The sequence below is a fragment of the Copadichromis virginalis genome, linkage group LG5, assembly GCF_057382275.1.
Source record: "Copadichromis virginalis isolate Kocher_CV1m ecotype Utaka linkage group LG5, C_Virginalis_male_GT1.1, whole genome shotgun sequence".
Lineage (NCBI taxonomy): Eukaryota > Metazoa > Chordata > Actinopteri > Cichliformes > Cichlidae > Copadichromis > Copadichromis virginalis.
The window spans coordinates 1226434-1298522 of record NC_140622.1 but is presented as its reverse complement, the minus strand read 5'-3'; the positions used below and the strand labels follow the sequence as shown (position 1 = coordinate 1298522).

The 72089-nt window shown below is 42.3% G+C and overlaps 1 protein-coding gene and 1 long non-coding RNA gene across 3 annotated transcripts; both read left to right on the top strand.

Annotated features, from left to right (window-relative positions):
• Positions 1-24292: 24292 nt before the first annotated feature.
• Positions 24293-27188, top strand: LOC146708700 (acidic mammalian chitinase-like). The gene is made up of 11 exons (XM_085458009.1): positions 24293-24376; positions 24464-24490; positions 24592-24796; positions 24931-24987; positions 25225-25390; positions 25574-25698; positions 25810-25933; positions 26039-26221; positions 26338-26454; positions 26550-26682; positions 26884-27188. Exons 1-11 carry the CDS (start codon positions 24352-24354, stop codon positions 27138-27140), a joined length of 1419 nt encoding a protein of 472 aa, XP_085314135.1. The 5' UTR covers positions 24293-24351; the 3' UTR covers positions 27141-27188.
• Positions 27189-44037: 16849 nt separating this feature from the next.
• Positions 44038-46904, top strand: LOC146708699 (uncharacterized). 2 transcript variants are annotated; one of them, XR_014920336.1, is made up of 5 exons: positions 44038-44152; positions 44696-44761; positions 45112-45267; positions 45720-45812; positions 46110-46904. It is a non-coding gene; the product is annotated as an uncharacterized LOC146708699 (long non-coding RNA). The 2 variants fall into 2 exon arrangements; XR_014920335.1 differs by having other exon boundaries at positions 44038-44761.
• Positions 46905-72089: the final 25185 nt, after the last annotated feature.

The window sequence follows — 72089 nt, the reverse complement described above, 5'->3', positions numbered from 1 at the left end:
TCACACTTTGGTTCTGTCTGGCGCGACATCCGCTGGTTTCCTCTTTCTGGTGCAAAGTGTGCGATAAACAAACAAGAGAGAAAAACCGATCAGCTGATCATTGATCAGTTTTATGATTGAAGTAGAAACGGGAGAGGGAGGGGGAGAGAATGAGAGAAGAAGAGGCAGCTGTGCAGCGTAACGAAACAGAATAACTCCAGCTTTGTGTCTTTTTCCATCCTAGCTAAAGTACGGGACAAACTGTGCTCCTTTTCAGCTCAATACGAAAGGCGTAATATTTTCTCTGACTACATCTCTGAATTCCGTTTTTTACAGGGCGGTTGGCAACTCTACTAACTAACCTTATGAATAAAATAAAGTTCACTATCAGTAACATCATAGCACCCATCCAGCTGTATAGAAACTCCGTCATGCTAGCTAGTACGCAGTAGGAGTTATTGTAACTGACTGTAAAAAGTCAGCATAACGAAAATAAACTCCACCTAAACTTGGTTTATATCTGACCCAGATAGACTGCAGGTCATAACTTCTTACCTGAAGTTCAGTTCACCTGACACTCGGACCGGCGGCCGCCTCGGTAAAAATACTTTATTTATTTTGGAATTTTCTGTGAGTGTAGTAATGTTATTTATATATATATGTTCAGTTACATGGATGCATAAGTAAAATATAAAGTTAACTAACTAGCACTACACGTGTTTTCTGCATGTTACGCTGATTCGTTGATAGCAGCTAGGCTAACATTAGTCAAAAGTTAGCTAACTAATCTTACTGTATTTGAAGATACACATTTCACGTTGTCAATGAAAACGTTCATTTGTATTTCTTTTTTTTAACACTAATGTTTCATTTAACGTTAGCTAACTACAGTAATATTGTGTTTAGACTCATGGTAATGGCCGTATTTAACCAAAGAGAGGTGCAGCCTGCATTGATGAGATATCAACAGTGTTGGGACTAACGCGTTATTAAGTAATGCGTTACAGTAACTACGTTATTATTGTGGTAACGAGCACGGTAACTAGTTATTATGCCAAAATCAGGAATGCGTTAGTCGTTACTGGGATTTAGATAGGCTCGTTACTCGTTACTTCGTGTGGTGGCTATCGCGTAGCTTCCACAGATTCAGTAACATTAGCAAGTGGTGGAGGCCAGCAGGTGGATGAAGGAAAAGGGACGCAGAAGGAAAAGAGACCCGAGGCGGCCGCCGGTCCAAGTGTGAACTGAACTTCAGGTAAGAAGTTATGACCTGCAGTCTCTCTGGGTCAGATATGAACCAAGTTTAGGTGGAGTTTATTTTCGTTGTGCTGACTTTTTCCGTACTGCGTGCTAGCTAGCATGACGGAGTTTCTATAAAGCTGGGTGGGTGTTATGAAGTTAATGATGTTGAACTTTATTTTGTTCATAAGTTATTAGAGTTGCCAACCGTCCCGTCTGGTATTCAGAGAAAATATTACGCGTTTCTTATTGAGGTGAAAAGGAACAGTTTGTCCCGTAATTCAGCTACAATGAAAAAGACACAAAGCTGGAGTTATTCTGTGTCTTTGCTGCACAGCTGCCTCTTCTTCTCTCATTCTCCCCCCCTCCCTCTCCCGTTTCTACTTAAGTCATGAAAACTGATCAATGATCAGCTGATCGGCTTTTCTCTCTTGTTTGTTTATCGCTCACTTTGCGCCGAAAGAGGAAACCAGCGGATGTCGCGCTAAACAACAGCAGCACGTTAAAGCTTGATCAGCTGTTGTTAGAATTTATTTAATATTAATTTCTAGTATCAGCTGATGTTTGCTGGAGCCACAGCTGCAAAAAAACTGCTGGTCATGATGTCGGTTTGGATATGTGGTGAGAGGGAAACATGAAGATGAAACCAGGAGATGTCCTTACTGGATCATCAGAGCTGAACAGGTGATGGAGAAACAGGTTTACCTTTTAGGTGACATGAATGAGTTGAAGGGAAGTTATGAACTGTTTCTGAGAGACAAATAACACCAGGATCCTTTTTTAGGTAGCTGACAGCTGGTAACTGTGCAGGGGCGGGTCTAGCAAAGTGTTGCCAGGGGGCATGTAGGGCATTAACAGGGAAAGGGGGGCACAAAGAAATACTTTTCTTTCTTATTCTCATTTAAAATGTCTAGCTTTTAAAAAATAATTATCTGAATCTTACAACAAACGATTGATAGATTGATGCATATATACCATCAAAACAGTGTACATCACTGTCACAACAGCGTTTGTTTTCATTCAAAGGCTTTATGATTTTTCCTATAATGGTGGGCCAGTCTCTAGTCAAAATGCCCGGGCCAATTTTCTGTCCCAGTCCAGCCCTGTATGCAGCTCATCTGCAGTCTGGTGTTACCTACATCTTCCTATTCAGAAGGCAGAATTTCCGAGTTCTGAGTACAATCGAAAGCACCACGACTGCAGTTTTTGTGTTGGATGTAAAAGGCGCACATGACGCTGTGACGTAGGCTAGAATCATGGCAGCAGTCAATGACGGTCCAGGCGTGGGATTTCTCTCGTGGAAATATGCACATTATCTTTTCCTTTCTATTGGTAGGTGGCACAGTGCACTTGTGGCAAGTAAGCAAGCTAGAAGACTGGCAAAGTTATGGAAGCAACACATTAACAAGAGAATTCTGAGTAAAACCAAAGTTACTTTCCCTAGTAACTAGTTACTTTGAAAGTAACGAGTAACTTGAAGTAACTGAGTTACTTTTGAGAGAAGTAACTAGTAATGTAACTAAGTTACTATTTTAAAGTAACTTACCCAACACTGGATATCAAGGTACCATTAACGTAAGTTAGTTAGTCCTGCTTCACAGATATGCACACAACCCTGTCGCCAGACCTGAAAAGACAAGGACGCGGCAAACATGCAGTCACATTGTCTGCTAAACCTAGCCTAGCTAAATAGATTTTAAGCAGTAGCTAGTGTGGACAGGCTAGCTCAATGTTAGAAAGTGTTTATGGATTACGTTATACACAGTTCACATAAAGTTATCATAAACAGCCTCTTCTTCTTCCACATGTTATGTTTCATATTAGTAAAGGTTTTTTCCATAGGTGGCCAAGATGTTGATAAAAGTAAAACACAGAAAGACAAAGAAATATGTCAAATTGGAAAAGTCAGCTTCACAGATTTTGTGAGAGCAGGTAAGTTATGGCCTGGTAAATGGCCTGTATTTATATAGCGCTTTACTAGTCCCTAAGAACCCCAAAGCGCTTTACATATCCAGTCATCCTTCACACACACATTCACACACTGGTGATGGCAAGCTACATTGTAGCCACAGCCACCCTGGGGCGCACTGACAGAGGCGAGGCTGCCGGACACTGGCGCCACCGGGCCCTCTGACCACCACCAGTAGGCAACGGGTGAAGTGTCTCGCCCAAGGACACAACGACCAAGACTGTCCGAGCCGGGGCTCGAACCGGCAACCTTCCGATTACAAGGTGACCTCCCAACTCTTGAGCCACGATCGCCCATGGTTATGGTTATGGTTTGTACTAAGTCATTAAAGAGGAAATGATAATGTTGTTATTAACTAAGTGATGATTTTACTTCAGTGCAGCAGAAGTTTCTCATACCAGAAAATGCAGCACTGAAAGTCACAGATGAGCAGGGTATAGAGGTGGATGAGGATGTCTTTCCTGAACTTGCAGGAGTCAAAGAGGTGTGTTTTGTCATCTATACTGAAGCTGAAGGTAAGTAAATATACTAATGACCAGCAAACAAGAGATCAATGTATGGAAGCCATGTCTCTTCTTCATCACACCACTGACCAAGATATAGTCTTCCAGAAGATGAGAGAGACATTCTACTATCGTCAGCAGATACTCCATGACCCACAAGAATCAGCAAACATTCTTCAGATGTTTCCTCGGTTTTTGGACACTAAAGGACTGGTAGGTAAACAAATGGGGATCTGAAAAATACTTGACTTAAAAAAATTGATTTTAATGGACATACTTCTCCTTTGTTAGATTTTGCAGGACTTTGCAGTGATGTTTGGAGTAGAGACTGCTTCCAGGTTCCTGGAAAAATGGAACACCAGTTTTAAAGACAAGGTTGCCAGGGAAGCCAGAGACCTTAAAGAGACTTGTCTTCTGAAAAGATTGCTGAAATCTGCTTTGAACGAAGAAATGGATGATGCTGATGAGCCAAGTAGTGTCCTAAAGTAACACTTTATTAGTGTAGTAATTTTAGTTTTCATTTTTAAAAGTTATCAAAAAAGCAGCAGTGTGCATAATGTGTGAATGGATCACTTATTTTCTGCTCATACCCTCAATCAGTTTTTATATGTTAGTGAAGTTCAGTTCTGTCTCCCCTTTCCTTTTTCTTAACCCAAGGGTTTATAAAGTGATGCTTTTTATTGTGTTTCAGTCTTGCCAGAGCCTTGAGGATCACCTCATGAACAATGAAGGAAACCCTCAGCCATATCTCCTGGCCACAGGGACTTTAAAAGCACAGGTTTTCAGCTTCTACATAGTCTTGGATCGAAAGCTTCTTCCATGTCAGTCAGGCACATCACTGGGTGCATTTGATGAGCTGTTCAAGTGCCACTTTGTTTTCAGTGTGAAATATGAAGACGCTCTGTCCAGCCTGTACACATTTTTGCAGACCACTGTGTACAATATTGATGTAGGCACAACAGTGGAAAGTCCAAGAGTCAAAGAGTTGCGAGCAAAGCTGTTGAATAAGTAGTAACCAGGTTATGCATTCAAAATGTTGACCTGCTTTCTCTGTGCTTTATCCTTTGGTACAGCTTTACTTTTGTTCAGACATTTAAAACTAGTTCATGGAATGTATCCTGGCAAAAATTTGAAACTAAAATGTGGTCAGATAGGATGTTGTTTACAATTCTCAAGTTATTCTGGATTTAGAAGACATCTGAATAAGATACATGCTACTGTTAGCACATGTGTTCCTCATGAGACCCCTTCTGACCATGATACCCAACAGTTTAGTAGTTCTCAGTGCTTAAATGATGAAACACCATCCACATCATCTCAGTGCCAAAATTCTGAAGCAGGCCCTTCATTCTCAAATCAGAGCAAGGACATGTGTGCCTCCATTATTGCCAGACTTTTAGGAAGTGGTGTACCAAATACAATAGTTCTTTCTACAGTTCAGAACTTAGAGGAATTTGTGGGAGATTGGCAATCTAATATTCAGGAACAATTATTGACCCTATTACCGAATGACAGTCCCTCCAGATCAGCCATTGCAGATTTATTTAAAAATTTGGAATTGTACTATGACGAATTTGAGTGTGCAAGTCCTTTAGGTTCAAAAAAGGGTATACACAAAGTTGGCTGCCTTTACTTCATCCTTAGAAATCTTCCTCCCAGTCTGAATTCGGCTTTAATGAACATTCATCTGGTATCATTATTTTATGCACAAGACACAAAAAAATATGGAATTGATGAAATCCTGAAGCCCCTAGTAAAGGACCTGAAAATATTAGAGACGAGTGGGATTGCTGTTCCATTTGCTAAATTTCCTGTATTTGGTACTCTGGCACAAATTACAGGTGATAACTTGGGGATGCATAGCATTCTTGGGTTTTTGGAATCGTTTAGAGCTAATTATTTTTGTAGATTTTGCCTAATTGATCAGTCTTCAGCTCAATTCGTTTTCTCAAAGGACGACCCATGTTTAACTCTTAGATCACCAATTCTGAATAACCAACATTATAATAATTTGGTAGATGATCCAACATTAACATCTTCATTCGGCATAAAAAGAAAGAGCATACTTAATTCATTAAAATATTTCAATATTGCGGAAAATTATGCCGTTGACATCATGCATGATATTTTGGAAGGGGTTGGTCAATATGAAGTCAAGTTGCTATTTCAATATTTAATCGAATACTTCATCTCTAAAGATAGCTTGTTAAATAGGATATATGCTTTTAATTACGGCTATATGGAAAAGAGAAATAAACCAACGAATATTAACCTGGATCGTGCAGGGTATGGAATAGGTTTAAATGCATCACAAACACTTTGTTTGATCACAAACATACCTTTGATATTTGGTGACCTGGTACCAGAGGATGATTTGCACTGGCATTTGTTGCTTTTGTTGTTGCACATTCTAAACGTAGTTTTCTCATACTCTATCACTGAAGGAATGACTGTGTATTTAAAGCACCTGATTATTGAACACCATAGACTCTTTAAGGAACTATACCCATCAAACAACTTAATTCCAAAACATCATTTCATGGTCCACTATCCAAGGTGCATTCGAAAGATTGGTCCTCTCACTCATATCTGGACCATGAGATTTGAAGCCAAACACAAATTTTTCAAAGACTGTGTTAAGAACTTTAAGAATTTGACTGTATCACTTGCAAGGAAACATCAGTTTGCATTAGCTTATTATTGGGAATGTATGAGTTTAAAAGCAGTTGAGTCTGGTCCAGTTAAAATGCGTTCACTTGAAACACAAGAATACTCAGAAATTATATCTCCATATCTTCATGTTGATTTACAGAACACTGTCAATCTCACAAACTGGGTAAAGTGTAGTGGAGTTGAATATCGTGTTGGGCTTTTTGTTTGCACAGGCACTTATGAAAACATGCCGGTTTTCAGCAAGATAACTTCGATAATTTTGCATGATGATAAAGCTGTTTTTGTTATGGTTCAGCATGAAACGTGTTTCCATGATCATTTTCATGCTTATCAGGTAAATGAAACCATTCCTAAGAAGATACTGGTCCTAGAAAGGGAGAAGTTAAGACATTTCAAAAATTAAAACCTAATAAATCCCCAGGCCCGGATGGATTCCCATCAGATTGGTATAAGGAAATGAAAGAGTTATTGATTCCCTTGATGAGAACATCATTCAATTATATTTTAAAGACGGGAGTAATCCCCCCATCTTGGAATGAGGCTTCTATTTCCTTAATAGCTAAAGAAGGAAAGGACAGGCTTGGTTGTGGAAATTACCGCCCTATATAGTGTTCTTAACCAGGACTATAAGATATTCACATACATCCTTGCCAAAAGAATTGAAAATATTCTTGTTCAGATAATTAGCTTGGATCAGACTGGTTTTATTAAGCAGAGAGAAACGCAAGATAATGTTATTGATTATGTTGGGAAAAATAAAATTCAGATTGTCCTTATGAGCTTAGATGCTGAAAAGGCCTTCGATCTGGTTAATTGGAAATTTCTATATAAAGTCATGGGCAAGTTTGGATTTCATCAATCGTTTATCAGGATTATTCAAGCACTATATAAATCACCAAGGGCAAGAATTAAAGTTAACGGGGCGCTTTCTAATGTTTTTAATTTACAGAGAGGGACACGTCAGGGTTGCCCGTTAAGTCCCTCACTCTTTGCTCTTTTCATAGAGGCCCTGAGTCAAAGTGTTATACAAAGCAATACTATTACTGGAGTCAAGATCATGGGTCGAGAGCATAAGATTTTCTTGTTTGCTGATGATATTTTGATTTACTTGACAAATCCAAACATTACTTTCCCCAAGCTGTTATCACTTCTGGAGACCTTTAGCTCACTATCAGGTTATAAACTAAATATATCGAAGACTCAGATATTAACTTTTAATTATAAGCCAAATCAGGAAATTAAGTCTAAAGTCAATTTTAACTGGGAGTCGGAGCAGATGAAGTATCTTGGAGTAAATATTACTAAAGATCTCTCTAAGATATATAATGCAAATTTTAATCCTTTGTGTTATAAAATAAATGAGGATATTAAAAGATGGAACTTATTACCATTTTTAAATTTTGAATCACGTATTGATACAGTTAAAATGAATATCTTGCCCAGGATGCTTTATTTGTTCCAAACACTCCCAGTTGAAATAACTGATAAATAATTTCAGGAATGGGACAAAATAATCTCTAGGTTCATATGGCAGGGGAAAAAACCACGGATTAAGTATCAAACTATCCAGTTGGCTAAAGACAAAGGAGGGTTGGGGTTCCCATGTTTGAAAGATTATTATATTTCAGCTCAATTGAGGATATTAGTGTGTTGGTGTAATGTAGACTACCAAGCGAGATGGAAAGAAATAGAAACAGAAACAGTGGCCTTAAGAGGTTTTCCCATTCAGGCAAGCTTAGGGGATGTGACACTCATTAAAAACAAATTAATCAACGAAACCAATGGATTAACTTGCCTTTAAAACTTTAGTTACAATTTCTTAATAAGAATGATTGGAATGAAGAGGCCAGGATTTTAAAATGGTGCGCTTTTGATTTTGATTTTTTACCCAATCAGTTAGATGTAAGATATAAAAAATGGGCAGGACAAGGCTTAATGGCATACTGTATGTTTTACGATAAGGGAATTCTTAGGGACTTCCAATCAGTAAAAGATCAATACCAGTTAAGCAAAACGGATTTTTTTTAGGTTTCTTCAAATTAGGCATCACCTACATAACTTTATACCTAAGAGAACAGATCTTTTCTCTCTACCTGTTTTGAGTATATTTGTCAAGGCTTACCAGGCAGATCCCGGCCTCAAGGTGATTTCTAGACTGTATAAGGGTATACAAGAGGTTAAGAAGCGGAATACTACCTACATTAAAAAAAAAATGGGAAAGGGAAACAAATACAGCAATTTCAAATGACATTTGGTATCAGCAGTGTGCTTTTCAGTGGAGAATTTTTAGTTCTAATATATGGAGATGTTTTGGTTGGAAGAGGCTCTGTGGGTTTTTTATTACTCCGATCGTGGCTCAAGAGTTGGGAGTTCGCCTTGTAATTGGAAGGTTGCCGGTTCGAGCCCCGGCTCGGACAGTCTCGGTCATTGTGTCCTGGTGCCTACTGGTGGTGGTCAGAGGGCCCGGTGGCGCCAGTGTCCGGCAGCCTCGCCTCTGTCAGTGCGCCCCAGGGTGGCTGTGGCTACAATGTAGCTTGCCATCACCAGTGTGTGAATGCGTGTGTGAATGGGTGGATGACTGGATATGTAAAGCGCTTTGGGGTCCTTAGGGAAAGTGCTATATAAAATACAGGCCATTTACTCCTGCACAAAGTAAACATTATTCTAATCACTCTAGCTGCTGGAGAAACTGTGGGGCCCAAGGAATAAAACACTTCCACTTGTTTTGGTCCTGCCACTGATCAACACTTTTGGGTATCTATTCATTCTGAGTTACAGATCATTTTTAGTATGCAACTCCCCTTTAATTGGGATGAACTTTTGTTTGGATATTTACAGTGGGGCAAAAAAGTATTTAGTCAGCCACCGATTGTGCAAGTTCCCCCACTTAAAATGATGACAGAGGTCAGTAATTTGCACCAGAGGTACACTTCAACTGTGAGAGACAGAATGTGAAAAAAAAATCCATGAATCCACATGGTAGGATTTGTAAAGGATTTATTCATAAATCAGGGTGGAAAATAAGTATTTGGTCACCTCAAACAAGGAAAATCTCTGGCTCTCACAGACCTGTAACGTCTTCTGTAAGAAGCTTTTCTGTCCCCCACTCGTTACCTGTATGAATGGCACCTGTTTGAACTCATCATCTGTATAAAAGACACCTGTCCACAGCCTCAAACAGTCAGACTCCAAACTCCGCCATGGCCAAGACCAAAGAGCTTTCGAAGGACACCAGGAAAAGTATTGTAGACCTGCACCAGACTGGGAAGAGTGAATCTACAATAGGCAAGCAGCTTGGTGTGAAAAAATCAACTGTGGGAGCAATCATCAGAAAATGGAAGACATACAAGACCACTGATAATCTCCCTCCATCTGGGGCTCCACGCAAGATCTCATCCCGTGGGGTCAAAATGATCATGAGAACGGTGAGCAAAGATCCCAGAACCACACGGGGGGACCTGGTGAATGACCTGCAGAGAGCTGGGACCAAAGTAACAAAGGTCACCATCAGTAACACACTACAACGGCAGGGAATCAAATCCCGCAGTGCCAGACGTGTTCCGCTGCTGAAGCCAGTGCATGTCCAGGCCCGTCTGAAGTTTGCCAGAGAGCACATGGATGATACAGCAGAGGATTGGAAGAATGTCATGTGGTCAGATGAAACCAAAGTAGAACTTTTTGGTATAAACTCAACTCGTCGTGTTTGGAGGAAGAAGAATACTGAGTTGCATCCCAAGAACACCATACCTACTGTGAAGCATGGAAGTGGAAACATCATGCTATGGGGCTGTTTTTCTGCCAAGGGGACAGGACGACTGATCCGTGTTAAGGACAGAATGAATGGGGCCATGTATCGTGAGATTTTGAGCCAAAACCTCCTTCCATCAGTGAGAACTTTGAAGATGAAACGAGGCTGGGTCTTCCAACATGATCCAAAACACACCGCCCGGGCAACAAAGGAGTGGCTCCGTAAGAAGCATTTGAAAGTCCTGGAGTGGCCTAGCCAGTCTCCAGACCTCAACCCCATAGAAAATCTGTGGCGGGAGTTGAAAGTCCGTGTTGCTCGGCGACAGCCCCAAAACATCACTGCTCTCGAGAAGATCTGCATGGAGGAATGGGCCAAAATACCAGCTACTGTGTGTGCAAACCTGGTAAAGACCTATAGTAAACGTTTGACCTCTGTTATTGCCAACAAAGGTTATGTTACAAAGTATTGAGTTGTATTTTTGTTATTGACCAAATACTTATTTTCCACCCTGATTTACGAATAAATTCTTTACAAATCCTACCATGTGAATTCATGGATTTTTTTTTTCACATTCTGTCTCTCACAGTTGAAGTGTACCTCTGGTGCAAATTACTGACCTCTGTCATCATTTTAGGTGGGGGAACTTGCACAATCGGTGGCTGACTAAATACTTTTTTGCCCCACTGTATACTCAGTGAATGTAGATAAAACGTCCAAGCTGTTGTATGGTATTCTGAGTCTGGCTGCCCGTAGGACTATTACCAAGAAATGGCTTAGTGTGAAAATTCCATCACTAAATGCCTGGCATTAGACTGTTTATGGGATGTTTAAAATGGAAAGAATTACCTTCATTAATAGACTCCAATATGACATATTTAGTGATATTTGGGTTAAATGGCAACATTACATTTTGTCAAGGAGACCCGATTTTGTTTGAATCTCTGTAATTATGTATGCCACATTTCTGAATTGTTATGTGTATATATGTATATGTCAGTATGTATGAGGGTATAGGTGAATACATATGTATGTAGGTATGTGTATGTATGTCTAATTATATGGGTGTGTATGTGTGTGTGTGTGTGTGTGTGTGTATATACACACTAGATGGCACACCCGTTTGTTTATTTTTGAATATTTGTTTATTTTGGTTTATTTGTGTTCTTCTAGGTTGTTTATTAAAAAAAAAAAAAAAAAAAAAAAGAAAGAAAGAAAATAGTTGTGGATGATTACTATACCTTTCTAATGTGACGTTGTTGTCCCTGACTCTTTCTGCCTCTCCCTTCCGCTCTGTTCCTGTGCTACTGCAACTGTAACTACTGCCCCTCCCCCCTCTGCCCAGCACAAAGCACAAGGCTCGCATGCGGAGTGAAGCGGAAAAAAAGTGCGAGAGAGAGAGAGAGAGAAAGAAAAAAATGATCAATGGCCATGAGTCCCATTCACAGAGAGTTGGGGAATGGCTGCGATCACAGCATTGTAAGATGGTGACAGATGGACCCTTAGGCCCCTCCTCCATTCAGAGATGGTCTTTCCCTTTTCACGTAAATGGCCTCCTTGACTCCGCCCTCAAACCAGCGTTCCTCCCTGTCCAGGATGTTACATCCTCATCATTGAAAGTGTCCACTGGCCTGTAGGTGTAAATAGACTGCAGAGTCCTGGCCTGATGAGGTGGCTCTTCTGTGTTGTGCCATCCGCTTCGCCAGAGGTTGTTTGGTTTCCCCGATGTATAAATCCTGCCAATCCTCCTGCACTTAACAGCGTACACCATGTTACTCTGTTTGTGTCGGGGGACCCGATCCTTGGGGTGGACCAGTTTTTGGCGCAGTGTGTTTTGGGGTTTAGAGAAAATGCGTCTCAACTGCTCCGATACTCCTGACATGTACGGGATCACTACAGGTTTGCGTTTAGGCAGCGGTTGTCCTTCTCTCCTGGATCGGCTGGAGCTTTCTTTAGGAGCCTTCCCAGCTTTGACAAAAGTCCAGCTGGGATAACCACATTTACTCAGGGCCTTCTTGATGTTCTTCTGCTTCCCTGGCCGCTGTGTCTGTGGGGATGGTGTTCGCTCTGTGTTGTAGTGTCCTGATGACGCCCAGTTTGTGCTCCAGTGGATGATGAGAGTCAAACCTTAAATACTGATCTGTTTGTGTAGGTTTACGGTACACGTCAGCTTTTAGATGTCCTCCATTACTGATGGAAATCTCACAGTCTGAGAAGGCTAACCTGCCACTTTTCATATCCTCCCTGGTGAATTTGATGCGTCGGTCCACTGAGTTAATGTGAACTGTGGTACGTCCTGAGATTTGATTTTCACACAGGTGTCATCCGCATATCTGAACCAATGGCTTGGTGGTGTTCCAGGGTAGGATAGCAAAGCCCTCTTTTCCACTTCTTCCATTGACAAATTGGCCACGATGGGTGAAACTGGGGAGCCCATGACACACCCATGTTTCTGCCTGTAGAACTGACCCTTGTATGTGAAGTAGGTGGAATTTAGACACAGTTCCAAGAGCAAACACACTTGGTCAATGCTGAGAGTGGTCCTGTTGCTGAGGTTGGGGTGATCCTGTAATCTCTTACGAACGACCTCCAACGCTTCTGTGACTGGGATGCAAGTGAAGTGAAGCCCAGATGAACAGAATCAACTTTTGGAGATTTACTTACCTGGATGATTGAGCATGCATCAAGATGTTTCTGTTGAGCCATTTCCCAATGTAACTTTTCTTTGTCTTTTTTCTTTCCCCCGATTCTGTACATTTTAATCATAATATCTTAAAAATTAAAAAATAATTAAAAAATAAACATTGAGTAAACTATGAGAATCAAGTGGATCAGTATGGCAAAAGCTGTAATGATGCACTTGGGGAAGTAAATCTGTTGAGCATTTTTCTTGGCCTTCAGACAATAAGTCTGTTACAGTGCCGGACGAGACAGGTAGAAAAAAAAAAAAAACACATGGGATACAGAGCTGAGAGAGATAAAACATAACGAGATGGGAGGAAAGAAATCTGAGCACACTAACACAGGATGCAAGACTGTCAAAATAAAACAGGAAACATGACACACACTTAGACGCAGACTTGACATGGAGACATGACTGACTGGGGAGACAGAGGGAAGATGGATCATGGAAACAAGTAAGAAAAGGAGAAACATGAAACAGAGGGAAGGCAGAGGCAGAAACCTAAAGACTAGAAACTATAAATATAACATAAGTAGAAAACAATAAAGAGAACCATTCATAAAAATAAATCAAAGAATATTAATTTAAACCAGAGTTTACACATTCTGGTTCTCAGACCCTGTACCGTGACACCAATATTTGCATACACTTAATATCTGTACATCCTCCACAGAAAAAATAAAGTCAATATGATAGGAGAGGCACTTCAATTCCAACTATATCTATATTGAGTTTCACGTAATATACTGGGAGAGAGATATTAGGCCCCTTATGTCAAACAGAGTGATTTGTGGCCCCAATAAAATGATTTGTGACCCCAGGAAGTAATAAAGGAAGTAATAAAGGAAGTAACAAAAATATGATATTCATAAATATATGATATTCATCAAAAAGTTTTTATATCTAATAGCATTATTTTATTTTTAAGCCATTAAAAAAAGTTTTTTACTTTTTATGCTTAAAAACGCCATCTGGCGGTGGGTCAGCGCATGTGTCTGGGACCGTGCTTGTGTGTTTAAAAATGTGTTAAACCAGGGTAAAAGTGCTTAGTTAAACTTGTGCTTTTGTAACGTTCAGTATGGCCAGACAAAACTTTATTTCAATTTATTTGCATTTGTTTAACCCAAACAAAGAGATTTAGAATCAAACTCAGAATCGCAAAAAACTCTCGCGATCCCCGAAAAACTACCCCAAGCATAAGCGCACCGCGGCTCCCAACATAAAAAACTTCCTGAAAAAACCTCCGTATTTCTCCAAAAACGCACAACAAAGAAAACCCTATAATAACTCGATAAAATCTCTCGCAGTTTCCTACCACATCCCTTAGGCTAATAAGAAGGAAAAAACTCCCGAAAAAACCTCTGTATTTCTCCAAAAAATGCACAAAAACCCCTAGAATAACTTGTAGGGAACCCTCCTATACCATCCATCCATCCATTTTCATCCGCTTTGTCCGGGGCCGGGTCGCGGGCCTAAGCAAAGAGGCCCAGACCTCCCTCTCCCCAGCCACCTCCTCCAGCGTATCCGGGGGAATACCAAGGCGTTCCCAGGCCAGCCGAGAGATATAATCTCTCCAGCGTGTCCTGGGTCTGCCCCGGGGCCTCCTCCCGGTGGGACATGCCTGGAACACCTCACCCAGGAGGCGCCCAGGGGGCATCCTTGTCAGATGCCCGAACCACCTCAGCTGGCTCCTTTCGATGTGGAGCAGCAGCTGCTCTACTCTGAGCCCCTCCCGGATGGCTGAACTTCTCACCCTATCTCTAAGGGAGAGGCCAGCCACCCTTCGGAGGAAGCTCATTTCTGCCGCTTGTATCCGCGATCTCGTTCTTTCGGTCACTACCCACAGCTCGTGGCCATAGGTGAGGGTAGGGACGTAGATCGACCGGTAAATTGAGAGCTTCGCTTTTACACTCAGCTCCCTCTTCACCACGACGGACCGGTGCAGCGTCCGCATTACTGCAGCTGCAGCCCCAATCCGTCTGTCGATCTCCGGCTCCCTTCTCCCATCACTCGCGAACAAGACCCCGATATACTTGAACTCCTCCACTTGGGGCAGGAACTCATCCCCGACCCGGAGTGGGCACTCCACCCTTTTCCGGCTGAGAACCATGGCCTCAGATTTGGAGGTGCTGATCCTCATTCCCGCTGCTTCACACTTGGCTGCGAACCGCTCCAGTGCGAGCTGGAGGCCCTCACCCGATGAAGCCAACAGAACCACATCATCTGCAAAAATCAGAGATGAGATTCTGAGGCCACCAAAGCGAAAGCCCTCCGCCACTTGGCTGCGCCTAGAAATCCTGTCCATAAAAATTATGAACAGAACCGGAGACAAAGGGCAGCCCTGGCGGAGCCCATCACCCACCGGGAACGAGTCCGACTTATTGCCGGCAATGCGAACCAAGCTCTTGCAACGGTTGTATAGGGATCGAATGGCCCGTAGCAATGGGCCAGACACCCCATACTCCCGCAACACCTCCCACAGGACACCCCGAGGGACACGGTCGAATGCCTTCTCCAAGTCCACAAAACACATGTAGACTGGTTGGGCAAACTCCCATGCACCCTCAAGTATCCTGGAGAGGATAAAGAGCTGGTCCAGTGTTCCGCGACCAGGACGAAAACCGCATTGTTCCTCCTGTATCCGAGGTTAGACTAACGGACGAACTCTCCTTTCCAGCACCCTGGCATAGACTTTCCCAGGGAGGCTGAGGAGTGTGATCCCCCTGTAGTTGGAACACACCCTCCGGTCCCCTTTCTTGAAGATGGGGACCACCACCCCGGTCTGCCAGTCCACAGGTACTGCCCCTGATCTCCACGCAACATTGCAGAGGCGTGTCAACCAGGACAGCCCTACAATGTCCAGAGCCTTCAGGAACTCGGGGCGGACCTCATCAACACCAGGGGCTCTGCCACCAAGGAGTTATTTAACTGCCTCAGTGACCTCGCCCCTGGAAATTGGCGGGTCATTCCCCTCATCCCCAGACTCTGCTTCCTCCTCGGAAGACGTGTCAGTGGGATTAAGGAGGTCCTCGAAGTATTCCTTCCACCGCCTGACAATTTTCTCAGTCGACGTCAGCAGCGCTCCGCCAGCACTATACACAGTGCAGGTAGAGCACTGCTTTCCCCTCCTGAGACGTCTGACGGTTTGCCAGAATCTCTTCGAGGCAGTCCGAAAGTCTTTTTCCATGGCCTCTCCGAACTCCTCCCACACCCGAGTTTTTGCTTCAGCCACTGCCCGAGCCACATTCCGCTTGGCCTGTCGATACCTGTCGGCTGCCTCCGGAGTCCCACAGGCTAACCAAGCCCGATAGGACTCCTTCTTCAGCCTGGTGGCTCCCTTCACCTCTGGTGTCCACCATTTGGTTCGGGGATTACCACCACGGCAGGCACCAACCACCTTGCGGCCGCAGCTCAATGCAGCAGCCTCCTATACCCAAAACCTTATATTCGAAAACAGGGGAAAAATCCTGAAAAGTCCTTTGTCTTTTTTCTTCAAAACGATACCTCTTACTAGCTCCTCTCAAATTCAGCGCACAGCCTAAGTTCTACCTCGCTCTTACTCGCATAGAACCACAGCCAGCGCACAATTTTTTCCTTGTTAATTGCTCCGCGGCTCAGCTCCGGAATGCTTGCTTACCTCGTTCGAAATTTGCGCCGGAGACCAACTCCGCCTGACTTCACCCCGCTGCCAATCACATAACAAAGGGGCGGCTCCCCTCGCACCCCGGTTAGCCAATCGCACGCAGCTTGGATTTTTATGATTCCCCGTTGAGGTTAAGACTGGCACGGCGCTCCCACAAGACGTCTGACTTCGGAAGCATGGACAGCTAGCGCCGCTCAGACTGTTTGTGACTTCGCATAAGACCCCTGTCTCCAGACCGCTTCAACAACTGGCGTCTCTTTCCTTATGTGCATATCAATCGGTAAGTGTTAATCATCCTTTGCTTTTAACCATTTTCTGTCAAAAAAAGCTTTTCATCTTCAAGAACCATGCAAATAGGGTTTGTTTAACAATTGGAATACACTTTTTTAAAATGTATATAAACTCGAGTTTAACACTCGGAGCTAAAAGTGCTTCTATAGCAGCGATCATGGCCTCATCCGGTACCTCATTTTTCTTACTCTTGTTCATATAATGCTTATATGTTTACTGTTTTTTCCTGTTTTTAAATACTCCTTGCTATTTCTTTTTTAGACTCTGAAATAAGCGTGCTCAACTCTTCTCTTTTTGATTCTCTCGATCGAATTGGTAGGTTTGTTTCATTCTTGTTCCCCGTATTAAAAGCTAATTGTACAAAAGAAAACTTTTTTTTTTTTTTTAGACATCTCAGATTTGGACAACTTTCTTTTTTCGAGCTCACCGAGTTCTTCTCCACCAGAGCTCCAGCGATCCACAGACAAGAACATCCGTCTCTCGACCCGCGACAGGCAAGGCCTGCTCTCTACGCTAGGTCGGTCGGCTTCTTCTTCTTCTTCCGGCCACAGTTCCATCCCCACTGGCACTTGTTCTCTCCCGCGACCATAGGGGAAAAAAATATCTGTCTGTCCGATAGGGATAGGCAAGATTTGCGCTCAGCGCTGGGTCCCCGTGTCCCTGGCTCCCAGAGAAGCATCCCAGCCAATGCTTTTGAGATCCAATCACGGTCAGTCTCTCTAGGTTCTCACTTTTTTCTTATTTTATAAAAACTATCCCTTTTGTAGTTAACATGATTAACTATTTTCTATCTTACCCTCAAATTCTAAGGGCATCTCATAAGGAGGAACAGGAGCACAAGGCAAAAACGCAGACGAAACCAGCTCGCTTCTATCGCTCTTGGAGCTGTCAGGGTGAGGATTGTGCTGAAAAGTTCCTCGCACATTTTAGACACCTTCTCTTTAAGGGCTCTATCTTTGTCGCTCATAATGCTAAGGGGTTTGACGCGTACATTATTCTCAGGGTCATGGTTAAGCAAGGTTTAAAACCAAACTTGATCATGCAGCTTTGCAGACCCAGACTTTAATCAGTGCTATATTGACTCCTCCTGCTTTCTCCCTATGCCACTGTCCAGTGTTACCAACTTAGCGACTTTGTCGCTATATTTAGCGAGTTTTCAGACCCCTAAAAAAAGACGTGAAAGCGCGTATCGCTTTTACTCTCAACAAGCAGCGGGTGCTGTAACGCAGTCAGTTCTTCTTTTACTCTTATGCTGTTTTGTGGATCACAAGGTTTAAAACTACTTATAAACACACACACACAAAGTAACTCCACCAGAGCGCCTATTTCAGGTCACTTGCCGGTCCAGGCCCGGGTAAAGGAGCAGGGTTGGAATTGTGACATTAAAATTCCAACCCTGGGGCGACTGTGGCTCAGGGGGTTGGGAAGCGTATCTGTAACCGGAAGGTCGCCGGTTCGATCCCCGGGCTCTCTGTCCTGGTCGTTGTGTCCTTGGGCAAGACACTTTACCCTACCGCCTACTGGTGTTGGCGCGATATGGCAGCCTCGCCTCTGTCAGTCTGCCCCAGAGCAGCTGTGGCTACAACTGTAGCTGCCTCCACCAGTGTGTGAATGTGAGAGTGAATGAATAGTGGCATTGTAAAGTGCTTTGGGTGCCTTGAAAGCGTTATATAAATCCAATCCATTATTATTATTATAAAAAAACAATAATTGCTAAAAGAAATTAAATTTGTAGTTCTAAATAAACTCTAAATGCATTTAGGACGTTTTTTACTCACTTTATGTCTCTTCCACGATGTTATTTCTCTCTCCAACAACGTAGGTTACAATTAGATTAGCATGACCAATTATGCAAATTAGGTGATGACGTCATTTAGCGACTTCTAGCGACTTTTAGGACAACCAATAGCAATTTTCCTTACTGAGGAGTTGGCAACACTGCCACTGTCAGCTATACCCAAAGCAATGGGTTTTTCAGACAGCATTAAAGGCTTTTCCCCCCATTGTTTCAGTTCGAAACAAAACCTAACTTATTCAGGCCCTTACCCTCCCCCCTCCGCTTATAGTCTGGAATGGATGACGACCCAAGGCAGGCAGGAATTTTACGAATGGTATCATTCAGTCAGCTTCGGCACCTTTAATTTCATGAAAGAGGCCCTTTCATACTGTGAAAACGATGTTGAAATTCTAGCTCGGGGTTCCACATTGTTCAGAAACGGGTTTATTGAAGAGACAGGAGTAGATCCTTTCAGCCGCAGCACGCTTGCAAGCGCGTGCCTGAAAACTTATTTAACAAACTTCATGCCAGCGAATTCTTTAGCATTACCATGCCCTGTAAATTACCGTAATCAGGTCAAATCATTTTCCTCATCCTCAATTCAATATCTCTTGTACACACAAGGTGTTTTTATAAGGTGCATTCACTTGATCTCTCGTGAAGTAAAGACATTGCTGTTTGTTTCTTAGTTGTTGTTTTTTAGAATATATCAGCTTTAGACTTGTGTCCTGTCCGTCTGATGGTTTTACCAGTCTGCCTCTTTTTCACCGTTTTCTTCTGCTTTTTAAACTCTGTCAGCCTCTGACCCGGAGGCCGTTTTAAGGGTCTACGTGAAATTATGCTCAGCCCCGAGCCCTCTTGCTGTTCTGGTGTGTTCGAACGAGTCAAATTTGAGAGTGAGGAGGTGACAACATCTGAAGCAAAGCCTTTGACAGCAGCTTTCAGATGAGATTTTGCGATGCTCACACCCCGCTTTATGAACGGGGTCACAAATCTAAAAAATTTTGAGAAAATAGATGCTATTCCTCGTCCGTAAATTACTGGCGCACCTGAAAAGCCGGGCAGGCCGTTACCAGCCTGCGTTTCCTAATACCGTATAAATCTATTATTATCCATATTGCTATGAGTTATGGCAGATCCTTGACAGGCTGGAAATGTAGCTTGACTATCGTTTTATCGTAGGTAAAGTTTACAGGCTCATTCTGATCGGTTTTGATTTCAATATGGATATTTTCGATGTGTTTGCGAGCCACAGGAATGTAGTCTGGTTTGTTAAAGCACAGGGTGATGATATCTCCGTACGCAGTAGGGGGGAGTAGCTATCACCCATGAGCTGTAACGCAGCTATATCAGAATAACAGAATAGATGATAACACCCTGCCTTTATATCTGCAGGTTATGGGGCAAATTTGCGCTCGAATCGCTGCCAGACACCTGCTGGGACACCAAGCATATATGCGAGAGGCGGGAAAAACCTAAGTTGATATATGCCCCCAGCTGTGAATTCAAACTTTTTAACAATCGGGTGATATTTTAGATAAATATCAGAGTCGATACGCCTGAGGCAGGCTTCAATCTCTGCTCTCAACGTGTCCTCATAAAAGCCGGCGCGTATTTTCATTTTAATCACGTCATCAGGCCTCTGCTCAGCATCACCCTTTTTCCTCCATTCAAAATCAGGCCAGTTCCTCCATTTGACCAGGAAATAAACCTGTCCCCTCTGTTTATGCTTTGGGAGAATTTTGTCTATGTGATAGAGCTTTTCCTTGGCAAGAGCGATTTTGTGCAGCTCATGCTCGTAAAAACTACCGATAATTTCTTCCCCATCATAATCTTTGATTTTATAAACAGGAGGGTCTCCAGGTATGCATTGGTCAATAGTAAATATCTCACCGGTGAATGTTTGCTCATACCGCTTATCAAACACACCTCTAACTTTAGACAGCCTCACGTGACCTCCCTTTTTAAATTTCATGGGCTTTTTCTGCAGCAAGAAGAAGAAGAAGTGCCATATAGGTTTTGAAATACTAATGCTGTGTTGTCTGAATTTACTTGATTCGGGGCCATTTTTATGGACCGATGATAACTAGTGTTATAGCTGTGTAATAAATCTTGTAAAATATCTATACATTTTACTTCCTTTACTTAGTTCTATTAAACCTTTCACAGACTGAGGCTTTTAGATCACTCCCTGTAGCAAAATGATTTATACCATGCTTTTTCATTAAAAATTGAAAACTGGAACTAAAAAATTCCATACCGCTATCTGTTTGTAGCTTTTGAGGGATTTGGCTATCTTTTAAGACAGAGTCAAAAGCCTTAGTGACTTGAACGCCTGTTTTGTTTTTCAAGACTCTTGCATAAGCCTTTTTAGAGGAAATATCTATAACTGTAAGTAAATATTGATAGCCATCGTTATGCTCGGATAATGCTCTCATATCACAAAAGTCTGCTTGGTATTGATTAAGTGTCTGGGGACAAACACACAGTTTCTCGGAAAGCGCAGGCGTGCAGCTCGGTGTAAGGTGTAAGCATCCTGCTCTGACAGGAACTGCTGAGCTGTTTGCGCGTTAATCTTTGTACCAGTCTCATCCTGTACGCTTTTAATCAATTTTTGCACACCGCAAAAACTACCAGGGTGAGATGGGTCATAATCAGTGTTGGTCAAGTTACTTGAAAAAAGTAATCAGTAACTAATTACTGATTACTTCCCCTAAAAAGTAATCCAGTTACTTTACTCATTACTTATTTTCAAAAGTAATTAGTTACTTAGTTACTTTTTAAAAAACACGATTTACAACCTGAAGAGGTGATAAAGCGATAGATCTTTCAGCCCAAATCTACTTTTTCTGCATAATCCATCATACAAAATGTAATCAAATGGAAAAGTCTCTTTTTTTTTAAACTTGTTTTATTAGTTTTAATCTTTTAACTTTATGCATCAAGCAAAAATTTAATTATATGCAACATTCTCTGACTGGAAGAAATTTGTTTAACATTTAAACCTATTTTCTGCACATCCCAGCACATAAAATAAAATATTTTTTGTGTTTACACTCAGTCTTTCAAATAGATGCAAGTAAGACACAGCAGAACATAAATAAAGTCAAAGACTAGCGGTGCTGTTGCTCTATTTTCACCTGTAAAGCAGGAGTGGGATAGGCGGAGGTTTACCCTGGTGCAGGTGTGCCGCAGCGGTGCGCTTATGCTTGGGGTAGTTTTTCGGGGATCGCGAGAGTTTTTTGCGATTCTGAGTTTGATTCTAAATCTCTTTGTTCGGATTAAACAAATGCAAATAAATTGAAATAAAGTTTTCCCCCGAGGCATGCAACCTGTATGTCTGGCCATACTGAACGTTACAAAGCAAAAGTTTAACTAAGCACTTTTACCCTGGTTTAACACATTTTTAAACACACAAGCACGGACCCAAGACACAAGCACGGTCCCAGACACACCCACCACCAGATGGCGTTTTTAAGCATAAAAAGTAAAAAAAACGTATTTTAATGGCTTAAAAATGAAATAATGCTATTAGTTATAAAAACTTTTTTTTTAAAAATAATCAATTAGTTCTTTTTTGGAGGGAAAAAAAGCAATGAGCTATGAACTAGCATATTTTGGATGAATATCATACTTTTTGATGAATATCATATTTTTATGAATATCATATTTTTGTTACTTCCTATATTACTTCCTTTATTACTTCCTAGGGTTACAAATCATTTTTATTGGGGCCACAAATCACTCTGTTTGACATAAGGGGCCTAATATCTCTCTCTACTGGGATATTTATAATTAAAGCTATTCTATATTTTGTAACTTTACAATATATTGTACTATTTTATTTAGTTTAATTAGTTACTATCTTATTTTCTTGGAGCATTAACCATATGTATTATTATTATAAGTATTATTATTCTGACTCTATATAAGTAAAATTGAATTGAAGTGAATCAAATTTATTTGAATGGATTGTAAGAACTGCCATAGGTGAGAGCCATTAAAAAAAAAATACTTGTTTGTGATTTACTTATTTACTTATTATGTAGGTATATTATGTTATACCTATGCACCTATCCACACACACAAACACACACACACACATGCACGCACTCATGTGTGTGTATATATATATATGAAGGAATTACTTTGTTGCTGCTTTGCTTTATGGTTGATGATCAAAGGTCATGGCTAGTCTTCAACAAAAGATATAAATGCCATAATATGATATAAAGAAATAAATGTCATATGTCATAATACAGCTTTACGAGTTTACGAGCTTCTCTTTTGATTATTGCCACCTTTCTAACCAAAGCATACTTAGAGATAAGTATACTTTGGTTAGATATTTAGTTAGATTCCTGAATGAATTGATTTATTTTCCCTTTTTAAAGAAATTAGTTATCATGGAAAACAAATACATCTTTTGCTGTTGTTCAGGTCTTCCTTGTTATCTATATGTCACATATATCACATGACAGCGGAGCCGGAGGGGAAGACACATACACACGCACACAAATATACACACTGGCAGGTCCACCGGTCAGGGCGCCGTCAGATCCTGACAACATCTATTTTAAATAACAACCTGAAACTCAAAAACAGACCATTTAAAGGAAAAACAAACAGATTTTGAGAAATTCAAACCTTCACCATTAGTTCCAGGCATTATTCAAGATTCAAGGTCTTTATTGTCAGTATAATAATATACACAGTATACAGCGTACCGAAATGCCATTTCGCCCCAAGCCCCATGGTGCATTTATAAGAATATAAAAAAAAAAAAAATCTCAGAGAGATATAAAACTAGGAATTACAAATAAATAATAAATTGCTAAATTTGGGTAAATGTGACGAATAAAGCTTTGATTGAAATTAAGAGCTAAAAAGGTACTATTACTTACTACATCTTTGTACAATAAACAAAGACAGGACAGAGACAATACGAAGTGGTCATGTGTAATTACAGTAAAGTGAGATGATTGTGCAGTAGGTATTGAATACCAGGTTCAAGTTATGGTCAGGATATTGTAGACAAGACAGGATGAAGATGTGCAAGATGCAAAGTGTGCAAATATAGTATAATGTAGATCAGTAGATCATTAATCAGTAAGAAAGGATTTTCTTTCTTGTATTGTCAGAATAAACTTGAAATGTGCAGAATATTTTTATATAAACACTTCACTGTACTTTGAAGATTGACTTTAATCTTGAAATATTAAAGTTTACATTTTCATTTTGTGCATTTCAATGTGTATTATTGTTTTATAATCCATTTCGTTATTTTCTTCTTTATTTTAATCAAAAATAATCAAAAAATAAAATTGCATACCTATATTTCCCCAGGTAAGGTTACCATGACAGCATAACAATATGCTCTGTATCCAAAACAAGGTTATATCAGGAGATTATTGTGTCCTAAGATTGGTTTAACTGAATACTGATGATAATGTGATATATCTAGTGACCTAAAGTACACCAGGGTCATATACATAAAAAGAATACCACATAGAGTAAATTATTGTCTACTTATGGCTAAGACTGAGCACTCTCTTATCAAAGCACATCCTAATAAAGAAACCATTTATGACTTGGATTTACGAAAGAGTGCTATACCTTCCTGGTTTTCATAATACAATCAGGTGTATAAAAGACCCACCTTCGCTGCAGCTTTTTTGGGTATTTCGTCTGGTCTCAAGGTGAGTAAACAAGGGGAACAGTCTCTCGAAGTTATTCTCTCGTAATTGTGATTATTTATTTATATATACTTTTATACGTCTTACAGTGTTGCCTGATTTGTAGAACCAACTTCATTTTTATTAAGTGAACTCTTAAGAAGTGAATCTGAGATGGCCAGGCTCACAATTCTAGCAGGTATTTTAAGAATTTACTGGATCTATGTAATATAAGTATATCATGCAAGTTTTTATTTTGCTTACTCTTATATTAAAATTTCCATAGGTTTGTGCCTGGTGATAAGCCAGCTGGGTAAGTTGGGTTTACTTTGGTAAACAACTGACATTTTGATCACTACTTGTGTATCACTACTGGGACCTGTGCTTTATTAATATTACTTTGCACCGCCACAGGATCTGCCAGCAGGATGGAGTGCTACTTCACCAACTGGTCCCAGTACAGGCCTGGAGATGGAAAGTTTCTGCCACAAAATGTGGACCCTTTCCTATGCACCACCCTCATCTATGCATTCTCCATCATCAACTCCAACAATGAGCTGGTTCCCTACGAGTGGAATGACGACGTCCTCTACAAGTCTTTCAATGATCTGAAGACCAAGTAAGTGGATATTATCCTATAGGTCAGAGGTAAAGCAAAACACAATACCTCTTGAGCGTATCGTGTCTTTAAGAGTTTTCCACTAAGATATTACAGTTTCTTTAATGATATTACAAGTTTTCTGCTGTTTCCAGGAATCCCCACCTGAAGACTCTCTTGGCCGTTGGTGGATGGAACTTTGGGTCAACACAGTAAGAAATACTTTAAAGAAAGAAAATTATTTCACATTAGGACAATGGTACGTAGCTAACCAAATATTGTGTGTAAACCATCAGTCTGAATCAAATCAAAATCAAAAAGAAGTTTCCATTATTAAACACAGCAAACATTAATCACAATTCTCCTGTTAAAGACATAAAGCACTAAGCAGATTTTACTATAAAGATCAAATGTTAACTTGGTTTTTGTGTTTTTTTGTTTTTTTGCAGGTTCTCCATCACAGTTTCTACTGCAGCTAATCGTCAGAAGTTCATCCAGTCTACTATCAGATTTCTGAGGACTCATGGATTTGACGGTCTGGATTTGGACTGGGAGTACCCTGGATCCCGTGGAAGTCCTCCTGAGGACAAACAGAGGTTTACTCTGCTCTGCAGGGTGGGTATAGATCTCCATTTTTTAAAATCTACATCTCATTGATGTTGTTTCGTTTGTATCATACTTGAATGGTAAATGCTAAATGGACTGATTCCACTAACCTTCCAATCGGTAGATGATCTGCTATACCTCCTAAACCCCATGGACTCCATTCTTACACTGTTATGTGGTGCACTTTTATAGGAACTTGTTGCTGCCTTTGCAGCTGAAGCCCAAGCTACCGGCAATCCCCAGCTCATGCTAACTGCTGCTGTTGCTGCTGGAAAAGGAACCATTGATGCTGGATATGAGATCGCTGAGATAGCCAAGTGAGGGTCCTGCTTTATAAACCATCTTACTTCATCTACTACTTTTAGAAATCTGACAGTTGTGCAATGTAAGCATGAAAATCACTGTTTATGTTTATTTCCTTATTGCAGAGAATTAAATTTCATCAATATAATGACCTACGACTTCCATGGAACTTGGGAGCAATTCACTGGACACAACAGCCCTTTGTACCGTGGATCTCAGGACTTTGGTGACCTTATCTATTTCAACATTGTAAGTAAACCGTTAAAACTGAAATAAGATTCATTTAAAAGATAACTGTAACTTTAACAGGTAACTTCTTATGAACACAAACTTCACATTTTTTAACTTCTATAGGACTATGCCATGAAATATTGGAGAGACAATGGCACCCCACTGGAGAAGCTGAGGATGGGATTTGCATCTTATGGTCGTACCTTCCGCCTGACATCATCAAACACTGGTGTTGGTGCTCCAGCTAGCGGCCCAGCATCAGCTGGTCCATACACCCGTGAAGCTGGATTCTGGTCTTATTATGAGGTACATTTCTTAAGGCTGGAATTTAATGATTGCCTCATGATGTGTAGCATATGTTGCTTTGATATCTAATGATATTTATAAAACGACAAATGTTAACCATGTAGTCTGTGCTGTAGGTCTGTACCTTCGTGAAAGGCAGCACCATTAACTGGATTGAAGACCAGAAAGTCCCCTATGCTTTCAAAAACAATGAGTGGGTAGGATTTGACAACAAGGAGAGCTATGAAACCAAGGTAAGCGAGAAAACTCGCATCATTTCTTTATGTTTAACACATTTATGTATGTACAAGGTAGTGATATCAATCTCTGTTTAATTTTTCCCCAATAGGTACGTTACCTGAAAGATCAGAAGTTTGGCGGGGCCTTTGTGTGGGCTCTTGATTTGGATGACTTTGCAGGAAAATTCTGCGGGGAGGGTCCCCATCCTCTGCTCTCTCATCTGCGCAACCTTCTTGAAATTGGTATGCCCAAAGCAGATTAACGCCAATGATTTCTTTTAGTCTTTCTATGTTTAAAAAAACAGTGTGCAACTGGTATCATAAGAACCTGTGAAATTTAGATATGAAGACGTAATATTTTCTAAACAAGCATATTTTCAGAAGGTAGAATTGATTTTAAGCAGTGACTTATATAAACATGAATTTAAACTTTGTATTTTCCAGAGCTTCCCACACTACCCCCAACCACCACCCCAAAACCTGGACCGAGCACCACCACTCCAACCACCACCACCACAACCACAACCACTACCACCCATGCCCCGGGACCGGGATTCTGCAATGGGAAACCAGATGGCCTTTACCCAAACCCAGATGACCAAAGCAGCTTTTACAACTGTGCTGGTGGCGTGACCCATGTTTCCCAGTGTGGATCTGGATCTGTCTTTGATGACGGTTGCAAGTGTTGTAGCTGGCCATGAGCCAAGAGTGAAGGCAGTGTGTATTAAATCTGATGCAAACATCATTCATTAAACATCATCATTAAACTCATCTTGTATACGTACAATCATTTACCTAAATGATTTTTTTTGTTTAAATGTCTCATACAGGTTGCAAATTCCAAAACAAAATCTTCAAAGTACCTTATTACAAATTGGCTTATTATTTTGCTATATTTATTAATAATAAAATATAATATTTTTTTCTGAAAAGTTTTATTTAAAAAAGTTGCCTCTTACAACTATTGTTAAGCATCTATCCAACAGTAATATATAATATAATGGATTTTATTAACTACATATACACTCATGGGATTTCATTTCAGTCACAGAAACTGAGTGTACATAATAGTAACATAATAGACATTGTATCATAATCATATCATAATCGATTTGAACTGCCAGATTAATGTTTATGGAAGTAGTTCACTCTGTTATATAAAAACTATTATCAATATCTTGCAAAGAAAAGCGTCTGGACTTCTTTAAGTTGCTTGAAGACGTTTCACCTCTCATCCGAGAAGCTTCTTCAGTTCTAAGGAATCCTTCACTGCGCACATTAACGCTGTGGATAAGAACATCAAGTTCACCAGGGAAGACACAAAGGACAACTGTCTGCCTTTCCTGGACTGCGCGGTGCACATTGAAGAGAACGGCAAACTCAACATCGAAGTTTACCGGAAGCCCACACACACGGACCGGTACCTCCTCTTTGACTCCCATCACCCTCTGGAACACAAACTTGGAGTAATTAGGACCCTACACCACCGGGCAGAACATGTTCCCTCTAAGCCTGAAGGAAAAAGAAGGAACACACACATGTAAAGGAAGCACTCAAAACGTGCGGCTATCCTAAATGGGCGTTCTTAAAGTCAGCAAAGAGGCACAGAAAAGAAGATCAGACACCAGCGAGGGAGGACAGACGCAACAACATTGTCATCCCCTATGTAGCCGGCGTATCAGAGAAACTCAGGAGAGTTTTCTCCAAGCATGACATCCCGGTGTATTTCAGACCCAGCAACACGCTCAGACAGAAACTGGTTCACCCGAAAGACAAAACGCCAAAACACAAACTTAACAATGTGGTGTATGCTGTACAGTGCAGCGAGGAATGCTCAGACCTCTACATTGGAGAGACCAAACAGCCACTTCACAAGCGAATGGCACAACACAGAAGAGCCACCTCCACAGGACAAGACTCAGCAGTCCATCTGCATCTTAAGGATAAAGGACACTCTTTTGAGGATGCCAATGTTCACATTTTGGACAGAGAGGACAGATGGTTTGAAAGAGGAGTGAAAGAAGCCATCTATGTCCACTGTGAGCGACCATCTTTGAACAGAGGCGGGGGTTTACGACACCAACTCTCCGCCATCTATAATCCAGTTTTGAGATCCCTTCCCAGACGCCTTAACGCCCACTCACATCCTGGGCCATCTGACCTCAGGAATTCGCATGATAAGGTGGGGCCAGGTTTCACAATGAACACACCCGAAACTCTGGCTGATTGGGACCCACACCCAGTTTCACACCTTGGCTCAGGCGATTAGAGGATCATCAAGGGGTCCTTTTGTCCCTCTGTGGGGGGAAACTCCCACTAGGTTTATATCTGGGACTCTCCACCATTTGACCTTAGAACTGAAGAAGCTTCTCGGATGAGAGGTGAAACGTCTTCAAGCAACTTAAAGAAGTCCAGACGCTTTTCTTTGCAAGCTCCTTTGACTACGATGACCTGGATGACTGAGAACCTTCACAGACATATTATCAATATCGTGAGCAGTGAATGGTAATTGTTTTCAGTAAGCCTGGAACAACTGTGCTGTATAGTCACAACATCAAAGGGGCAAGTCTCAATCCAGAGTCTGATAGTGATTTAGCAGTCCAGAAAAAAAAGTCATTTATGAGTCATGACAGGAATCACATCTCCTCTGAATAACAGGTGAATGCCTGTTTTTGTTAGTGATCTAACTAGGAAAAATTTTAACAATATGTTAAGTGATCCTGCAGGGATGAAACAACTTCAAAACAAAGAACATATCACATAAAATAATAAATATAAAAAAGAAAACACAAAAGAAAAAAGGGTATGAGGAAGCAATTTTAGTTTTTTGGCATTTCTTTCAAGTTTAAGGTTTAAGATATTTTATTCAATGGTTGGTATTATCAAACTTTCATTGTCAAACTTTATTAGTTTAATAATAATAATAATAATATATGTCACTGAATGAAATACTACATTGTGTTACTTAAGTGCGCTATTTATCTGTTTGGTATGCAGCTGTGGAAAACTATGGTTCTTTTAGTGCTACAGAGAGAAAAAGCTATAAATGATAAATTATTGTGAGCATTTTGAAGACAAATCCTAAACCAGTACTTCACTATCAGTTCCATTTAATTCAGTTTTATTTATATACACTCAACAAAAATATAAACGCAACACCTTTGTTACTGCTCCCATTCCCCATGGGATGGACGTAGAGACCTAAAATTCATTCCAGATACACAATATAACCATCCCTCTCAAACAGTGGTCACAAATCAGTCCAAATGTGTGGTAGTGGGCACATCTGCTATATTGAGATAACCCATCCCACCTCACAGGTGTGCCACATCAGGATGCTGATCTGACATCATGAGTAGTGCACAGGTGTACCTCAGACTGCCCACAACAAAAGGCCACCCTGGAATGTGCAGTTTTGTCTCACAGCAAAATGCCACAGATGCCACAAGCAATGAGGGAGCGTGCAATTGGCATGCTGACAGCAGGAATGTCAACCAGATCTGTCGCCCGTGCATTGAATGTTCATTTCTCAATCATAAGCCGTCTCCACAGGCGTTTCAGAGAATATGGCAGCACATCCAACCGGCCTCACAACCGCAGACCTCGTGTAACCACACCAGCCCAGGACCTCCACATCCAGCAGGTTCACCTCCAAGATCGTCTGAGACCAGCCACCCAGACAGCTGCTGGAACAATTGGTTTGCACAACCAAACAATTTCTGCAAAAACTGTCAGAAACCGTCTCAGGGACGCTCAACTGCATGCCCGTCGTCCTCATCGGGGTCTTGACCTGACTCCAGCTCGTCGCCGTAACAGACTTGTGTGGGAAAATGCTCACATTCGATGGCGTCTGGCACGTTGGAGAGGTGTGCGCTTCACGGATGAATCATGGTTCACATTGTTCAGGGCAGATGGCAGCTGAGAATGTCCCAGTTCTTGCATGGCCAGCATACTCACCGGACATGTCACCCATTGAGCATGTTCGGGATGTGCTTGACCGGCGTATACGACAGCGTGTACCAGTTCCCATGAATATCCAACAACCTCGCACAGCCATTGAAGTGGAGTGGACCAACATTCCACAGGCCACAACTGACAATCTGATAGACTCCATGCGACGATGTGTTGCACTGCATGAGGCAAATGGTGGTCACACCAGATACTGACCGGTTCTGGGTCCCCAGACCCCCAATAGCGCAAAAAACTGCACATTCCAGGGTGGCCTTTTGTTGTGGGCAGTCTGAGGTACACCTGTGCACTACTCATGATGTCAGATCAGCATCCTGATGAGGTGGGATGGATTATCTCAATATAGCAGATGTGCCCACTACCACACATTTGGACTGATTTGTGACCACTGTTTGGGAGGGATGGTTATATTGTGTATCTGGAATGAATTTTAGGTCTCTACGTCTGGGTGTCGTAAAAGGGGCTACGCATCGATAGTGGAAACATTGATCGGCAACCCTCTGATTGGTCGGCGAAAATGTCGACGGAGCGTGCTCGGTATTTTTCGGCAGCAGAGCAAGAACTCTTGAGTGAGGGATTTCAGGAGTTTCAGAGTTTAATCAGAACGCAAGGGAACACTGCAAAGGCTGCAAAAGCAAGGAGAGAGGGCTGGCAGAAAGTTGCTGACAAATTAAACTCGTAAGTAATTTAATAATAATAATAATAATAATAATAATAATAATAATAATAATAATAATAATAATAATGGATTGGATTGATATAGCGCTTTTCAAGGCACCCAAAGCGCTTTACAATGCCACTATTCAGTCACTCTCACATTCACACACTGGTGGAGGCAGCTACGGTTGTAGCCACAGCTGCCCTGGGGCAGACTGACAGAAGCCAGGCTGCCATATCGCGCCATCGGCCCCTCTGGCCAACACCAGTAGGCGGTAGGGTAGATTTATTATATTACACTATATTATCCAATATTATATTACATTATATTATAATATGTTATATTATATCCTCTTTCACATTAGAGCCACAACAGGACCCACTAGAACATGGGAACAAGTAAAAGTGAAATATAAGAATATTCTACAGAATGGTAATATTTATCACTTATATTGCTTTTCGTCTCTTGGAAAGAGACCCTGGAATGATCTGTTTGTTTATAACAGCAACCAAGAAAAGGGCAGAGCAAAAAAAAAAGACAGGTGGTGGTCCTGCACCCCCTCGTCAACAAGTTGGTTAAGTAAATTATACCCTCACGGGAAAATCGATATCTCTCTATGAGCACACTGTCGCGCTGAGCTAAAGGATCCTGTCTGTCCCGCAATATACGCTGAATTCTGAAAACTCTCCTTATCAATCTTGCACCTTCCGCAATGGGTGTCTCGCGTATACGGACAGGACATGGCTGCGACAGGGTTCCCAAATCCACCTTCGCTTTTATAGCCGTGGTCTCTCATCTTGATTACACAAAGTAATTTGCAATTACTACTCTGAAATATGAATTACATCTGTAATAATAACATACATGTAATAGAATGTTAATAGTAGATTTCCCTTTTTTAGGAAATGACCTGTATGTATCTGTGTGAAATCAATAAATGGATCAGGTGCTGCATTGTCTTTAGTTACATTGATGTTATTTATTTATGGTGAAACAGTGGTGGAATATCGCTGTTGTTTTCGTATAAATGAAGCGGACATACCTGCGTGGCCGCGATCTAATCCTGTTTACATAAAGTAAGCCTGCTCCCGAGCAGGTTTACGCTTACGGCTCTGTTGCTATGACAGCAAGTCCCGGATGAGCTTCGGGGAACCGAACGATCCAAGATCACGCGAAATCGTCAACAATCTAATCCAGCTAACCTACTTAGCGAGGTACGAAGAACGGGCCCCTGGTTTACGTGTTTAATACAGGGACTTCCACAGCCTTTTCAACAGCGCTGCGGACCGCGGGGGGCTCAGCAGAGCTGAGCTTAGGAGGAGCTTTTTAATTCCAGTTCTTGTCTTGAGAGTCCTTCTCACCACTCACCTGAACATTAGCTCTGTTGCTTCCTCCAAGAGCTCCTTGCTGCTTTTTAAGTAAGGATTGACTCTATCAAGATTTACTTACTGCCCGTGTTCTCTGCCTGGCAACAACCCTTCTTTCCCTCTGACCCACATGAGACTCTCGCTTCTGCCATGTTTTCATTGTTGAAACTCCTAAGTTAAATAAATTATTGTGAACCAGTCTGTCAACCAGGGGCGATTCTAGGATCAGAGCTTTGGGGGTGCTGAGCACCCAAAGAGGTGCCCAAACTTTACTCGTCACAATGAGACTTCTTCCCTGTCTCTGTCAGTCCCTGCATCCCTAAATGTCTCCACTTGTCCCGAGTTCTCTCTGACTGTCTCCTTGGTGCATTTAAACCCCTGTTCCTCCCTGTCCTCATCGTCTGTTGTCTTCATCTCCATTATCAGTCATCATAATTTTACCCTCTCAGTGCAAGTCTGCAAATTTCTTTATTAAATCATAAGATTCTTAAATTCATCAAGTCTCTCTGTGCCTGAGTCCTCTTCTCAAAACATGACATCACTGTTTTGTACATTTTAACACAATTTAATCCCACGTTTGTGAAAACAAAAGCAAAACACTTTTTGAAAAGTCTGTAACAAAATCATCAAATCTGATAATGGCTATTTAAATGCTGCCAAAGAAGAATGGATTGGAATAAAAAAAATAAATAAAAAAAAAAACATATCCTAACTGTTAAGAAATATATTCTAACACTTCTTCAGCTGAGAATCACACAGAGAAACACACAGTTTTCTTGCTAGCAAGGGCAGTCACCAGAACGCTCGCACGAGAGAGTGAGGGCTCAGAGACTCGCCACGCTGAGACTGCCCTGGTCTTTATTTATACTTCAGTGGGCGTTTATTCCTTACATTGGAATGTGGAGGTGTATGTGTGTGTGTGTGTGTGTGTGTGTGTGTGTGTGTGTGTGTGTGTGTGTGTGTGTGTGTGTGTGTGTGTCAGAGTGTGACCCCATAAACGACTTCACTTAACCTGCTGGTCTGGAAAATCCAACAGTTAATCTATATTTAAAAAAGGGCACTTAGACTAAAACTGACATAGCTACGTTAATCCTACCGTAAAACAATAAGACAAGGTACGACTTTTCCCATGCTCCTAGGATGTGGGTGTGAATGCCAGAGCACTCTGGAATGCACGCAAAGCTTTTGCAGACTATTAAGGATTGCACATCCTATCACTACCATATGTAAACTTATATTATTAAAAGATTATACTGACTACTAAGTACAATTTTCCATTGACATTAACCTTAATTACTGCGGGAGAATAATGAATGATGCTCACAGTGAGTAAAAAGTAAACAGTGCATTTTTTGGACAGAGATTCACTTTTAATGTGTGTGTATAATATAATAAAGATACATAAAAAATACACTCCAAAAATAGAAGAGTCCTTGAAATGTACAAAATATTATTAAAAAAATTAGAAAAATGGAGACACCTTGGCTTATGGTACAATGTATACAATGTATGAAAAGATCTTTACTGCAGATAAAGATCTTTTATCTGCTGTCGGGTGTGGGAGGAGTTCGGAGAGGCCATGGAAAAAGACTTTCGGACTGCCTCGAAGAGATTCTGGCAAACCGTGAGACGTCTCAGGAGGGTAAAGCGGTGCTCTACCTGCACTGTGTATAGTGCTGGCGGAGCGCTGCTGACGTCGACTGAGAAAATTGTTAGGCGGTGGAAGGAATACTTCGAGGACCTCCTTAATCCCACTGACACGTCTTCTGAGGAGGAAGCAGAGTCTGGGGATGAGGGGAATGACCCGCCAATTTCCGGAGGCGAGGTCACTGAGGCAGTTAAATAACTCCTTGGTGGCAGAGCCCCTGGTGTTGATGAGGTCCGCCCCGAGTTCCTGAAGGCTCTGGACATTGTAGGGCTGTCCTGGTTGACACGCCTCTGCAATGTTGCGTGGAGATCAGGGGCAGTACCTGTGGACTGGCAGATCGGGGCGGTGGTCCCCATCTTTAAGAAAGGGGACCGGAGGGTGTGTTCCAACTACAGGGGGATCACACTCCTCAGCCTCCCTGGGAAAGTCTATGCCAGGGTGCTGGAAAGGAGAGTTCGTCCGTTAGTCGAACCTCGGATACAGGAGGAACAATGCGGTTTTCGTCCTGGTCGCGGAACACTGGACCAGCTCTTTATCCTCTCCAGGATACTTGAGGGTGCATGGGAGTTTGCCCAACCAGTCTACATGTGTTTTGTGGACTTGGAGAAGGCATTCGACCGTGTCCCTCGGGGTGTCCTGTGGGAGGTGTTGCGGGAATATGGGGTGTCTGGCCCATTGCTACGGGCCATTCGATCCCTATACAACCGTTGCAGGAGCTTGGTTCGCATTGCCGGCAATAAGTCGGACTCGTTCCCGGTGGGTGATGGGCTCCGCCAGGGCTACCCTTTGTCTCCGGTTCTGTTCATAATTTTTATGGACAGGATTTCTAGGCGCAGCCAAGTGGCGGAGGGCTTTCGCTTTGGTGGCCTCAGAATCTCATCTCTGATTTTTGCAGATGATGTGGTTCTGTTGGCTTCATCGGGTGAGGGCCTCCAGCTCGCACTGGAACGGTTCGCAGCCGAGTGTGAAGCAGCGGGAATGAGGATCAGCACCTCCAAATCTGAGGCCGTGGTTCTCAGCCGGAAAAGGGTGGAGTGCCCACTCCGGGTCGGGGATGAGTTCCTGCCCCAAGTGGAGGAGTTCGAGTATCTCGGGGTCTTGTTCGCGAGTGATGGGAGAAGGGAGCCGGAGATCGACAGACGGATTGGGGCTGCAGCTGCAGTAATGCGGACGCTGCACCGGTCCGTCGTGGTGAAGAGGGAGCTGAGTGTAAAAGCGAAGCTCTCAATTTACCGGTCGATCTACGTCCCTACCCTCACCTATGGCCACGAGCTGTGGGTAGTGACCGAAAGAACGAGATCGCGGATACAAGCGGCAGAAATGAGCTTCCTCCGAAGGGTGGCTGGCCTCTCCCTTAGAGATAGGGTGAGAAGTTCGGCCATCCGGGAGGGGCTCAGAGTAGAGCAGCTGCTGCTCCACATCGAAAGGAGCCAGCTGAGGTGGTTCGGGCATCTGACAAGGATGCCCCCTGGGCGCCTCCTGGGTGAGGTGTTCCAGGCATGTCCCACCGGGAGGAGGCCCCGGGGCAGACCCAGGACACGCTGGAGAGATTATATCTCTCGCTTGGCCTGGGAACGCCTTGGTATTCCCCCGGATAAGCTGGAGGAGGTGGCTGGGGAGAGGGAGGTCTGGGCCTCTCTGCTTAGGCTGCTGCCCCCGTGACCCGGCCCCGGATAAAGCGGATGAAGATGGATGGATGGATGGATGGATGGATGATCGAACATTATCCTTTATTGATAGATCATGTGATCTCACACTTTTACCTAAACGTGGCTCTTGTTTTTAAAAAAACTTCCTTATATCCATTATGAACCTGCCTGTCTCTCTGTACACACACACACACACACACACACACACACACACACACACACACACACACACACACCAGGAGTTATAAGGTTAATGGGCATCCAGTCAATTAGCTAGTTAGTACCTTGGGTTCAATATCAGCACATATGACAAAATAACCAGTTTCTCTCATTACATTTCAAACAGGACAGTGATAACAACAGCAGGCTACGGACAATGTTAAGTTTTAGATTTTAAATAGGCTGTATACATTTCAATGGGAGCAACAGGACAGTCAAATGTCGCTGATTTTACTACAGAGCAGGACGGATTGTAGGGCAGCAAACATGAAGCACCCCCAAAAATGGGCTAAAATCGTCCCTGCTTTCAACTGAGCCTGCTTTTGGGCCCACTCCACATACTGGCCTTACAGTCCTTTGACAGACATCTTAAAGACCTCATAGTACCATATCACCCAATTAGAGCACATAACTTTCAGACTGCTGGCTTACTTGTGGTTATTAGGATATTTAAAAGTAGTATGGAAAGCAGACCCTTCAGCCCCTTCAACATTAGGCTTAAGACTTTCTTTTTTGAAAAAGCTTATAGTTAAGGCTGGATCAGGTGAATCAGGTGAATCACTAAATTACGTCACCTCTACTTGCATATTGATGTGAAGAAATCTTTTAAAACGTATTATTCACAAATTGATTTAATATAAAGGCAATATGAGCTGAGTGTTACAGGCATGGCCCTTTAAGACTGTAGCCTCACGGGCAGTATAGTCCGTGCTGCAGGGAGAACGTGTGGGACTGCCCCCCCCCCCCCCACTGTGTGTGTGTGAGCGTGAGGGAAGGAGAAAAAGGAGAGTCGAAAATTACGAGTTGAAACCGAGCAGAAACAGGAGATAGAATATGATAACAACCACTGCAGCCAAAAAGAGTGCCTGACGAGCCCAGCTGTAAGTAAACCATTGCATTAATAATATAATTTACAGTATTGATATTGTATTCAGAGGTTTAAACAGTGTGTGTGTCTTTCAGAAAGACTAAGTTGCAGGCTGACAGGAAGTTGCAGAGAGTTTGCAGAAGTGAAAGCAGAGTCTAAGTTATTCTGAGGAGCAGGTTAGACGAGGCTATTTGAATTACTAGCTTATTCAAATTGTCTGTTATACTTTTATATTCTTTTATTAAGTTTTTAGTAGAAGTTCTTGATTAAAACATTTATTCAACATAGTACATATAGTTTCAGTTCGGTTATTACACATAAGGATGAGCCTCTGGTCTGGTAAAAGGTCAGAAGTGCAACAGGTGAGATGAGAGAGCATTTGAGGACGACATAGACACACACACACACTCAGTTAGAGAGAATCATTTATAGGTGAAAGTTTAATCATGTTTTGCTTGGGGTTGCAAAAAGAGCAGTTTGTCGCAGAACTGCTGCTGAGGTGTCAAGATGACAAGCGAGCATCCGGCAGTGACAGGATGTACCGGCCATCAAGACGAAGACAACGTTCTTTTAAACTGTGTTAAAAGTCATTGTGGTTTTGATTTGACGTATGTATATATTCTGTCTGTGACGTATGAAGGGGCGTCATTAATTCAAACCCTGATGCTATAAAAATCTGTGTATGCTTTGATTAAGTCGAAGATCAATCCCTGTCTGCGTACAGACTGGTCTTCCCACGCGTGTATTCATTAAAATCAATTGTTTGACCAAGATCTTCTGGACCTGGTTGTTTGTACTCTCCTTCCTCAATTATGTGAACCTTAACAACAACATGGTGAATTATGGTTACTGTCGAGCTAAAATGGGTGGGGCTTCTCGTGCTGTGACTGCCGTCGCAGTGGAAGGCCCCCTAACTCAGGGAGTAATAAGGGGTTTCCCTTCAAGTTGTGAGGGTGTCAGTGGAAGTGCTCCACTGTCAGAAGCCAGCTTTGGAGCTTTCAAGATCCAGTTATGTTCAAATGTTTTCTGTTTATTCTTAACTTTTTTCACTTGTTACTGTTTTAAGAGGGGGTTGCCTGCTGCTATTGAGTTTATGCGCTGTGGTAACTTAATATATCTTTATGGGAAGTGAGTCAGTGAAAGTAATCTCTTTTAATGTTAACGGGGTTCTGAACGTGATTAAGATGAATAAGATACTGTCCAAACTAAGGAAGGAGAAGGCCCAGATTGCACTACTTCAGTAGACACACATGAACCAAGTAGATCACTTGAGATTGAAAAGAAAGGGTTTTAAATATGTATTCTCCTCTTCCGTTAAGTCCAAACACAAGACGGGTGTGGCTACACTTATCTCTGGTACACTTAACTATGAACATATCTAAGAACTCTGTGACGAGGAAGGCAGATTTGTTACAATAACAGAAAGGATAGAGGGGTCTGAAATCACAATTTTAAATGTTTATGCTCTCCCCGGGAGCGATTGGCTATTCTATAGGAATATGTTTGATTTAATGGTGGATTTTCAGGGGATAGTTGTCTTTGGGGGGGATTTTAACTTTAGACTTGACCCTAAACTAGACTTCTCCACCCCGACCAACTAGGTAACAGCACTTACTAGAAAAGTCAATTCCTATATGGTAGAGATGGGGATAATAGATGTATGGAGGGACCGCTAGGCATCTACCATAGATTTCACTCATTACTCTGGTTCATTTAAAGTGTATGCAAGGCTGGACTAGTTTTTCATGTTTAAAGTTTAAAGTAGGGTCAGGGACTGTGACATATTAACAAGAGATCTATCTGACCACAGTCTTATCTCTATCTTTGCAGGTGGCTAGGAAAAAACGTACCACATTGTGGAAATTTAACCTTAATGATCCTGCCATAGTTTCCAAATTAAAGGTAGACATTAAAGAATATCTAGATGTTAATGACACAGGGGAGGTATCTCCAACTATTCTTTGGGATACGCTCAAAGCGGTAATGAGAGGTAAATTAATTTCTATCGCCTCCCACTTAACCCTCTGGGGTCGCCGGGCGTGTCAAAATCCCATGACCAATTTAATAAGAGGACACAGCTACAAGATGCAGCGATTCAGAGTCTCTATTTCAACTTGGGTCGAAAGCAGTGTTGGGGAGTAACGGAATACATGTACCGCCGTTACGCATTTAAAATACAAAATATGAGTAACTGTATTCCGTTACAGTTACCGTTTAAAAAGGTGGTATTCAGAATACAGTTACTTTGTTGAAATAAATGGATTACACTGCGGTACTTTCCTGTTTCATATTGTCGGGGGGCAGGACTGTTTGGGTTTGTTTGACAGCTACGTTCTGTTGTTCCAGGCAGCAGCGCTACGGTTGCCATGGTTACAGGGCGACGCTCTCTCTCTCTCTCTGCGACTGTGTGTTTCCTGGGTGAGAGAGCGCCTTTTCGTTGTTGTTGTTGTTGTTGTTGTGCTAAGCTAACAGGCAGAATGCTACAAGCATAGCTCTAAAGAATGTAGCATCATGTTCAGTGTAGTCCGTGTTGCAGAGAGAATGGACTGCCATACACGTTATGGGTCTGTGAGCGCGAGGAGGGAGAAAAAGGGGAGTGGAAAGGTACGAGTTGTCACCGAGGAAAAACGGGAGCTGGAAGCATGTAAATATAATAATAACCACTTCAGCCAAGAAGAGAGCCTGACGAGCCCAGCTGTAAGTAAGCTATTAAGACTCGACTGTACACTGTGTTCGTGTTTTCCTCCGAAACAATAAGTTCTGTTGGAGCAGCCTTTCAACGCCTCTCTCTGTCTCTCGCAAGAAAAGTTGACCCAGACAACAAAGTAAAGCTAGTTTTCAGCTATGAGCCGACAGGGACCCCGCCGTATTAGTCAGAGGTCCCTTTACTACAGTTCGGAGACGCGGACCTTCAGTAATAGTAATAAATCACACAGCAATAGTACATTCACGTTGTTGTAAAAAGCATGATGATATATTAAGTAATCCAAAGTATTCAGAATACGTTACTGTCATTGAGTAACGTAACGGAATACGTTACAGAATACATTTTGGGGCATGTATTCTGTATTCTGTAATGGAATACATTTTAAAAGTAACCTTCCCAACACTGGTCGAAAGTGTGGACTTCAAACTATATACCAGTTTTTGAATTGTGTCGATGGGCCACGTAAAACCAGAGTTAGGATAAAAACTACACACGATGTTTTTTTCTGAACAAAACAGTGGCGTTTACAGCGGGAAGAACGGTAAAATCGGCGTTTTCTACAGACTAGCAAACACTCTCCCTTTGCGAGTGAAAAAAGAAAGAGAAAAAAAAAACTTCCCTATTGGTGTTAGAGTTTACCATGTCAGCCAATCAAAAAAAATGATAAGGTAACATGTGACATTTGGTTGTTTAGGGAGAAGGGGAAGTTTTTAGGAGTGACACCCGCAACGGAAAGCGGGCGAGCGAAAGAGACATTAGTGATGTTTAGCGTATTTGGAGGCTGTACTTAGTGTGTTGTGTAGGTATTGTTTTGTATTGTGTGTCAGTTATACTGCTGAATTCATATTTGCTCTAAAAAAGCCGTCAAAGGCAGATTCCAGTGTAAACGCTGTTCCCACATGGAAAACTGGACTGATTTCTGTATAAGGTTCTGGGGAAGTTTGGCTTTCAAGACAAGTTTATTAGAGTAATCCAAGGTCTGTATGCTCAACCCTCAGCCTGTATTAAGGTGAATGGTGATCTCTCCAAGCCCTTTGCTCTGGAACGTGGCTGTAGGCAGGGTTGTGCAATCTCGCCACTTCTCTTTGATTTATTCATAGAAACATTAGTCCAAGCGATTAGACAAAATCATAACATTAGGGGTATTGCATTGTCAGGAGTTGAACATAAAGTGGTAATGTTTGCCAATGATGTACCGGTCTACCTGCGGGAGCCGGAGAGGTCTTTTAGTGAGTTAATGTCTACTTTAAGTGATTTGGGGAAGTTATCTGGTTATAAGGTCAATATTTCAAAAACACAGGTGATGACTTTAAATTATACAGCTTCTGCAGCTTTACGTAGGAAATTTAAAGTAAATTGGGATAATTACAAAATTAAGTACCTGGGAATATATTTGACTGCGGACCTCTTGGGGCTCTTTCAGGCAAACTACGAGCCAATATCTGCAAGTATAAAAGCTGATTTGCACAGATGGAATCTGGTCCCCTTTTTGAGTCTCAGCTCCCAGGTAACCACAATCAAGATGAACACGCTCCCCAGACTGCTTTATCTTTTTAGAAACTTGCCAATAGAAGTGAACGATTACCAATTTATTGAGTGGGACAAATGGATCTCCAGATTTATCTGGCAGGGCCGAAAGCCAAGGATTAAATATGCTACCCTCCAGCTCTCCAAGGAAAAGGGAGGATTGGGTCTCCCCTGCTTCAGGAATTACTATTATGGCACTCAGTCCAGCCTGTTGGACCGATTCCCCCTACAAGCTGTAATGGCAGGTAAGGGTCTAATGTGCCGGCTGGAAAAGCTGGGGAACCCCTGGTTAACCCACACCCTACAAGTTTGGCAGAAGGTAATCAACATCTGTGGGATACACAAAATGCTAAAAATTTTCAGGTGGTTTGCTTTTGTAACGGAGCGAAGGTGATGTTTTTTTTCCACAGAGTTTTTAAAGGAGGGAAACCTTCCTCCAAACGGACAGAGCAGTGGAGCCGCCAAGGGAAAGCACACGAATTAAAAACTGTATAATTAAAATATAATTTATTATATTTAAATAGTTAAAAATGTAAAATGAATTAAAACAACCCTGGTCAGGGGACAACACAATAAAAATCAATAAAACACAACATTAAAAGTCCAGTGGCGTCCGCCACGGTATAAGAATTAAAAATCCAGTGAGGCGGTGCAGGAGGGAAACCCGGCGGCGTCCTCGCCTTCCTCTCCGCGTTCTGCGCCCTCGGTGCACTAAAGAAAGGGAGGCAGCGGGAGTCACTACTCTTTTAGGCAGCTTTCATTCACTAAAAGGGGACAAGTCAAAAGACTTACCCCGGGTGGGCAGAGCTCTTAACTCTGCCTGCCGCTTCTTTTTTTTATTTTTATTTTTTTTATTGAACTTTTAATTGCAAAGCAGGAAAACAGCAGTCACCAGCATATACATACACAGGACAAAGATGCATCTACATGTATAGCAGGACGTGGGAGGCAGAAAGAAAAAGCCAATAGTAATAAACAATGAAAAAGGTTAACAATCGTCCCTTTGTTGCCAGGCTAAATCCCGTAAGCCCGATTTCAACCTCTGAGCAGAGGGAGTGCCCAGATGGCCCAAAAAAGGGTCCCATATGCGATAGAAAAGGAAAGGTTTGTCCTTAAGTGCTGTAGAGAAGGCTTCCATTGGCACAATACATATCACAGACTGTAGCCACTGGTTGACAGATGGAGCCTTATTAGAAATCCACAGTACCATGATGCACTTTCGAGCGTAGTGTAGCAGTATGTGAAGGAGATCTTTGCTGCGAAAGCCGGCAGGTAGCTCATCATTTAGTCCTAACAAGCAAGTCCTTGGACCCAGATGCAGTCGGCAATTAAATATAGTACATAGCTTATCTATGAGTGATCTCCAAAACTGTAGAATAACAGGGCAGCTCCACAGACAATGAAAAAAGGAACCAACAGCAGACTGACATTTGTTACAGAGATTAGGCAAAGCTGGAAACATCATGTGTCTCTTCTCAGGTGTAATATAAAGCCTATTTATAAGTTTAAACTGCCTTTCCCAAATAGAATTAGATGCCAAGGCTTTAAAAGGACGACAACACAACTCATCCCAAGCTTCAGCATCTATAGCGCCTACGTCTGATTCCCATTGGCCCTTGATTTTGTTAGAATTATCCATTCTAAGATCAGACAGAATGTTATAAATCTTTTTAGTGATACATTTTACCTGGGTAGTTTTTACCATGAGTGATTCTATAGGAGAAAGACCAAACCCTCCATTAAAATCCTTCGATTTAGAAGTAATATAGTGCTTTACCTGAAAGCACTTCAAAAAATCCTTATTGGTCAGACCAAACTTGCTTTTCAGTTGATTAAAAGTAAGAAGAGAGTTCTCATGAACAAGATCACCCACTGTATTAATCCCTTTTTGAGACCAGTCCGCAAAACCAGCCCGAAGACCAGGTAAGAAGTCAGGGTTTTCATGAATAGGAGTAAGAAGGGAGAAACAATTATAATATCCTTCCAGGCGCCTGACTTTGCGCCAAATAACGAGCATATTCTTTAGCACCATATTATCTTGTGTTAGAACTGTGGCTTTACCTGAGGAAATATATAGCAGGTTCCGCAACGGATACCCTTTAAAGAAGTGGACTCAGCGCTGAGGTAAATGGAATCCGGATCGTCCATAAACCATTCTGTAAGAAATTTAAACTGTGCAGCCAAGAGGTATTGTGGGAAGGAGGGAGCGGCAAGACCACCTTTCTGAACAGGCAAACACAGAAAACTGTATCTCAGCCTACACTCAAAAAAATGAATGAGGTGGATTGTTCAGTGTATATTAATTATTTATTTTCATTTTACTTAAAATATATGTTTTTGTTAAGTTAACATATGTTTTTCTAATCAAGTCTACGTAATTGTGTCTATTATTCAACGTACATAATACTAATGTGTTACTTGATCGCATAACATTTAAGTTAAGTCAATTAGGATCGATATACCTTGTATATCCACAAGGTGGCAGTAATGCAAAAACAGTTGTAATGAAACCGCGCAGAACAAGAAGGTTTCACGGCTTGTGCCTGCTCATGCGCAAGACTTCAAATTTAACTGAAAAAGGCTGTTTTGGCGCCAAGCTACTGTTTCTTTGAGAGGTAAGACCACTTTTTTTCTTTGACTATGTTGTGTAGTATCTTTAACTGACTTTAACTGATCAAGCACACACATCCATACATATGCAATAATACTAAGTGCAATAATCCTTTCTGTCATCGTTGTATTTTTACTCAGTTGTATATAGTATTTGTATTTGTATTCTATTTTTATCTTATTGTATATTTATTTTATTTTATTCTACTGTATATAGTATTTTATTTTATTCTGTACAGTTGTGTACTGTATTTATTCTTATTGTATTCTAATTTTTGCCTCATAACTTTTGCACTGTCCACTTCCTGCTGTGACAAAACAAATTTCCCACGTGTGGGACTAATAAAGGTTATCTTATCTTATCTTATCTTATCTATATGTCCAGCATGGTTATATTTTGCGTTTGTCTTACAAGACATGTTATATCGTTTGCGTGTGCTTGTTTTACATTAGTTTTACTGGGTCCTGGACATGCTTATTTTGTGGACTGTGTAAGAAACATTTTTATTGTTTTTTGTTTTATTAAGGGATTAGCTACAGGGGTTCATGGGGTTATTCTTTCAAGGGGTTATTTTTCCATTTTCTTTCTTGGGATTCCTTTTCTGTAATCCGAGAGTCGGAAATATCGAATAGGATAGCAAGGATAGCATAAAGTGACATTTAAAATCCAAAAAGTCAAGGGCGAAAGCCACTGTGACACCATTGTTCTGCTCTATCAGTAATCTGTATTATGTAAAAATGGTCTGTAAATACAGCATGTTTCCTAGCGGAGTTATACATATCAATGTAGTTATAAATTACAGTTTGTGAAAGTACACACTTAATTTTTTTAATAAAATTATTCAAGACATATGAGTGGACAGACAATGGAGGTCGACAGACCTGGTGATAATTGCTTCTATAGAAAGTTAGCACATGGCAGTGTCAATCTCTTGCTTTTCTTCTGAGTAGTATTTTATTTAGTTGTAATTCAAACAATAATTTGCTTCTTGAAATTAAGTAATGAATTTCTTGTTTTACTTTATAAATCTCAGATCCTGCCTTTACCTGCTCCCTCCTATACTGATGTGGTGTATGTGGTATTGCTGAGCTTGTATGTGGTATGTGAACTGTTATACTTTTAAAAACAAAACTGTTTTATAAGTTAAGTTTTCTTTTGTGACCCATCCCATGCCCCTGTTATTTCTTCTCCACATCTGAACCATGGTAAAGGTTGCAGTTCAAGGGCCTGAGGCATGAAATTCTTTTCAGATCAGCTGTGATCAATATTTTTTGGAACTTGATAAATAACAATAAAAGCTGTAATGGCTCCATTAGCATTTTGTGTAAATGTTTGTGTTAAAATTATAGCTTTAATGAGGTCTTACTACATTAGTTTTAGTTTGTATATGTGTACATATAGTATGTATATTTACAGTACAGTATGTTGTGTTTGTTGACATATTTTCAGGTGGAAGCAGAATATGTGAGGATTACTACTGCTGCACATGTTCCAAGGCTTTTTACACAACTTGACCAATACACTGACCAGCTCATAAAAGTCTTCAAGAAAAAAGGAGGCGTTGCAGGGAAGAAAATTAGACAAACTTTGGCCCCAGCCACACAGGTGCGTTATTCTGTTGGTAGCAAAATATTATGGCTAATAAGATCATTTTCAAATTTAAACAGCTAGTGTATGGTAGCTGCACAGTGCACTTACATTTATATTAAGCAAGACAAAGTTTGGTACTCAAAACGTTGGAAAATTTAAATTACCTAAACATATGTAAAATCTGATCCCTTGATTTAGGTTAAACCAGAAGTGAATGTTTTTATGTTATGTTTTGAATGCAAAAAAGATGATGTATTAGTTTGTCTTTACCTCCATTATGGACATATATAATGTGGTGGAAACCCTGCCCAACAGGTTAACTATTCATGTCCATGTGATGATTAGTTGGTCTTGTGTACATGTCTATCTGTGCAGTGGCTATGTCATTCATTTTGCGTATAATGTGAGTTTCTGTCATCCTAAAGTATATCTGTTTTCTCTTCCTGTATCTCTGCCACTCTCTACAGAAGGAAAGTATTGAAAAGGGGAGGGAGTGTGTCCTCAGGGCACTACCTTTTTACCTGAATGAAGACCCAAGCATCCTCTTCAAAGAATAATTGGTTGGTAATTTTAGTTTAGTTTTTTATCTGTATTAAACCAAATTTTGAATAACTAATGTTGTTGCATGTTGTAATGTTGTTGTTGTTGTAATTTGCATGGAACCTGTTTAAATGTTTTGGGAAATCTTCTTGTATACCCAAACTATTTATATTTATCGTTGAATCTGTAGTCTGAAATAGTGGCACACTGGGGTGCATGTTCCTAATATTGTGTTTACGTCATTAAAGGGTAGCTTTGGCCCTTTTTCTTTCTTTTTTTAAAACTGGATGCCATTTTTCTATGTTTTTGTGTCTAAGCTACAGCTGTTCAGAGGGAGCTGGAACAAATTACCCTTGCTATCTTTACCATCGAAAGAGCTGATGCCAGCACTCCTCCAGCCGATGTGGGTATAACCATCTAGTGTGTCCTGCATGACCTGGAAGACCTGGCCTCTGCATGTGCACTCTTAATGGGTGGGATATATGCACTGAATCTCAGTTAACCTCAAGACTGAAAGCTTTCTTTGAAGTACTTCAGAAGCTCTTCCTTCATCTGTATGTCAGCATACTCTTGACCAAGGTACAGTTGCTCAAGAATACACTGAATGAATAAGCCAACCTTTAATTTGGATGATGAATGTTCTGTCAGATGGACAGAAGTTTTTCGGAGGCTGAATGGGAATAAAATGGTAATTTGTAAATGACAGATAACGGGAAAATTACATTTAAGAGAAATTTAGAACATTTTGAAAAGTTTGTAAACTACTACAATTTGAGAGATTTTACTGTTGTGGGGGGCTAGTAAGAGACAATCAAAAGTATTGAGATTTAAAGGATTTAATTGAGAGATGATACTGCACCAGAAATGTTGAAGGGTGGTGTGTATATTAGCGTTCAAGGCATATTGTTATGAGGTGGAAATATGTTCATATTCAGTTTGTGTTACATTGTGTGCATTGTAAAGGTAATTGCAATACATACTAAAAATAAGGGTAAGTTAGGAGGTTGATCTGATATCCTCGTGTTGGTGTTGTTCCCAGATCATCATACTAAATGTTGTTCCAGGATCAACATTGCAAGTGACCAATCAGAATGTTGTGACGTCATACTTTTGCGACTTCGGGAAAAACCGGCGTAAAACAAAAAACTGTACTTAAGCTGCGTGAAACCGCCTCTGTCCGCCGATCAACTGACCCTAACCCTAACCGTAACCCTTTAATAAACAGTAAGCAGAATTGATATTGTCCTTGCAACATTGGAATTTCATAAATGCACGAATGGCTTGGCGCGCAAAAGAATAACGTCACAACAATGTGACAACATTTTCATGATGGTCTGGGAACAACACCAACACGAGGATATCAGATCATCCAAGTTGGGAATGCAGGATGAATGTATATTTTGTGGACTTTTAAAGACGAACAATTGTTTCCATGTTAAAATGTTTACATCTGAAGTTTTTTGCCCAAACACTGGTAAAATAAATGTTGACAGTGGCGAGTATTAAATGGTTACTGCTGTGCTGTTGCAAAAAAACTGAACGCTGACAAGCTGTTTTATTGTTAGACCATAATGTTGGCATGTTTTGTTAAAGTTTTATTTGGGATGGTGATGTAATTTTCTTTGATTGCTAATATCAGTGGACTATTTATTATTATTATTATTATTATTATTATTATTATTATTATTATTGTTGTTGTTGTTACTTTTTTTTTTTTTAAATTGTGGCTGTTGAGGTGGACACTTCACTTTGCATTGTTAAAGGCAAGCACTTCATTGGCATTGTGTTACTGGACTGACCCTAAGCAATCATTGCAAATAGCAACTTTGCTATCCATTTTAGACACTAAAAGAAAAAAACACTCACGGACCTTACTAGCATCACATGTGCATAACTCAAGTGTCATCTTATCAATGTGTTATGTGATCTTCAATGCGTTTTTTTTTTTTCTTCTATTTCTGGTAGATACAGACATTTAATTTAAAGTCTTGATGTTGCATCTGTCTACATACTGTTAATTACTAACCCTAATGAGCTGTTGTGTTTTATTTTGGACTGGGTTTACACAAATGCTCACTGAATGTGTTGGCAATAAAAGAAATTTTAAAAAATAAGTTGGATGTACTTAATTCATTTGTGTGGAACCTGTTGACAAAATAGATTTATGTAAAACTAATTAATAAAGCACAAGGTGGCTGAAAATATAATATTTGAATTAATCTAACTTAAATTTAACATTTTACTGCCACAAATAAGAAATGTGTTGAAGTAACTAATCTAAACTATCTAACCTGAAAATATATCATCTTTGTTCATACAACATAACTTGATTTAGTTAGTCTTAAATATGTCTTGTTAATCTTAAGTAGTTTTTTTAAATTAGATGAACTAAAGATTTTTGCTTTAAACTAACATAATTCAATTTCGTGGAACCTGTTGACAAAATAATTTTAATTAAAGTCAACGTTTCATTTTTTTGAGTGTAGGTCTTTTCTTACGCCATATAAAAGAAATAATTGAACCATTTAATTTTGACAAAACCTTTTTGACAGAGCAAGCGGTAACATCTGGAATAAATACAAGAGGCGAGGGAGGATATTCATCTTGACCAGATGAATACGACCTAAGAGAGACAGAGGGAGGCTGCACCACCTACCCAAATCGCGATTGATGGTCTGAATTAAAGGGGTGTAGTTCAGACTATACATTTCTTTTAGATTCGGTGAAATCTTTACCCCTAAATAAGTGAAACCGGAGGGAGACCAAGGAAAAGGCTGAGAAATGTTTGGATCAACCTCATTTAGAACAGAGAGGGGCATAGCCTGACTTTTAGAAAAATTGATCTTGTAGCCTGAGAAGGAGCCGTATTGGGAAATTAACGCAACTAATCTAGTAATTGAGTGAGCAGGAGAATTTAGAAAAATTAAGACGTCATCTGCATAAAGTGAAATCTTATGTTGAGAATTGTTCAAACAGAGTCCTTCAATAGCAGCATCCTTCCTAATGGCTGTGGCAAGGGGTTCCATAGCCAGGGAGAATAACAAAGGGCTCAGCGGACAGCCCTGCCGACTGCCACGTTCGATACTGAAATTGTCCGACCTATAACCATTGGTAATCACTGCCGAAAGAGGGGAAGTATAAAGGATCTGGATCCATTTAACGAAGTTGTCACCTAAACCAAATTCTTGAAGTGTGAAAAGAAGAAACGGCCATTCCAGACGGTCAAAGGCCTTTTCAGCATCAAGTGAGATGACTAGAGCTTCAGGGTTAAACAAAGACGAGTGCTGAATAATGTTAAGTAGGTGCCTGATGCTATGTGTGGAATACCGCCCCCGTATAAAACCAGTTGGATCATTCTCAACGATCGAAGGTAGTATTGGCTCAAGGCGTACAGCCAGGACTTTAGCAAGTATCTTCAAATCGAGATTTAAAACAGATATAGGCCTATAGGAGGCGCATTCTTCAGGAGGTTTCCCCTTCTTCAAAATTAGCGAAATATTAGCCTCCATTAAGGAGGGGGGGAGAGTGCCTGCCTCAAAAGAGGGCAGAAGCATCTTATACAGTGGGGAAGTCAGAATCGTACTAAATTTCTTAAAAAATTCCCCCGTGAACCCGTCTGGACCCGGGGCTTTGTTATTTGTAAGCATCTGAATAACTTTCAAAATTTCACTTTGCGTTATAGGTTTACATAAATCATCCCTTTGGATTTCAGTAACTTTAGGTAAATTTAGTCCTAAGAAGAAGTGATGCATACCTTGTTCCAATGTTGATTTAAACTGGGAGGTATATAACTGCTTATAAAAAGTTTTAAAAGTATCATTAATAATTAAATATTTAGGTAAACCAGATGAGTCTCTAACACATGGGATATTACAACCAGCACCCTTATTATGAAGAAGATTGGCCAGATAGCGGTTAGGTTTATTAGCAAACTCATAACCTCTGCCTCATGAAGAAAAGAGATTTCTCAGCCTTTCTTGTCAATAGTGCCTCCAAAGCTGTTTTAACCACCTGAATTTCATTCCTTAATTGCTCTGAAGGTGATTCATTATGTTTATCTTGCAGTTCGTGCAATTCCATTTCTAATTTCCGTTGTTCCATCTGATTTTTCTGTTTCAGGCCTGCTGAATATGATATAATCAGTCCACGGGTGTAAGCCTTCAGGGTGTCCCAAAGCAGGCCTGGAGAAACTTCAGGGGTTGCATTAATCTTTAAAAAAATGTTCAAGCTGATCATTTAAAAATATTTCTTTTTTTTTTTTTTTCTTTTTTTTGGCCTGTCCCGTTTGGCTCTTTTGCATCAGAATTGTTGTCTAAAGGCAAACAAAGATGCCCAACAGATTTACTTTACCAAATTGACCATCCCAGCCTTGCCGTAATGGTCCATTTGATTCACCTTTTATTGTTTATTTTATTTTCACTTGCTGAATACGGGACAGACTTGACTGGGGGAAAGAAGGGGAGAAAGAAAGAGGGAAAGAGAAACAGCTGAGAAGAGGGACGGGGGAGAAGGGCAAAAGACAAAAACCAACAGAACTGGCAGAGAAAAAAAAATGCATATATCGATCACCTGGATCACCTGCTGAGAAAGAAAAAAGAAAACAAGCAGAAGAGAACAAGAGTAATAGTTTTACTGCCTTACTTTCAGTTAATGTATTTTGTTTTGCACTATGCATATTTTATATGCCATTAGGTCATTTATTGTGAAAATTCTCATGTAGGAACTATTGTACTGCATTTTGGTTCCACTGGTGCACCTGAGGGAGATGCACGCCCATGTTGATGTGCAGTGTTGGGTAAGTTACTTTAAAATAGTAACTTAGTTACATTACTAGTTACTTCTCTCAAAAGTAACTCAGTTACTTCAAGTTACTCGTTACTTTCAAAGTAACTAGTTACTAGGGAAAGTAACTTTGGTTTTACTCAGAATTCTCTTGTTAATGTGTTGCTTCCATAACTTTGCCAGTCTTCTAGCTTGCTTACTTGCCACAAGTGCACTGTGCCACCTACCAATAGAAAGGAAAAGATAATGTGCATATTTCCACGAGAGAAATCCCACGCCTGGACCGTCATTGACTGCTGCCATGATTCTAGCCTACGTCACAGCGTCATGTGCACCTTTTACATCCAACACAAAAACTGCAGTTGTGGTGCTTTCGATTGTACTCAGAACTCGGAAATTCTGCCTTCTGAATAGGAAGATGTAGGTAACACCAGACTGCAGATGAGCTGCATACAGGGCTGGACTGGGACAGAAAATCGTCCCGGGCATTTTGACTAGAGACCGGCCCACCATTATAGGAAAAATCATAAAGCCTTTGAATGATAATAAACACTGTTGTGACAGTGATGTGCACTGTTTTGATGGTATATATGCATCAATCTATCAATCGTTTGTTGTAAGACTCAGATAATTATTTTTTAAAAGCGAGACATTTTAAATGAGAATAAGAAAGAAAAGTATTTCTTTGTGCCCCCCTCTCCCTGTTAATGCCCTACATGCCCCCCTGGCAACACTTTGCTAGACCCGCCCCTGCACAGTTACCAGCTGTCAGCTACTTAGAAAAGGATCCTGGTGTTATTTGTCTCTCAGAAACAGTTCATAACTTCCCTTCAACTCATTCATGTCACCTAAAAGGTAAACCTGTTTCTCCATCACAGCTCTGATGATTCAGTAAGGACATCTCCTGGTTTCATCTTCATGTTTCCCTCTCACCACATATCCAAACCAACATCATGACCAGCAGCTTTACAGCTGTGGCTCCAGCAAACATCAGCTGATACTAGAAATTAATATTAAATAAATTCTAACAACACCTGATCAAGCTTAAACGTGCTGCTGTTGTTTAGCGCGACATCCGCTGGTTTCCTCTTTCGGCGCAAAGTGGGCGATAAACAAACAAGAGAGCCGATCAGCTGATCATTGATCAGTTTCATGATTGAAGTAGAAACGGGAGAGGGAGGGGGGAGAATGAAAGAAGAGGCAGCTGTGCAGCAAAGACACAGAGTAACTCCAGCTTTGTGCCTTTTCCATTGTAGCTGAATTACGGGACAAACTGTTCCTTTTCACCTCAATAAGAAATGCGTAATATTTCCTCTGAATACCAGACGGGACGGTTGGCAACTCTAATAACTTATGAACAAAATAAAGTTCAACATCATTAACTTCATAGCACCACCCAGCTGTATAGAAACTCCGTCATGCTAGCTAGCACGCAGTACGGAAAAAGTCAGAATAACGAAAATAAACTCCACCTAAACTTGGTTCATATCTGACCCAGAGAGACTGCAGGTCATAACTTCTTACCTGAAGTTCAGTTCACACTCGGACCGGCGGCCGCCTCGGGTCTCTTTTCCTTCTGCGTCCCCTTTCCTTCATCCACCTGCTGCCTCCACCACTTGCTAATGTTACTGAATCTGTGGAAGCTCCGCGATAGCCACCACACGAAGTAACGAATAACGAGCCTATCTAAATCCCAGTAACGAGTAACGCGTTCCCGGTTTTGGCATAATAACTAGTTACCGTGCTCGTTACCACAATAATAACGTAGTTACTGTAACGCGTTACTTAATAACGCGTTAGTCCCAACACTGTTGATGTGTGAGCATGGCAAGTTGAAGCAAGAGAAGCCAATTTAATTCAGAGAAAGTTGTTTCTTAAAAATATCTGTAAAGTGCTCATTTCTGCCTCAAAGCATGGGTCAGCCAGCGAGGTATGTTTGTATGTTATATAGATCATTTTATGTCTTTACTTCACTCGTCTTACTATCTCATTGGATTTTATGTTATGTTTTAGTTCGACGGTGGCGTAGTTTGTGATCAAGGTGAAGCTGTGACAACCCCAAGATCTTACAACTAACATTAAAGCCAACTTCATGCCATCAGTAAAAGAACTCTTTATTGACTTTAAGAAGAGGTAGAAGTGATAGTCGAACTCGGACCTGCATGATTCCCGGCCCCCTGGTGGCAACATCGTGCCAGTGCACCAAGGACCAAGCTGCTGCAAATGTTAATGGACACACAAGTTCACAGTTGCTTCTTCATAAAGATGTCCAGAAGCCAGACATTAAAGTTTATGTTTGGAAAGATGACACAAGGAAGGAGAAACAATAAGGAACTGTGTTAAGCCTGACAACAACAGCATCACAAGTTAGCAAGAAGGGAATTAATGCACCCAAGTTCACAATTCATTACTCAAGTCAAGTTAAAGGGAGATTTTGCATCAACAAATAAGTGCATTACAAGAAAAACAAAATGTCAGACACAAATGAGACAGAAATTGAAGCTCCCAGTGCAGAACAAGCTGCAAGGCAAGTGGATGAAACCTCTTTAGAGCAAACAGTGCAAATAGAGCAACGTAGAAGTGAAAGGTCTCGCATGCTCACAGAAAAAGGAAAAGAATTCCATAATCAAAGGTTACAAGGGTTGCAACGTCGCTTTGACAGTATTTATGACAGATGGAAAGCATTAATCAAGGTGGCAAAAAAATCTGTTATAAAAGGAGATCCACCTGACATTCTTGAAGGTCACATGAACGTTGTACAAAGAGAAGCAGCCGAGCTTAATGATATTTATGATGAATACAGAGCAATGGATGGACCACCTCATGATATGCGTTCCAAGCTAGACAAATGCACATCAGTGACTACAGTAGTTTTGCAAAAGATCAAATGTCACATTAAAGGAGAAACTCAAGAGGAGATTGTATGGCCTGATGCAGGCTCTATATTTACATCCTCTAGCTCTGTTAGTGTCTCAGTTCATAGTCCATTTAAAGCCAATACAGTTCTTTCTAATGGTTCCTCCTCCAAAAGACAAGAAGCTGCAGCAGAGTATGAAGCCACAAAGGCTGTGCTTCAGATAATGACAGAACAAGAGAAGTACAGAGAAAGAATGCAAATGCTTGAAGAAGAAGACAAACGCATATCCGCAGAGCAAGCAGCTGCTGCAATGTCACAACGTCTCCTGGAGGAAAAGGAGGAAACTGAGCGCAAGTTACAAAGAGAAAGGGAGAAAGTGGCTGTGATAAAGAGACAACAAGAGGAAAGTGCTGCAAGGAGAAAGTCAGTTGAGGACTTAAGAAGAGAAATTGAAAGATTGGAAAATCTGAAAGGACTCAAGGCAGCACAGGCAAAACTACAAGTTTATGAGGAAGACTACGTTTCAGTAAAGCAAGAAAGAGTCACTCTAAACCCTGCAAACTTACAGGTAACAGAGTCCAAGAATACTGCTAATCAACCCTTACAACCACGAAGAGAGTTAAATGTCACTTATGAGAGCACAGGTGAGCTTGTAAAGGTTTTGGCAGAAGCTATGTCAGCTAATAGACTGCCTATTCCAGAGCCCTCGGTATTTAGTGGGGATCCACTTAAGTTTAAGCATTGGAAGGCGTCCTTTCAGACTCTAATAGAGAGAAAGAACATTCCCACTGCCGAAAAGATATTTTTTCTACAGAAGTATGTTGGTGGCTGTGTTAAGGAAGCCTTAGATGGCTATTTTCTGATTGGCTCTGAAGACTCATATGAGGCAGCATGGAATATGCTCAATGAACGTTATGGAGAGCCTTTTGTCATTGCTAAGGCCGTTGGAGACAAGTTACACACCTGGCCAAAGGTCACAGGAAAGGATAGTGCAGAGCTAAGAAAGTTTGTGGACTTTTTACAAAGCTGCCAATCTGCAATGACTAATAATGAGAATCTGAACATTCTCAATGATGGCATTGAGAATCAAAGACTTGCTGCTAAACTACCAGATTGGTTAAGTAACAGGTGGAACCGAAAGGCTACAGAGTACCAGCTGGAGCACAAAGGATTCCCACGTTTCAGTTACTTTGTAACATTCCTGTCAATGGAGGCAAGTATCGCATGTAATCCCATTACATCATACCAAGCCATAAGACAAAGTGACTTTGACCAACCAAAGACAAAACCTCAACCTACACCCATTCCTAAGAGACAAGATACAGTGAAAATCTTCACAACTAACTCTACTGAAAGAAGCATGGTCTCTTGTGTGTTTTGTAAAAGAGCAGGACACGGCTTACACAAGTGTCATAAGTTCACTGAGAAACCTGTCGCTGAGAGAGTCAAATTCATTCAAGGTGAAAAATTATGTTTTGGCTGTTTAAATAGTGGCCATCTCTCCAAGAACTGCAGCAACAAGATGACATGCAACACATGCTCAAAACGGCATCCTACATGCCTGCATGAAGAAAGACAAAGACAAGAGGCAAAGAAAGAACAACCTAAAGAGCAACAAGTAAGTGAACTGAAGGAAACCCAGCATCAGGTAACACAGTCACAAGACATAGTCAATGAGACCACATCTAATAGAGTGACTCATGAAAGTAAAAACACACAGACATCCGCAATAGTCCCAGTCTACGTATCCACACAAAATGAGCCAAGTAAAGAAGTACTGATCTACGCTCTGCTGGACACACAGAGTGATTCTTCATTTATTCTTAATGAAGTAGCAAATAACTTGGACACAACCAAAACTCAAGTTAAGCTCAATCTATCTACAATGTCATCCAAGAAAACTACTGTACCATGCACAAAACTTGAAGCTCTGCAAATAAGAGGACTGTTTTCCAAGAAGAAACTCACTGTACCAGTTGTTTACACACGGGACTTTATACCCGCTAATCGTAGTCATATTCCTACTCCAGACACTGCAAGGGCATGGTCACATTTGGAGCATCTCACTGAACATATTGCACCCCCTTTGGACTGTGAAATAGGACTCCTTTTAGGGTACAACTGCACACAAGCCTTAATGCCCAGAGAGGTCGTATGTGGTGAAGAAAACCAGCCATACGCTCAGAGAACAGATTTGGGTTGGAGCATCATCAGCTACTGTGATTCATGTGATACGGGTAATGATGTAATTGGAGTAAGTCACCGCATCATTGTAAAACAAGTTATACCAGAGACTGAGTCACCCACAAAACTAAAGAATAAGGTTCATTACATCTGCAAGACACAAGTAAAGGAAGTAACATTTCCAGATGTAATCAAAGCACTTGAATCAGACTTTACAGAGAGAGCAGTGGAAGAGACAAGCATTTTGCAAGAAGATGTCCGCTTTATTACAAAGCTACAAGAAGGAATAAAGCAAAAGCTAGATGGACACTATGAAATGCCACTGCCTTTCAAGGGTGACAGGCCAGATCTTCCCAATAACATGCCAAGTGCAATGCAATGTTTAAGTAGTCTCGAACGCAGATTCAAAAGGGACCAAAGGTACTACACAGACTATGCAAATTTTATGGCGAACATGATAGCATGTGGTGACGCAGAGAAAGTGCCGGAGAAAGAACTGTAATACACCTGTTTGGTATATCCCCCACCATGGGGTATACCACCCTCAGAAGCCCGGCAAGATACGTGTAGTATTTGACTGCTCTGCACAATATCAAGACACTTCGCTGAACATGCACCTGCTTACAGGGCCTGACCTCACAAACACTTTGGTGGGAGTGCTCTGTAGGTTCAGGAAGGGCTCCGTTGCTGTAATGTGTGACGTGGAACGCATGTTTCACCAGTTTCATGTAACACCTCAAGACCAGGACTACTTACGCTTCCTGTGGTGGGAGCATGGTGACCTAAGCGTTCCACCCTCAGTCTTTCGAATGAAGGTTCATCTCTTTGGCGCTGCTTCTTCTCCTAGCCACGCAAGGTGAGGGAAAGTTCACTCCAAACACTGTAAGGTTCATTCAAAGGAACTTTTATGTAGATGATGGACTTGTTAGTGTTATGTCAGAGTCAGAAGCCATAAAACTAGTCCAAGAGGCAAGAGAACTGTGTAGCACAGGTAAACTAAGATTACACAAGTTCATATCAAACAGTGAAAATGTGATAAAGTCATTGCCGAGAGAAGAGTGTGCAGAAAGTATTAAGGATTTAGATTTGGCACTTGGAGAGCCATTAATGGAAAGGGCTCTTGGTGTTCAGTGGTGCGTTTCTGCTGATGAATTTCAGTTCAGAATAACTGTAAAAGAGCACCCAATGACAAGAAGAGGAATTCTGCGCACAATAGCATCAGTGTATGACCCACTGGGATTTGTGGCACCGTTCATCCTAAGAGGAAAGCAAATCCTGCAACAGTTATGTCAAGAGAAAGTTGGATGGGACGAGCCACTCTCAAATGATCTCAGCACACAGTGGGAATCCTGGCTCCTAGATCTTCAAAACCTGTCAAAGGTGAAAGTTCAAAGACATGTCTTACCTGCAAACACAGACATTGCACAGTGTGAATTACACCATTTTTCAGACGCTAGTGTGACAGGCTACGGAGAGTGTAGTTATTTAAGAACAGTAACATCAAAGGGTGATGTTCATTGTGCCCTAGTCCTGGGAAAGGCACGTGTAGCCCCAACCAAGGTCACTACTGTCCCTAGACTTGAATTAACGGCTGCAGTAGTTGCTGCAAGAACAAGTGCAATGTTAAGAAATGAACTGGAGATAAGTGATCTTGAAGAACACTTCTGGACAGATTCCAAGGTAGTGTTGGGATACGTGAATAATGATGCAAAGAGATTTCACGTGTTTGTGGCAAATAGGATTCAAAGGATACGGTCACTCACAGACCCACGGCAGTGGCATCATGTACCATCTGAAAGTAATCCTGCAGACCAGATCATACAATATTTCAAATAAGCATGGAACCACGCTCAGGTGACCAAAGCATAGCTGATATGTAGGGCTCCCAAACACTGCTCTACAACACCAGTGGCAAGTAAAATACACATAGAAAAACAAACGTCCTGCTTTGGTAACAATTAACAAAAAACTATTTACAAGAAACAGAACCGTCAAGAAACCAGAGAGTATGGAGGTCAGACAAAGGTCTCCAACGCCCAGCGGGGGGCGCAAGCAAACTTTCCAACTTGGACATAGAAAGATGCTGGACCAGAGTATGAGTCTTTTCTTAATCAGTAACGTGAAATAGCTGCCCGCCCACAGCTAAAACAAGGATTCGGATTATAAATGGCTAAATAAAATAGTCTATATGTATACAGTTATTATCTCCCGAAAAAAAAAAGAAAGAAAACAAACAGAAAAAATAACAATAATAATAAACAGGGAAAAAAAAAAGTAAAAAGAAAGGAGGAGACGAGGGATTGGCGAGGATGAGCACGGTCCCGCCCCTTGAGGCACGTTATCCAGGTAAGCTGAGACTGCTTCTGGAGTTCTAAAAGATTTCTCCTGGCCATTGATCTTGATCCTAAGGACAGCCGGGTACATCATGGCGAAGGGGACACCCATTAGCCTGAGGCGTTGTTTGACGTGGTAGAATCCCTGGCATTTCTTCAGAACAGCGGCGGAGAAGTCCTCGAATATCATAATAGGAATGCTGTTATGAAATAAGGACGGCTTCCTCCTAGCCGCTTGCATGATCTGTGCTTTATCCTGGAAGTTGTGGAGCTTTATGATGACTGCGCGGGGCCGCTGGGCACTGGAAGGGAGGCGTGCAAGCACCCGGTGGCAGCGATCAATTTTAACAGCGCCACCCTTGAAACTCACAGCCACCAACTCCGGTAACCACGTTTTGAAAAAAGACACAGGGTTGGTACCTTCACTGCCTTCGGGTAGCCCAATAACACGTATGTTACACCGTCGGCTCCTGTTCTCCAAGTCATCAATCTTATCCAAAGCGGCCTCCAGCTTAAGCTCCACTTCAGAAATCTTGGCGCCATATCCTGCTGTAACATCTTCCGGCGTTGATATACGCGCCTCTGCCTCCTTCATTTTAACATCCAATGCGGAGATGTTAGCTGCGCATGTTTCCAGTCTTTTCAGAACTGGGTCAATCTTCTTCTCAAAGGAGGCCTCCACAGCCTTCAGCACCTCCGCCGATATCCTCTCCACCAATTTGTCGGCGTCCATTTGGCCGAGAAGTGGGGACGACTGGGCCTCCGCCATTACCGCTGCAGCATGATCGCTGAGCGGAGGGTGATTTTCTCTGGATTTTCCCAGTTTTGACCCGAGGTTGAGCTTCTTCTGGGTACTTGGCATCGTACGAAGTTTAAAAGTCGAAATAAACAGAGACTTCAACCAAATAAGACATATATAAAGGCCTAAACAAATGCCAAGCTGCGGGAGCGGGCGAGAAACACAGCTACTCCGCCATTGACATCACGTGACCCCCTGCCCGCCACTTCTTTGTAACCGCCAATCGGCACCGGCCTGCCTCGCCACCTCTAATTTCCCGCAGACGCGTAATCTGGCCTCCTGTTGCTGCAGCAGTCGGACCGCTCGCTCCGCGTCCCTGGTCACTAGCGCTGTATCTTCCTCCCTCTAACGCCAAGCTCCACCAGTGTTATGTGTCACTGATTCTCTGATTGAAACGTTCTACACTACCATTCCCTGCAGGGTGGTAAGGTGTCGTGCGGCTTTTAGTTATACCATAGGTATCACAGAGTTGTTTCATTAATGCAGATTCGAAATTAGACCCACGGTCGGAGTGGAGTCAGCCTGGGCAACCGAACGGCTGTATCACATACTTCCACAAAGCCTTTACTGTAGTCTCTGCTGTTTGGTTTATTGTAGGGATAGCCCAAGCGAACCGTGTAAACAGATCAGTCACCACAAGTATGTTTTGATAAGTGTCAGTGGGCCGGCCTAAAGACAGAAAATCCATGCCTACAACCTCCAAAGGGTATGAGACTGAAATAGGGTGTAGTGGAGCCCTAGGTTCTACTCTCTCCTTCTGTAAACTACAGGGGACACAACCCAGATGAAACTGACGTACCTGCCCTTCCATGTTAACCCAGTAGAACCGCTGCCGTATCCGAGAGAGGGTTCGATCTACCCCCGCATGGGCAGCAGCCTCATGGATCTTCCGCCACACCTCATGGCATCTGGAACTAGGACACACAACATGATAACAAGTCTCCTGGGTATATTTGTCCAACACTTTACGGCACAGTATTCCGTCTTTAATAAAAAGTCTTTTTTGTTGCTGCAGGAGTCGTCGCACACCATGTGACAATGTCTGACGTTCTAACTTTGTGGGTGCGACCTGGGCTTCCAGAAGTTGCTTTACCATTTGAATATCCGGATCACGAGCATGTGCTTCTGCCCAGTCACTCCCCTCTACCTCACAGGTCAATTCAATGGCTGCTGAAGTGACTCCACGCTCTGATCCAGCCCCCTCCAGGTGCTCTGCTGGGACAGTGGGAAATCGAGAAAGGGCATCAGCATTAATATTGCTCTTACCCGAACGATACTTGATCTCGTAGTCGAAAGAGGCCAGCTGGGCAACCCAACGTTGTTCTACTGCGCCCAAGCGAGCAGTCTGTAAATGGGTCACAGGGTTATTATCAGTATACACAACGAATCGTGCACCAGTCAGATAGTCTTTAAACTTTTCGGTAACTGCCCTCTTAAGGGCTAACAGCGCCAACTTGAAGGAACTATAGTTGGCGTCATTCCGTTCCGTGTGGTGTAAGCTTCTGCTGGCGTACGCTATTACCCTTTCTTGGCCTTCTTGAACCTGGGCCAAAACAGCTCCCAGCCCACGACCACTGGCGTCAGTATACACAATAAAGGGAAGAGAGTAATCTGCGTATGCTAAAACAGGTGCTTGCGTTAAAGCTGCTTTGAGTGCCTCAAATGCTGTTTGACATTCTGGGGACCACTGCACTTTGCGACGGTCTGTTTTCTTGTTCACAGGGACCCCTGTCAATATTGCATTTAAAGGGCGTGCAAAGCCGGACACAAAATGTCTGTAGTAGCCAGCCAGGCCCAAAAAGGATCTGGCTTGTCTGATGGTTTCAGGGACCGGCCAATCCATCACTGCAGAAATCTTATCAGGGTCTGGTCTTACACCACACTTATCCACTACATGCCCCAGAAATTTCACCTCCTGTTGCAGGAACTTGCACTTGTTCGGCTGTAACTTCAACCCATGACGCCACAGCCTCTGAAACACTTCATCTAGATGCTGTAAATGAGACGAAAAGTCAGGTGAATAAATGATAATGTCATCTAAGTACACCAATAAAGACTCTGCAATCTGTCCACTCAAACAGTGCTGCATCAGCCGTTGAAATGTAGCAGGTGCATTGCACAGACCAAACGGCATCCGCTCGAACTCAAACAACCCGACTGGGGTAGTAAAAGCAGTCTTTTCTCTGTCCGTCGGGTCCATTTGGACCTGCCAGTATCCACTGGCTAAGTCCAGGGTGGAAAACCACTGCGCTCGAGTAAGGCTTGTCAATGTCTCTTCTATTCGTGGCAGGGGGAAAGCATCTTTATGCGTCACCGCATTCAATTTTCTGTAGTCCACACAGAACCTCCAGGTGCCATCTTTTTTTCTCACCAAAACAATGGGTGAAGCCCACGGGCTACAGCTTTCCCGGATAACTCCCTTTTCCATCATATCTGCCAAGAGACTCCTCATTTCTTTACACATTGCAGGGGGCAAAGGACGATACCTCTCTCTAATGGGAGCTGGATCACCTGTGGGGATACAATGATGCCCCGGGTCAGTCCTCCCAAAATCTTTGTCATCTTTAGAGAACACCTTCTCCCATTTAAGCAATAAAGCACGTAGCTCGCCCTGTTGCAGTTCAGACAGATCAGGTCTTTCAATCAGTTTACTCATCTCCTCAGGTAATCTCTCCTCCTCCGTGGGGGCGCCACTGTCGACCAGAGCCACCTCCACCACACCATCCGTCCCAAGGGACAGGCTCAGGTCCTGTGAGCCATGTACGTTGGCCTCATCCACGCTGGATAGCTTTCCCAGTTTCTGTTAGCGACCTATAAAAAGAGGATAGGGGTGCGGGTTACAAATCCTCACTGGCACTCTCCCGGCCCTTACCATGACAAGGGTTCTCGCCACCCCCACATCAGGGGTTTCAGGCAGTGCCTCCACCAGGGCACAATAATCCGTTCCTTGCGGACCCGTCTGAGCCCGGCCCCACACCATTATTTCACTCCTTGGGGGAACTTTAATTTTGCCTCGGCCAGCTAACCGTACATACCCCACCATTCCGTCCTCCACTGTACTTGCTTCTATCCGTCTGCATGTTGCGAAGGCAGTCCTCCAGGCCTGTTGATTCGTTAATTGCTGTGGGACAGGAGCAGTCTTTTCCGGCCACTTAAATACATTCCAACAGGCAGTCACAACATTCATACCAACAATCAGTGGGTGCGTGCAATGGTCATCTTTTACCACCACAGCCCCGCGTCCAGGAGCCTTAACACCTTCTATTTCCATGTCCAGGACAGCATAGGTGGTATAGGGAATTCCCAGACCATTGGCGGCTCTCAGCTTAAAGGCGGTTGGAGTTTTCTCAAGCCTAGCCTGGGAAAAATGCTCATTAAACAAACTCTCCTGTATCAAAGTCACTTGTGATCCTGTATCTAACAAGCCTTGAAGCTCCACCCCCTCGATCACTATCTTCACTGTTGGACACTGCCCAAGAAATGTTTCTGTGGCCCTTAATTCCTTAGGTGAACCAAAAGCCCCCGCCCCTCGGACCTCAGCAGCAGGGTCATCTAGTTTAAACTTGGCTGAGAAGACATGGAGGTCTGGCAAAACCTAGGTATATGTCCTGCTAGTTTACAACTCCGACAGATAGGCCGACCTTGTGCATCCCAGCTAGCATTTGATTGTCGCGATCTTCTCCTAAACTGAGGTGCAGGCGGAAGAGTAGCTACAGCTGGCTGAGTGGAGCCTCTAATTTCTCTTACTAGCTCTTGTGCCAATCCCTTCATTTGTGCCTTGACATCCTCCAGTATCTCCTGCTTTAACACCTGTCTCCAATCTTCTTTCTGTTCAACCTTAAAAGGAGCATGAGACTTATTTACAGACAGGCAGGTTACCTCAGACTGGGGCTGTACATGTTCTGAGTCTAGGAGCAGTGCCTCCTGGCGTATGGCAGCAAAATCTTGATCTGGGTTACGCCGCACATAGGCCTTCAGTGCCTGACTTACAGGGCCCTCCCGCAATCCTAGCAACAATTGATATCGCAGGGCTGCATCAGAGGGGACATTATCTGGATCATGCTTTTGCAACCTACAGTATAATTCTCTCAACCGCAAAATAAATGAAGATACGGTTTCACTTGGGTTCTGAGTGCAACTAAAAAACTGTGACCTAAGAACTGGGGTGGGGACACGATCACCATATAAAGAGTCTAAAAAAGAAAAGTTTTTTGTACTTGGTCTCTTTCACTGGTTTCAAGAACACTGACCTGACGTTTAGCCTCACCTGCTAGCACTCCCAACACAATAGCAACTTTACTCACTTCAGGCAAATCCTGCGATCCCAGCAGCCCCCACATCTGCTCCTTCCACTCCTGATATTGCACATTCTGATCAGGTCCTTTAAATTTTGGCAGCCACGGGGCTCCGGGATATACATCATCTTTGCTATTCCCCTGACTAACCCAACTGCTCTTGACTCCGTATCCTATGTCAACAACGCCAATTATGTAACGGAGCGAAGGTGATGTTTTTTTTTCACAGTTAGATTCACATTGCATTTCTCCTGGACAAGAAAACTGTCAAGGTTTTGAACTAGATGTCCCTTTTGAGGACTGGGTTAAATTTATTCCTGAAAAGGTTGAATACAATGACAAGTTTTCTCCTACCCAAAAACGGGAATACACAATTTTGAAGCCTGGCACTTGGACTCATATCATCAACGATCTTATATGGAAGAAGATCAAAAATTCAGTTCAGTTCAGTTCATTTTTATTTCAAACATTTCAAACATGTGCCTTCACAATCATTACAAAATATCATTCCATTATTTGTTTGAAAAGGAGTAGGCTGAAGTATTTACTTATTTGTCCCTACCCCCTCAAGTTTTACCTCTCATTCATTTAATTTTTTTTTGTCTTAAATTAAACAAACAACATATGAAACATATGAAACATATGAAGTAAAACAAAACATAACATACATAAATCAAAACAAGAAATTAGCAAGCCCCACCACAGTATAGTTTCTTTCATATGAAAAATACAGAATGTGTATATTTGCAGATAGACAAGTTATGGAAAAACAAACAAACAAACAAAAACAAAAAACAAAAAACAAAAACAAAAAAACAAAAAAGAACCGCAACACCATTACCAGCAACATTACCGTCCTGGGTTAACCCCGTTTTCTTCATTCTTATACTTATTTAAAATTAGGTTTTTATATTTTACTTTAAACTGTTTTATGTTTTGACTGTCTTTTATTTCTTCTGTTAGACTGTTCCATAATTTAACTCCTGCAATTGAGATAGACATAGTTCTTAAAGTTGTTCTAGCACTTTGTATTTTTAAATTCCATCTCCCTCTTAAGTTATACCCACCTTCTCTTTCTATGAACAATTTACAGATTTCTTTGGGAAGCAGTTTATTTCTTACTTTATACATTATCTGCGCTGTTTTAAGCTTCACCAAGTCTTGGAATTTGATAGCTTGCATTTTGACAAAGAGTGCATTTGTATGGTCCCTGTACCCTACATTATTTATTAATCTAATGGCCCTTTTCTGTATTATAGTTATTGTTTGTGTGTTACTTTTGTATGTGTTTCCCCAGACCTCTACACAGTAGCTCATATATGGCAGTAGTAAAGCACAGTATAAAATGTGCAGTGCTTTCTGATCCAACATATGCTTTGCTTTCCCCAGGACGGCAATGCCCCGTGCCAATTTCCCCCGAACATAAGTAATGTGTGGCTTCCAACAGAGCTTGTGGTCAATGATCACCCCAAGAAATTTTATTTCATTTACTCTTTCTAAATATACATTGTCAACACATATTTCTACTTCGATGTTTTTCTTTGGGTTTCCAAACAACATAAATTTGGTTTTATCTAGATTCAATGATAATTTATTCATATCAAACCACTTCTTTAATATCGTTAATTCCTGTGTGATCATTTCCAAAACCTGTGGCAACTCCACACCTGAACACAGTATATTTGTGTCATCTGCAAATATTACAAACTTTAAAATCTCCGATACTCTGCAGATATCATTTAAGTACATAATAAACATTTTTGGACCCAATACTGAACCTTGAGGTACTCCACAAGCTATATCCATCAAATTAGATTTATATTCATTTATTTGTACATATTGTTGCCTATTCCCTACATAGCTTTTTAACCATTCCAAAACCAAAAATGCATGTACACTTGTGTTCCGAAGAGCAAAGTTCCATCCAGCTGTCACCAATAATTATCTGGACATTAGAGGCGACTGTAAGGAGTGTCATGGCCAGTTAGAAATGTCATGTGACAGACAGCCAGCAATTAATAGTCCAATGGTGCTCCAGTGTTTCATGAGAAATACAGATCTCTCCCTGCTGGCTACTCCAAGCGGTTCATGTCTGGAAACCTGCGTGAACAGATCGCTGAAGAGCTGTGTGAGGGCAGAATGGAACCAGCTGTATGGAGGTCAGCGAGGGCAGCAGTTCTGATGGATGTTGGAGATCCTGAGCCAAGCCACCTTACAAATTTGGCCACTTTGCGAAAACCCAAATAAGACAAAAGACTTGGAATTAGGAGATAAAGACCCCATTGCATCTCTGCAATTGTTAAAATATAGTGTTCCTCACAGTGGTAGCATCCGAGATATTGGACTGGACAGGTTTTTCTGTCACTACTGGAGTCAAACTCAGATGCATGTTTACAAGACATTGTCAAAAAAATCTCCCCCAACTGTGTTTTGATGCAACCGTTGTGAAAAGACTGCTGAGACCAAATGGCAAATCTGGCCATATCTTCCAGATTTGGCATTCTAACAGAAAACAATTGCCCCAGTGTCCCAGTGGTGCAAATGCTGTCAGAGAAACATGATGTTAATGCCATCGCAAACTGGTTGACAGAATGGATTTGTGCAGGTGCACCTGTGCCAAAGGAAGCTGTGAGTGACTTTTCTCTGGCAATTCTGGGAGCTCTGGTCAAGGCTTTCACTCCTCATCCTGATCTGAAGTCATACCTTAATGAATGCTTTCATGTCCTTCTTGGAACCCAGTCTGCCAAACTCCCCCCTTGTTTTATCAGGGTTGATGTTGCGCACTGCATCAAGATGATATGCCAGTGGGACTGCCTGAAGAAGAAAACACATCGTGTTAAAGATTTCTTTGTCAGGTCATTAGCAAAACTTCTTCAGCCTCAATGCTTGGACCATGCAAAACAGCTCCTACATGCTATCACTGTTGTGGCCCTCAGTGAGGCAGAAGGTGATGACAGTTCTGGAGCCCCTCTTCCTTCAGAAAGGTGCAAGAAATACTTGAAAGCCCAAATTGCTCAAGACTCCATCATCATTCCAGGTGAACAGACAGAGGAAAGTGAGAGAGTGGATTCAGTTGATGAGATCCAGACTGACCTACGACAGTGGGTAACAGAAATATGTGAGGAGAGCAGGTCACCTGCTGCAGCAAACAGGGATAGAGATAATATTCACTTTCTCCCTGAGATCATTCCTCATATAATAAGACTGGCAAGTTACTTGCCACTCTGGACAGGAATAATGGTCCCTCTCTTCCAAAGCACCAGCATCACAGCAAGTTCAGCCACTGTTGAAGCTGAGTTCAAAAACATAAAACATGGCCTTTTCAAACATGACAACTTGCCTGTTTGAGTCGATCGCTTCATTGCTCGTCATCTTTCTTTCATTGAGGGAAATATGCAGATTTGTTCTGTAAAAGAAAAGGTCAAAGATGAGGCAACAGTGGGATCACTGAAAGTCACAGATGCCAATTCAGGATCCATGACGACTCATAGTGCAGAAGACAAAATAAGAATGGATGCTCATCCGTTTGTGGGATCTGATGCTGCCACAAACATTCCCCAGGCTGATGAAGATGCAGTTGAGAACTGGAGGGGCCTAGCTGTTCCACCCAAAAAAAGGAAGAGGACTTCTTACCTCTCTTCATGTGCCGAATTGCTCCATGCAGATGAATCTTTTGGGGCCAAAAGAGTGAAGGTTATTATTAAAACCTAAAAATGGAAACCTTCATCAGCCTATTAGATTAGGGGAATCAATAATCTCTGTGCTCAATACCTGTGCATTTGATGCATTTCTCCTGCCATCTCTGTCCTCAAAGAGTCTGGTATGGCTCATCTTGGCACTGCTGTGGAAGCAGGACGTGGCCTACCTGAGTCTACCTGCCTCAGGCCACTCTCCAATCCATCTCTGTGTCCATCAGAAGTCCAAACAGAAGACATCAACACAGGAAATGAGCTCAAATTCAAATTCAAATTTTATTTGTCACACACACAACCATACACAGTATGACATGAGGTGAAATGCTTGTAGCTGTGCAATGCCCGACCATTAAATGACAGTAGTTTTACAGTACTTACAATTTACAGGTTATACAAAATTTACAGATTTAACTTAGAAATTTACAGTAAAAAAAATGTGCAAATAGCAGAAAGAGATTATAAATTATAGGAAGTGTGCATGAAGAAAAACCAGAGTGCGTGTGGTGATGTAATGTGTGTGGGAGAGTCCAGTCTTATAGTGACGTGTGTGGGAGAGTCCAGTCCTACACCTGGTTCAGGGCTCGAATAGCCTGGGGGAAGAAGCTCCTCCTCATTCTCTCTGTTTTGGGCTTAAGGGAGCGGAAGCGCTTCCCAGACCTCAACAGTGAGAAGAGTCCATTGTTGGGATGGGAGAGGTCCATCATAATCTTCCTACCTTTGGTTTTGCACCGCTTGGTGTAGATGGACAGCAGGTCAGGGAGCTTTGATTGAATGATGCGTTCTGCCGAGCGCACCACCCTTTGCAGATCTCGTCTGTCCTGCTTGGTGCTGTTCCCAAACCAGGTGCAGATGTTTGCCGTCAGGACGCTCTCGATGGTGCAGGAGTAGAAGTTCTTGAGCACCTTCAGTGGCAGATGGAAGTCTAAGTCTTCTGAGGAAGAAGAGACGCTGACGGGCTTTCTTAACCAGGGTGTTGATGTGGCAGGACCATGACAGGTCCTGAGTGATGTGGACACCCAGGTATCGGAAACTGTCCACTCTCTCCACTGGCGTGCCACTGATGATGAGGGGTTTGTAATTCCTCGCCTGCTTTGTAGTGAAGTCCACGATCAGCTCCTTAGTCTTGCTGATGTTTAGGAGGAGGTTATTTTCCTGGCACCAGGTCTCCAGGTTCCTAATCTCCTCCAGGTAGGCCGTCTCGATGTTGTCGGAGATCAGGCCCACAACAGCAGTGTCGTCAGCAAACTTGACAATGGAGGTGGTGTCTGATGTGGCTACACAGTCATAAGTGTACAGTGAGTACAGCAGGGGGCTTAAAACACAGCCCTGAGGCACTCCAGTGCTGAGTGAGATGGAGGGGGAGACTTGTTTTCCCACCCTCACTGATTGGGGTCTGTCTGTGATGAAGTTGAGGATCCACTGACACAGTGATGAGCTGAGTCCTAGATCCTTCAACTTGGTGCTTAGAGGGAATTATTGTGTTGAATGCTGAACTGTAGTCCACGAACAGCATCCTAACATAATTCCCTCTGCCAGTGTCCAGGTGACTCAGGGATGTGTGGAGCAGGTGAGATATGGCATCGTCTGTGGAACGATTAGTCCGGTAAGCAAACTGAAGTGAGTCGATGGTAGCAGGAAGTGAAGAAGTGATGTGATCTCTCATCAGCCTTTCAAAACACTTCATCACAATTGAAGTCAGTGCTACTGGACGGTAGTCATTGTGGCAAGCAGGCTGTTGTTTCTTTGGAACAGGGACAATAATGGACCGTTTGAAGCACGTGGGAACCACAGCTTGGGCCAGGGAGAGGTTGAAGATCTCCGTGAACACCGGTGCTAGTTGATCAGCGCAGGCTCTAAGGACCCGGCCAGGGATTGCATCTGGTCCTGCTGCCTTCCTGGTGTTCACCCTCCTGAAGGTGTTCCTCACGGCATGCTCTGTGATGATGAATGCATTGTCTTCACTGGTGCACTCAGAGCACGTGCAGCGCCGTTTGTTGTTTTAATTGCTGCGGCGTCGAAGCGAGCGTAAAACTTGTTCAGCTCATCATCCAGTGAAGAGTCGGGATTCATCATTGAAGAAGCTGGTCGTTTATAGTCCGTTATTGTCCGCAGTCCTTTCGACAGGCTCCTGGAGTCGCACTATGAGCTGTGACTCTAGTTTTCCCCGTATCTCCACTTGGCCTTTCTGACCGCGCTGCGCACGTTGTAAGACGCAGCCTTGTATAGGTCCATATTACCGGAAACGAGCCCTTCATTGTAGGCAGCGGTGCGTGATCTCAGAGCGTCGCGGATGTTTTTATTCACCCACGGCTTCTGGTTGGGAAACGTTCGGATGATAGTTCTTTCTGCTGTGTCGTCCGCTAGTTTCCCGATAAATCCCACAACCGCTTCCGTAAACATGTTGATGTCATCAGAGCTGCGCCGAAACATGTCACAGTCTGCGTCATCCAGTGCGTCCTGCAGCGCGGCCACCGATTGGTCCGTCCAGCGAGCGACCTCCCTCCTGATTGGTGGTTGCTGCTTTAGCCTTTGTTTGTAAGCAGGCATGAGGAGGATGGCGGCATGGTCCTATTTTCCAAATGCCGGCAGGGGCTGAGCCTTGTAACAGTTCTTGAACGGGGTGTAGCAGTGGTCTAATGTCCTCGTGCCCCGGGTGGGGCAGTTGATGTGCTGGTGAAGGTTGTGAAATGTCCGTTTGAGATTCACTCTGTTAAAATCTTCCATAACAATGAGTGCGGCAGCTTGGTGAAGTGTTTGTTGATGTGTGAGAGCCTCATGTAGCTCACATAAGGCAGTGTCCGAGTCCGCGTGGGGCGGAATGTAAACAGTGCAGGCAACGACCGCAGTGAATTCCCGAGGGAGATAGAAAGGGCGACACTTAACTATCAAAAGTTCCAGATTGGGCGAGCAAGAGCGTGTGAGTGGGGAGATGTTTGTGCTGTTGCACCATCTGTTGTTCACCATCAAACACACTCCACCACCTCTTTTCTTCCCCGACTCCATTGTCCTGTCCATGCGGTAAACCGAAAAGAACCCCGCCGGCTGCACGGCGTGGTCTGGTATCGCTGGGCTCAGCCAAGTCTCGGTGAAGCAGAGGAGGTTGCAGTCCCGAATGTCTCTCTGGAACTTACACTCAACAAAAATATAAACGCAACACCTTTGTTACTGCTCCCATTCCCCATGGGATGGACGTAGATCACCGAAAAGGCGTTGCATTAGTCTCTGGAAGGTGCTAGGGGCATTACAGAGCCCAAATGGCATTCGGTTCCACTCAAATAGGCCGAAAGGGGTACAAAAGGCAGTCTTAGGCCTATCCTCTTCTGTAACTGGGACTTGATTATAGCCACTTGCTAAATCCATGGTGGAAAACCAACGGGCACCAGTCAGCGCATCTAAAGATTCTTCAATGCGCGGCAGGGGGAATGCATCTTTCCTTGTCTTGTTGTTCAATTGCCGATAATCAACACACATGCGCGGGCTGCCATCCTTCTTCTTAACGAGCACAATGGGAGAAGCATAGGGGCTGCTACTCTCTCTAATCACCTTGGCCCCTAACAACTGGTTAATATGCTCTTTCACAACCTCGTACTCTGAAGGGGGGATGCGCCTGTAACGCTGCCACACGGGGATATCGTCTAAGAGTGGAATGTCATGGGAGATCAAGTTAGTGCAACCCAAATCAGTATCATGAGCAGAAAAGACAGAGCTGTATTTCTTAAGGAGAGACATCACCTGTCCCTGTTCCTCTGCTGACAGTTTAGACAAATCAATCCCTTCCATCTGATCCTGCACAGTAGGGGTGGCGGTGTGAGATGCCATTGTGGCTACGTTAGGGGGTATTTCTGTCACACCAGCGGGCAAACTGACCACATGAACATCTTCCAGGGTCCCTATAACGGTCCTGGGGTGAAGCAAGACCGCCGTAGTCCCTACATTAACAACTGGTATGTATGCAGTACCTCTAACCACTCGAACCAATGCAGGGGATGCTAAAAGTCCAGCAGGCAAGTTAACATCATTAGGTTCAAATAACACGGTGGCACCTGAATATTGCTCCGAACAGGTGGCGGCCACTACTTTCATTACGCCACCCGGAATGCAACATGCTCGCTTACCCCTCACCCTCACATGGCCAGACAAATCCAGTGGGGCTCTTATACTAACGTCATGGCACTCTTGCAGCGCCTGCACAAGGGGTTTAGGGGCCTCTGTGACAAAGCCCAAACTAAACAATGCTTCACCGTGTTACCCAAAAAGCTCGTGGTAACACTTCCGAATGACATTCATCCCCAATACACCCGGAACCGTGGAAGGTCCTGCACCTGGAGGATCTTTAACGATCAACACGCCACACTGTGGAAGAAACTTGTCACCGAGCTCTACACTTAGCTCGATATAGCCAAGGTAAGGAATGGACAACCCATTAGCCGCTTTAAGCTGCAACCAATGACAAGCTTGGAGACGCTCTTGACCCCAGGACTCAAAATGCTGGCGGAAAAAACTTTCAGTAATGGTGGAGACCATGGACCCCGTATCAACCAAACAAGGTACTTTTATACCGCCCATGTCCACATCTATATGAGGACAGGATGAAATTAATTTGGAGACTGCCTCTGGACCATTAGAAGCAACCCTTGAGCCAATAGACACCCCACCCGAACTGTGGCTCAGCAATACGGAGGGTGCTAGTTTTCCAAAGCCGTATTTAAAGGAGAGTGCCTGCGATTATGCAGAGGGGCCTGCGAAAGAGGCCGGGAACGAGGAACGCGTTCCCCATCACATTCCCGAGCAAAATGTCCAGGTTGCTGACAACGACGGCATATAATGGAATCGCCCCGTCCTGAGCGAGGCATTCGATGGGGGCCCTGCAATCGAGCAATGCTCTGAGTGAGCTGATTAAGTTGCTCCTGCTGGCACTTTAACAATTCCTTCATCTCGCTCATCTCAGACAAATGGGTAGACTGGGCTATTCCTGAAGGACCGCTATGGACCCCATACTGAATGCCATAAACAGAAGGGACAGAATTGATTCTATGCCTAACGCCACTAGGCAACCCTTCACGTTCCCACCTAATAGCTTCCCCTCTAATCTCCAGCAATGTCAGTGTTGGCTGCCTCCTTACTAGCTGCTTTAACTCCCGCCGCAAGGTACTATCTAAAACCTGTTCAACAAATTGATCTCTTAATAAAACATCAGCATTGGGCATGCCATTGGGGGCACTCGATTTAACTTTTTCCATAAGACCCAAGAGAGCGAGGGAAAACTCTTGCAGTGTCTCACTTTCCTGCTGTTTTCTGGAGAAGAAAGCTTCCTGCAATGCTACATAGGAGTCTGAACAGCCATAAAGTTCT

Coding starts and splice junctions, on each gene's coding strand:
- LOC146708700 (XM_085458009.1), top strand. CDS start 24,352: ATGGCCAGGCTCACAATTCTAGCAG. Junction 24,377..24,463: donor CAGGCTCACAATTCTAGCAG/GTATTTTAAGAA, acceptor AAATTTCCATAG/GTTTGTGCCTGGTGATAAGC. Junction 26,683..26,883: donor GCGCAACCTTCTTGAAATTG/GTATGCCCAAAG, acceptor TGTATTTTCCAG/AGCTTCCCACACTACCCCCA.